The 72,089-nt window shown below is 38.1% G+C and overlaps 1 long non-coding RNA gene across 1 annotated transcript; it reads left to right on the forward strand.

Annotated features, from left to right (window-relative positions):
• Window positions 1–5,821: 5,821 nt before the first annotated feature.
• Window positions 5,822–33,095, forward strand: LOC138931590 (uncharacterized). Its single transcript, XR_011446631.1, has 2 exons — window positions 5,822–5,924; window positions 30,097–33,095. It is a non-coding gene; the product is annotated as an uncharacterized lncRNA (long non-coding RNA).
• Window positions 33,096–72,089: the final 38,994 nt, after the last annotated feature.

The raw sequence follows: 72,089 nt of genomic DNA on the forward strand, positions 1-72,089 counted from the left end.
AGACCATTATTTTTACAACAGTGCCTGAACATTTTAGCAACTAGAATTGCATTGCAAGCCCAATACTACTATCCTTAGAGTCCACATGCTGCCCAAGAACAGGTTGGTGTATTCTTTGAGAGTGGCACTTTCCAACTTCCTGTTCTGGCTCTAAGTTGAATGGATAGATTGCCATACAATAATTTGGTTTGAATAAGTCTTAGAGTACTGAGTTTGTGAATGAGTTAATTTTTATAATATCAATTAGAACACTTTCAAGTTCAGTCTTGTGGTAGTGTCTCTCATTTGCTTGCATTTTGATGAGCTTTGCAGGGGAGAATAGAATAGCAGGATGCCGTTCTGAAATTACTCATCACCAGCGTCCTCTGACCACAAGTGAGAGAGACTGCTACTGATAGACCATTAACAGTTGCGGAGATTCTGAATCATTGAAGCACTTGACAAAAGAGAGTTCGTGGATCAAGTGAAAATCCACATATACCCAGGAGAGTATCCCAAGCTTGCAAATGTTGTTGTGTAAGTGTAGCACTGAGAAGAAGAGTGTGTGAGCCACTGTTTTGGAGTTTAAAAAAAAAAAAGCACAGAAGAATTCAGTTTCAGCCTAAAATGGCTTATTTAGCCACTGGCCATCAGAAATGTAGACAGCATCACATTTCCCTTTGACCTAGATTGACAGGATGTACCAAATTCCTTTATTCAAGTGAAATGTAAATGGAGCTTTCAGTAGAATTCCCAAAGTGTCAAAAGATATTTTACCAAAGTTAAATTTCTTGGCAGGATAAAGGATTTATTTTTGAGCCATCAAAACTGCTGAAGAGGAAACCCATGTTTGTTATACACCCCCATACTATGTGATCGTTGAGTAAAGAGGAAGTGGGGAGATCTTCAAATAAGATGAGAAGATTTAAAATGCGAGCACTGTGTGCTTACTGTTGCTTAGAGTGGACCCTTTTTGCCCCTCCATGTATGTGCAAAATGAAATTGGATGTGGTTAGTCATGTGGTTTTTAGCTAAATTAGATTGTCCATGGGAATCAGTTCCTTTGGTCTATAACTGAGGCCTTAAATACCATTTTATAAACACTGAAAAAGAAGTCTCTTTCCAGATAAATGTTAAAGCTGGAATTTGGGGATGCCAATTAATACTTTACATTTATATAGGTGTAATAGATTTCATCCTTTGAATACATACTGCCTCGCAACTGACATGGTATTCACTACGGGAAAATTAAAGAAAGATTCACATGTAGTGAGAGTAGTATTCCTACAGCAGGAAATAATTATGGTCAGCAATGTGGCAGTAAAGTCACCCCAAGTTAGCTGACTACAGTGGATTAACTTCACATCTGGCTGGTAGAGACTATCCAAAAATGATTCTGGGAATGCAGGGAAGCCTTTAACAGGACTGTGGCTTTGTTCTGTCTTTGTGAGCATCAGCTGACAGGCCTTCATCAATACATTCATTATGACATCATTATGTGGATGAACAATTTGTGGGCCAAGAAGATCTGAGAATCCCTGGGGCGAAGGGAAATTCCACAGACATCCATGGTCTTGGATGCTCAGTGAATAAACTATGGTTTTTCAGCAGTTCCTTGGGCCTGAGAAATAGTTGGTCATGACCCAAGCCTACACCCTTCAGCCTGAGCTTTCTCAGGGAGGGTTGGATACATCTGCAATACCCACACTGGCCCCACATGCCCCTATTAACTTAGAGCAAATGAGATTAGTATTGCAGAAGATATTCTTGAATTAAACTCTTTAAAGGAGAGTGTTTGTGTAAGGTGCCAGAAGGCTAACACACCAATGCCCCATTTCAGTATTGCCAGTTAACACCCTGGCGTAACACTGGCGTGTGTGACGCATGAATCCAATCTTGCTCTGAAAAATAATAGTAAATTTCAAAAATTCTTATGCCTGAATGCATAAACCTTCATGATTGCAATATTTTAAGCATTGTATAGAAAGATGCACTTTCATCTTAGTAGTGGCTCCTGGTAAAGAATCTGTCTGCCAATAAAGGAGATGCAGGTTTGATCCCTGGTTGGGAAGATGCTCTGGAGGAGAAACTGGCATCCCACCCCAGTATTCTTGCCTGGGAAATCCCATGGACAGAGGAGCCTGGCAGGTTACAGCCCACAGGGTTGCGAAGATCAGATATGACTGAACAACTAAGCATATGAGAGCGCGTGCACACACAGACACACACACACGTATATATTATCAGTTCAGTTCAGTTCAGTTGCTCAGTTGTGTCTGACTGTTTGCAACCCCATGGACTGCAGCACACCAGGCCTCCCTGTCTATCACCAACTCCCAGAGTTTACTCAAACTCATGTCCATTGCATCAGTGATGCCACCCAACCATCTCATCCTCTGTCAACCCCTTCTCCTCCCACCTTTAATCTTTCTCAGCATCAGGCCCTTTTCAAATGAGTCAGCTCTTCGCATCAGGTGACCAAAGTATTGGAGGTTCACCTTCAACATCAGTCCTTCCAATGAATATTCAGGACTTATTTCCTTCAGGATGGACTGGTTTGATCTCCTTGCAGTCCAAGAGACTCTCAAGACTCTTTTCCAACACCACAGTTCAAAAGCATCAATTCTTCAGTACTCAGCTTTCTTTGTAGTCCAACTCTCACATCCATATATGACCACTGGAAAAACCATAGCCTTGAATAGATGGACCTTTGTTGCCAAAGTAATGTCTCTGCTTTTTAATATGCTGTCTAGGTTGGTCATAACTTTTCTTCCAAGGAGTATGTGTCTTTTAATTTCATGGCTGCAATCACCATCTGCAGTGATTTTGGAGTCCAAAAAATATGAAGTCTGCCACTGTTTCCCCATGCCATGAAGTGATGGGACCAGATGCCATGATCTTAGTTCTCTGAATGTCGAGTTTTAAGCCAACTTTTTCACTCTCCTATTTCACTTTCATCAAGAGGCTCTTTAGTTCCTCTTCACTTTCTTCCATAAGGGTGGTGTCATCTGCATTTCTGAGGTTATTGATATTTCTCCTGGCAATCTTGATTCCAGCTTGTGTTTCTTCCAGCCTAGCATTTCTCATGATGTACTCTACATTTAAGTTAAATAAGCAGGGTGACAATATACAGCTTTGATGTACTCCTTTTCCTATTTGGAACAAGTTGTTGTTCCATGTCCAGTTCTAACTGGTGCTTCTTGACCTGCATATAGGTTTCTCAAGAGGCAGGTCAGGTGGTCTGGTATTCCCATCTCTCTGAGAATTTTCCAGTTTATTGTAATCCACACAGTCAAAGGCTTTGGCATAGTCAATAAAGCAGAAATAGATGTTTTCCTGGAACTCTCTTGCTTTTTAATGATCCAGCGGATGTTGGCAATTTCATCTCTGGTTCCTTTGCCTTTTCTAAAACCAGCTTGAACATCTAGAAATTCATGGTTCATGTATTGTTGAAGCCTGGCTTGGAGAATTTTGAGCATTACTTTACTAGCGTGTGAGATGAGTGCAATTGTGAGGTAGTTTGAGCATTCTTTGGCATTGCCTTTCTTTGGGATTGGAATGAAAACTGACCTTTTCCAGTCCTGTGGCCACTGCCGAGTTTTCCAAATTTGCTGGCATATTAAGTGCAGCACTTTCACAGCATCATCTTTCAGGATTTGAAACAGCTCAACTGGAATTCCATCACCTCCACTAGCTTTGTTTGTAGTGATGCTTCCTAAAGCCCACTTGACTTCACATTCCAGGATGTCTGGCTCTAGGTGAGTGATCACCCCATCGTGATTATCTGGGTCATGAAGATCTTTTTTGTATAGTTCTTCCATGTATTCTTGCCACCTCTTCTTAGTACCTTCTGCTTCTGTAGGTCCCTACCTTTTCTGTTCTTTATTGAGCCCATCTTTGCATGAAATGTTCCCTTGGTATCTCTAATTTTCTTGAAGAGATCTCTGTCTTTCCCATTGTGTTGTTTTCCTCCATTTCTTTGAATTGATCACTGAGGAAGGCTTTCTTATCACTCCTCGCTATCCTTTGAAACTCTGGATTCAAGTGGGTATATCTTTCCTTTTCTCCTTTGCTTTTCACTTCTCTTCTTTTCACAGCTATTTGTAAGGCCTCCTCAGACAGCCATTTTGCTTTTTTCCATTTCTTTTTCTTGGGATGGTCTTGATCCCTGTCTCCTGTACAATGTCATGAACCTCCGTCCATAATTCATCAGGCACTCTGTCTACCAGATAGTCCCTTAAATCTATTTCTCACTTCCACTGTATAATCGTTGGGGATTTGATTTAGGTCATACCTGAATGGTCTAGTGGTTTTCCCAACTTTCTTCAATTTAAGTCTGAATTTGGCATTAAAGTGTTCATGATCTGAGCCACAGTCAGCTCCCAGTCTTATTTTTGTCTACTGTATAGAGCTTCTCCATCTTTGGCTGCAAAGAATATAATCAATCTGATTTTGGTGTTGACCATCTGGTGATGTCCATGTGTAGAGTCTTCTCTTGTGTTGTTGGAAGGGTGTTTACTATGACCAGTGCATTCTTTTTGCAAAACTCTATTAGCCTTTGCCCTGCTTCATTCTGTACTCCAAGGCCAAATTTACCTGTTACTCCAGGTGTTTCTTGACTTCCTACTTTTGCATTCCAGTCCCCTATAATGAAAGGGACATCTTTTTGGGGTGTTAGTTCTAGAAGTTCTTGTAGGTCTTCATAGAACCATTCAGCTTCAGCTTCTTCTGCATTACTGATCGGGGCATAGACTCGGATTACCGTGATACTGAACGGTTTGCCTTGGAAACAGAGATCATTCTGTCGTTTTTGAGATTTCATCCAAGTACTGCATTTTGGACTCTTTTGTTGACTATGAGGGCTACTCCAGTTTTTCTAAGGGATTCTTGCCCACAGAATATGATGGTCATATGAGTTAGATTCACACAATCCAGTCCATTTTAGTTCACTGATTCCTAGAATGTCTACATTCACTCTTGCCATCTCCTGTTTGACCAATTGATTTGCCTTGATTCATGGACCTAACATTCCAGGTTCCTATGATATATTGCTCTTACAGCATCAGACCTTGCTTCCATCACCAGTCACATCCACAACTGGGTGTTGTTTTTGCTTTGTCTCCGTCTTCATTCTTTCTGGAATTATTTCTCCTCTGATCTCCAGTAGCATTTTGGGCCTACTGACCTGGGGAGTTCATCTTTCAGTGTCCTATCTTTTTGCCTTTTCATACTGTTCATAGGTTTCTCAAGGCAAGAATACTGAAGTGATTTGCCATTCCTTTCTCTAGCGGACCACGATTTGTCAGAACACTCCCTGGTGGCTCAGACGGTAAAGCGCCTGTCTACAATGTAGGAGACCCAGGTTCGATACCTGGGTTGGGAAGATCTCCTGGAGAAGGAAATGGCAATCCACTCCAGTACTATTGCCTGGAAAATCCCATGGACAGAGGAGTCTGGTAGGCTACAGTCCATGGGGTCGCCAAGAGTCAGACATGACTGAGCCACTTCACTTTCGCTTTCACTCCACCATGACCCATCCATCTTGGGTGGCCCTATATGGCATGGCTCATAGTTTCACTGAGTTAGAGAAGGCTGTGGTCCATGTGATTAGATTGGTTAGTTTTCAGTTATTGTGGTTTTCAGTCTGTCAGCCCTTTGATGAAGAAGGATAAGAGGCTTATGGAAGCTTCCTGATGGGAGAGACTGAGGGGGAAACTGGGTCTTGTTCTGATGGTTCAGTAAATCTTTAATTGAATTTTCTGTTGATGGGTGGAGCTGTGTTCCCTCCCTGCTGTTTACCTGGGGCCAAACTATGGTGGAGGTAATGAAGATAATGGCAACCTCCTTCAAAAGATCCCATGCATGCACTGCCACATTCAGTGCCCTCAACCCTGCAGCAGGCCACTGTCGACCCATGCCTCAGCTGGAGACTCCTGGACCCTCATGTATGTATATATATATATATATATATATATATATATATATATATATGTATATAATCATCTACCATGGACACTCTGTCTACCTTTCCTATATTAACTCTCCTAACTCTCTCAGAATTCTGGATGTTATCTAAACTAAATTCATTTCCTTCCATCTTCCCTTTATTCTTCATTTCCAGTACTGCCCCACAGCCCAGTCTCAATACCTCTCTGTACTTCTCCTTTAAGACAATTAAAAAGATGTGCTAAAATTTCTCTGAAGGGTCTAACTACATAATGACTCTGTCTTCCTTTAGCTTCCAGGATTTTGTTTTCACCTCTATCGTTTCACATTTCATTCCATCGTGTGTCATCACCATTTGGGTACATGCTCAAAAATATGGGCTCTGTGCTTAAATGTATGTTAAACTTTAGAAGTGATATGTTAGTTTTTATTAAAAGCAAACTTTGCTAGTAAAGGATGAAACTGATCTGTATATTTCACTCAATTAACTTGGCCTGTCTGTTTCTAACTGAACACAGTTAATCAAAAGAGTATGCACAGAGTCATATAAAGTAAGGGCCATACACAGAATGACTGCTATCTAACAATAATACTAGAAAATCCTAAATAATTAACTGTTTGAACATTTACTTGTTCTCATTCTCTCTCTCTCCATCTGAAATTTCAGTTACATTCCCTGCTTTATTTTTGCTTAATTATCTTCTAGATGTTTATGCTCTCTGCCCCTGTTCCATAGTCTCAGTGATGACTTTATTTTCAGATTCATTAACTTCCTGGTGAATTTTTTTTGTCCTGCTTCATAATCTTGATATTTTCTTACTTCTTGAAACATATGCCTGCTATTCATTTCATAGTCTGAATGTGTCTTTCTGAAATCTAGGATATATCGAGTTGGATTTTTCTGGTGACTTTCATTCATACTTCCTAGTATGTTTTTAGTCTCCTTGTAAAATGTTCTTTCCTCGTTCATCTACTAGTATATCATTTTTGGAAGCTTTTGGTTTTGGACTGTCTCTTTGTTTTTATATATCTACTTGAAAAGACTTCTGGCTTTTTGTCTGCTCTACCATGCAACTGTGAGTCACCAGGTATAGCAGATGCTCTCATGGCAACAGTGATTTTGGAAATTGTCTACTTCTCTGTATTCACACCTTTTTGACGTCTGCTTTTCAAGATCTTCTTTACTTTCTCATGATCTCAAACAAGTAATAGAAAAATATATTATGTTTTTAAATTTATTCCATATTTATTGGTATTATTTTGTGGAGGAATTTTTCTGGACAACTAACCTACCATATTCTCAAAAATAAAAATGCTTAATCATATTTTAAATTATTTGCTTACCTCCATACAGATGAAAGCCCTTCACAGATATATGCTATCATATGCATGTAGAAATCTGTGACACCAAAGCCCTTACTTGACACATATAAGCCAGTGAAGGAATAAGGAAGAAATGAATGGTGTCAATCATAATTGTATAGTACCAGGTCTTTGAGAGCTACAAATAATTCAAGAAATAGGACAATAATATTTTCTCGAGAGATTTGGAAGTCATATTGAGTTTCTCAATTTACTCTGAAGGTGTCTAAAAGAAATTGCATAGTCCAGTGAAAATATAAATTTTATCTGAGAAAATAAAAGTCAAAATATTGTTAAAAATCTATAATTTTACATAACTAGGTATCTTTAAAATTTTATGACGACTGGCAGAGAGACTACAATTTGATATTAGATTATGATGCTTTAATTGCCTAGCTTTGACTTAATTGTTTGCACCCAAGAAAAAGACAATCTGGTGGGTATCTTTATCCTTATCTGTCCTAGAACCCATATGATAGAGGAGGAAAACACAATTTATGCTAGAAACTCTTACATTTTAGGGAAGATTTTGGAGCTGTATCCTAAAGGAAGATTTGAGGCATATTTTCAACTTTAATTGACTATGTATGGCCTGATCATAAAAAAATTTTGCCAGTATAGTTTTTGTTTTTATAATTTTAGAGTTTATTTTTTATAATAGTCACAATATTTGTAAAAGCAAGCATTTAAATATGGAGATTTTTATATGTTTTTTGAAATTTTATATACTTTTACTTGGATGTTATAAGCTTTTTAAAAAAAATACATTGATGAAAATTCCTGGGAAAAGGGCAGACCTGTGTCAGTGTGTGTGTGTGTGTGTGTGCACGCATTTGTGTGTTGTGTCTACCTGTGTGTTTATACTTGTTTGCGGTTCACATATTTTGTGGTTGAATTATTCAAAGTTTGTTCCCTCCCTTCGATGAAGACTTGCATTCCAGCTTCATTGCAGTGTGCAGTTCTTCTGTGTGGTTTGCTTTTTCTTGCATCTGAAAATAATTTGGGAGAAACAGAAAATTTGATTTGGCCTGAAAAATCTTTTCTCAATTTCTTTGTAAAATGCGACCAGTCCAGCTATTTCTATATAAGGATAAAGAGTCAAAGACAGGCTAACCCAGGAAAAATGTGAACCTAAAGATTTCCTCAGATCTGATATTTGGGCAAACCAATCTCAAAATATTTGAGACTTATTCCTTGGCTCTGAAAATTGCAACATCATAGGAGTAGCTTTCCCCATTATTGGCAATTCTTCTGCCTGTCACACTTTGCCATTGAGATTTTCTTCTCAGGATTCTTCTTGAGAAAGTTTGACTTTAAGTAAAATGAACACTACTCTCCCAAAGTCACAAGAGATGCAAGTCAAAATGATTTTATGTTCAAGCATCAGTGCAAAATATTTAAGTCAGGAGGACTTCACTCCAAAATTAGACCAAAAATAGAAACCATTTTCTAAAACTATAGACCATCCAATTCAAGGAAACATCCCCAGGTATATTTATTAATATAAAATTTTTGAAACTGTAGTATGTGATTATTATAAAGTTCAGTGGGAAAGTAGGATCTAAAATTACATGATGCTACATTAGTACAATTACAATTTTTTTTAAAGCTAAGATAGAAAAATAAATCAGGTAAAAACACATCATAAAACTGTAAGAGTCATTATCTTTTTGCTTGTAGAATATTTGCTTGTAGGAAATTTTTAAAAAGAGAAACCTTTGTTAATTTTAAAAATTTAATAATCAGGGACTTCCCTGGAAGTCCAGAGGTTAAGACTCCACATTCCCAACACAAGATGCAAGGTTCAATCTCTGGTCAGGAAACAAAGATTCCTCATGCCACCTAGCACAGCCAAAATAAATAAATAAAATAAAAATTTAATAGGTATTTTTTAAATTTTCATTTCTGTATGATTGATTAATATATTTATTTTGAAGGGGCAAAGTGTCAAGGCAGAATAAGTTTCCAGAGACCTGAGTTCAGATGCTGTTCTTAACCATATACTAACAAGGGTTCCATACTGGAATCTTTCCAAAAGATACTATTTTCTTGAAACTTATCTCATTCCATACCTTATTCTGGTGATCTATAGAAAATGTACTTTTTCTCTTCCTCTATATAGGAAAATGGATGACTATTTAGAAATATATTTTATTGAGAAATGTCACAAATTATGTGTTTTACTTTGCAGTGACATTTCAGATGAAAATGTTTGTCTTGCCTTGATGGCCCAAAAAAGACTGGGTCTGACAGAGAGTAAGGTGATTGCCCTCTTTGATGTAGAGAATAAGTGCCCGTATGTAGTATAGAACAATGAAAGCAAAGGTGGCTTATGAACCATCACTTTTATAGTTTTCTATCTGTTGGGTTTTCCCATTTAAAGACACATTTTTCTAAATGTTGAATATTGCTTTAAATGCCCATGCTGTGGTGGCGTTAATTCATCATAACCAATCCCTCCTGTGGAATTATTTACCCGATAACTGAATACATTTTCTCTCAACCTAATATTTTATATCTCCATATTTAGTCAGTGTAATTCTAAAATAAAAGAAAATGACGAAATTGTCCAGAATTTTCAACTCTAGTGTACCCACTGGTTCTGATTTTCAACTATGGTAATCCAGTTTTTAAATAAGACTGTTAAAAACAAGAAGATATCATGAAAAAAAAAATAAATGAAAAGTCCAGTCAAGAAAAAAGGATGAACTGTAGAATGTGACTTTAATCCTTTAGAAGTCGCATATTTTTCTGTTCTTTGCTCTCTTTCAGCAGAAATATTTCCCTCTAACCAAAGGCTGATGCCTTCTGGTACCTTCAGGTAATACCTACAGTGAATATGATTTCTTAGAAGTTTTTTTTTTTTTAAAGTTATAAAATAGTCTACAGGAGACCACAAACATTCCCCTGAAACATAGTGCAAATTCTACGCAAGTCTCATGAACAGCCTACCTGTTTAGATGATCCAGTGGAGAGTTATGACAGTGGTTTGTCTGTGGAATTCTAGCTTGTGCCATTTAAGGCAGACCAATTACCTTAATTTTTTCAGAGGACATTTGTCTTTAGCACTCTGGTTGAATTTTTTCAAGGAGAAAGACATTTTTCAAGCAGTAAACATCCTTATGGATATTGGAGTTAATATGGAATTGGAATCATAGTCACCTATGGAAACCGGGGCATTTTTAGGTAAATACTCTGAAAGACTATTGGACATCACTCAATCTAGAGATTCAGATGGATTTTATTCAAAATGATTTTAGACTTTATATTTTAGTTGAATGAGGCTAATGAATAGAATTTTGGGTGAAAAATATTATTGCTTTATTGCATCTTACTAAAGTTTTTTAACTTTCTGTATTGTAAGTAACTAAAAATTTTTTAAGATATGCTTTTTTAAAGTTTATTTATTCATATATTATTTATTTTTGGCTGTGCTGGGTCTTCGTTGCTGCGGGGGCTTTTCTCTAGTTGTGGCAAGTGGGAGCCACTCTCTAGTTATAGCATGCAGGCTTCTCATTTTGGTGGCTTTTCTGTCTGTGGAGCATGGGCTCTGGAGTGTGAGAGCTTCAGTAGCTGTGGCTCCCAGGGGCTTAGCTGCTCCACCGCAAGTGGGATCTTCCCCACCCATAGATCGAACCCATGTCCCCTGCATTGGCAGGCAGATTCTTTACCATTGGGCCACCAGGGAAGCCCGTGTATTGTAAGTTGCTTATTGACCCCATTTGGGTAATGGGCTTACCACTTGACCCATACGCTTTGGGTGCTGTTACCAGGTGAATGGGAATGAAAGCTGAGAAGGCAAAAAAAAAAAAAAAAATGGTAGTCTTCTAAATGCATTTTGCCTTTTTCTTAAGTCAAGCTTGTGCATGAAAAACAGTGGTCTTTTCTCACAAGTGCAGATTTATTAGAAATATTTGAATCTTCTTTTCCTCGCTCCCTCCCTTCCTTTCTTCCTCCCTTCTCTTTCTTCATTCTTTCCTATTCTCCTTCCTTCATCTCTTCCTTCCATCCAGGCCACACTGAAATTTCAAAGCACCCTATTGAATGTAGAGACACAGTTCAAGTGAACAACGGAGACTCAGACTCAACGCAAACAACAATTCTTTTATCAGAGCTTTTTCAGTTTTGTGTGTTCTACAAAGTCATTAAATATCTGTGAAGAATCAAGCTATCTTATAACAAAGTAGTACTTGCTCTTTCAAAATTTAAAAACATAGTTTTTCAGTTTCAAGTATTTTCACAAATGTATTTCTTAAAACTTTATACTCTGCTTCTCTAAAGACAATTATAGAGTTAGAAGAGTTTTCTAACAATTACAGATTTTTAAAAGGAAAAAAATCTTGAAAATGGTCTAAGACTTTTAGTTTGTGTCTTGTGCTCAGAGTTGCTTTTTTATTGAATCAAACATATTCCCTGCTATTAACATTGATCTAAATTTATATAATGACATTAATTATATGTATTTCTAAATGATATCCTAAAAAACACTAGAACTTTTATGTTGCTCAGATAAATAAGCTAGAGAACTTTTGTAACATGGCACTGTACCTTTTCCAAAAGCTATTGTTATAGTCAGTGTTAGAAGTTTCATGAATAAAATCTTTTTTGTTTTTCATTTCCTCCTCAAACTTATTGCCTGAAAGGCCAGTTTATATTGTGCATTTCTTACATATTGGCTGAATTTGTTACATTGTCATTAGGTCAGAAGGTGCTATATATACATGAGGCTGAGGTCCCCATATATGATACATGTGTCACTGGCCCAGTAGAATCTTTCCAAAGAGACCAGGCTAATTTGACTGCACTTAAGATAATTCACATCCTTTACATCCAAGCATATATGGGAAGAGGTCATTTTATACTCAAGTAATAAAGTAAATGGAGCTGATTTCAAACTATCTCTTTAAAATGAGAATGCATATACAGTGTCAGTCAAAATTGTCAGAGATTTCCACTTATGCAAATATAGTAGACATACATTTCCTTATTCTTCTCACTATGAACAATTAAAAATTTTGGTCACTATGTACAAAACAAAACGTAAGAAGACTCTGAAAGGGGAGCTGAGAGAAGTTAGACTGACTAGGGACCTCAGGACCTAAGAAACAACACATTGATGAGTTCTCTGTGTTTCTACTTTTGCTTATACACCCCAGACTTGGAGCTGAAGAAATGGCCAACTAAGAAACAAATGGATGCAAACTAAAAAAGTCATAGCAGAGGCCTACTCTCTTTAGCTAAAGGACCAGGAACGGGCAGTCTGGCAAGACAAAGTTTTTATACAGAAGAGGCTCAACTTTAGCTACTTGCTGCTGCTGCTTAGTTGCTCAGTTATGTCCGACTCTTTTGTAACCCTATGGACTGTAGCAACGCCATGTTCCTCTGTCCCTGGAATTTTCTAGGCAAGAATACTGGAGTGGGTTGCCATTTCCTTCTCCAGGGGATCTTCTCAACCCAGGGATTGAAGCTGTGTCTCCTGCTTGACAGGCCAATTCTTTACCGCTGGGCTACTTTAGCTAAATATCACAGGGGAAAAAATGTAACTTCCCACTTCCCACCCTTGGTAAAGGCTGACAGGGAAGTCTAGACTTCCACTGTCGCCAGGACTTGAAGAGTACCCTGTAACACTGAGGTGTTGTCAGAGGAAGTTTAGCGGAACATCAGGACCTTCACCATTGCCCAGCAGTAATGAGACTCCACCCTCCAATGTCCCATGAGGGAGCAATAGGAAACACTCATGTCTCTACCAGCCAGGTGGTATAGGATGGTGCTAGCAGACAGGCTGAATTCTCATCCATGTCTAGCAGTGATGAGGAGCTCCTCCTCTTTTCAGGAGTCAGCAGAGGCTGAGCAGAAAACAAAAAAGACTTCTGGCAATAATGAAGTGATGTGTGCACTTCACCTGCCAGAGTAGTGTCAGAAGAAGCTAACTGAAGCAAATGAAAGTACCAGGGACATTACATTATGTTAAAAGATCAATTCTCCAAGAAGGTATAGCAGTTCTAAATGCATGTGTACCAAAGTACAGTGCAAAAAATATGTGAAACAAAAGCTGGTAGAACTAGTAATCTAAAGAGAAATAAACAAGCTTACCACTATAGTTGAAGATTTCAATATCCTTCTCTCAGCAGTTGATACAACAACTAGATAGGAAATCAGCAAGGATATAAAAGAACTTAAAAACACCATTAACCCACAAGTTCAAATTGATGTTTATAGAATACTCCACCACCAGCAGCAGAATATGCACTTTTCTCAAGGAACCATAGGACATATACTGAGATAGACCACATCCTGGGCAATAAAACAAACTACAGCAAATTTGAAATAATGAAAATGATACACAAAGTGTGATGTCTTGCCACATTGGAGTCAAAGTAGATACTAAAAACAAAAAGATAACAGGAAAACCTCCAACCACTTGGAAACTAAACAACACATTTGAAAACATGAGTCAAAGAGGAAGTCTCAAGGAAAATAAAAAATACATTGAACTGAATGAAAATTAAAATACCACATAGAATCTGTGGGACATAACAAACACAGTTCTGAGGGGAAATTTTATTAACACTAAATGTTTATATTAGATAGAAGCAAATATCTCAAATCAATAATCTACATATATAAATTGAATACCTTACACTAAATGGACCAGATTCTCAAAAAGCACAAGTTACCACAATTCACTCAATATTAAATATAGAATTAGAATAGTCCAAAATCTAGTAAGGAAATTGAATTCATAATTTTAAAACTAATTATACAGATATTGAAAGAACAATTCATTATACCCAATATTTTTCTGAAAATTGAATAGGAGAAAACATTTTCCATTTAGTTTTATAAGCTAGTATTATCCTGATACCAAAGCAATACTAAGACAATTTAAAAAGTGAAGACTAATAACCCTTATGAATAAAGATGCAAAAATTCTTAACAAAATATTAGCAAATAGAATGCAGCAATATATAAAAAAGAATTATAGATCACAACAAAATATGGCTTATTTCAGGGCTACAAGGCTAGTTCACTATTTGAAAATCAATAATGCTATCCACCATGTTAATAGGCTGAATGACAAAAAAAAGTCACAGGATAATATCAGTTGAGGCAGAACATGCATTTGACAAAAATTCTATATTCATTCATGATAAAAGCTGTCAGAAAATGAGAAACAAAGGGGAGTTTCCTCAACTCTATAAAGAACATCTACAAAAGCAAAAAAAAAAAAGCCCTACAGCAAAGATACCCTTATGATAAAAAAACTAAATGCTTTCCACCTAAGATCAGGAACAAGTCAGGATGTCTGCTCTGACTGCTTTTATTCAAACAGTGCTTAGATGTTCTACTCAATGCAATACAACAAGAAAGGAAATAAAAACCATACATAACATAACACCCCAAAAAAGGTGAAGCACTTTTTAAGCCTAACAAAATATGTATAAGATCTATATGGGGGAAACTACAAAATTCTGATGAATGAAATTTTTTTTAAAGAACTAAATAAGTGGAGAGATAGTCCATGTGCACAGAGAGGAAGACAATATTGCCAAGATGCCAGTTCTCCCCAAATTGATCTATACATTCATTGCCCCTCCAATCCAAATTTCAGCAAATTATTTTGTGATTCTAAAGAGAGGTAAAAGACATGAAAGAGCCAACACAGTACTGAAGGAGAATAATAAATCAGAGAACTGACATTACACAACGTCAAGATTTACCACAAGCTACAGTAATCAAGAGAGTGTGGTAATAGATAAATACAGGTATTCCTCAGAGATACTGAGGATTCAATTTTAGACTACCATAGTAAAGTTAATATCACAATAAATGGAATCACATGGCATCTGAAGACAGTGATGGGGAGAAATCTACAAAATTTCAAAAATAGTCTGCCAGAAACATCTAACCTGCAGGGGCCTCAGATCTCCCCTTTCTGGACCCTTTCAACAGCTGCCGTTGGGCTTCATTCACCCACCACTTAGTGTGGGTTGTTGGTATCTTCTGTTTTGTAAATATTTTCCAGATAGGTTGAAGGCTTCTATTGCCAGAAGGCTGATGACCTCACAGTTGGAAAGAAACTGTTAGAAAATGTGTTTCCCACTTGGGGTATATTTTCCACAATCTCTAGTGATCAAGACATTCATTGCATTGGGCAATTCATATAAGCCTTAGCAAACACCTTGCAAACTTCTTGGAATTATCAATATACACACACGCACCCCATACACACACACATACACACACCCCACACACATACACACACACACACCCCCACACACATATACACACACACACACACAGGCTTCCCAGGTGGCGCTGGTCGTAAAGAGCCCACTTGCCAATGCAGGAGATGTAAGAGATGCAAGTTCATTCCCTGGGTCTGGAAGATCCCACAGAGGAGGGCATGGCAACCCACTTTGGTATTCTTGCCTGGAGAATCCCATGGATAGAAAAGCAGCAAAGAGTCAGACACGACTGAAGCAACTCAATATGCTTTTATTGCATACATATACCCTACTGGTTCTGTTTCTCTGGAGAAACCTTGCTAATACAGTATGTTTAACTACAATATTACTTTTCTCCTAATGCTGTTAGTCAACTTTAAAATAGTTTGTCCATTGCAAATAAGTTAGCAGCAAGCCTCATGCCTCATAGCCTCCATCTCAATCTATCTCTGACTCCATCAGCTCTCATTTTTAAGTTTTCTCCAAAGGAAATGCTTTATTCTATAACCTTAAAAATAACATTTACTATAAACTAGGTGTGTAGGTGATTGGGCAACTTGGTACAAGAAACTGATTGGTGAATACTTGAGACAATGTTGTTGTTGTGGACACAGGGAATTTTTATTGGCTTTGAGAATGTTGGTTTCCTCATTGTTATGATTTAATTGGTTGTGTCTGCTCAGTCACTCAGTTGTGTCTGACTCTGCAGCCCCATGAACAGTAGTCCACCAGGTTCTTCTGCCTGTGGAATTTTCCAGGCACGAATACTGGAATGGGATGCCATTTCCTCCTCCAGAGGATCTTACCCAACCCAGGGTTAGAACCCACATCTCTTTTGTCTTCTGAATTGGCAGGCAGATTTTTACCACTAGTACCACCTGGAATGATGATAAATAGGAGCATAGAGGAGTTCATAGATGAGGCCACACGATGAACTTTTGGTCATAAATCAAAAGTATACTAGCTGCCAACATCAACCATCATTCTAAACACAAAATTATGCTTCTTCTTGTAAAATTCTAGAGTTGGAAGAGATGTTATAGCTTATTTAATTCAGCCTTTCACTTCAGAACTAAAGTAAGGAGTCAAATAGTTCAAATTATATATTTTATAAGACCCACCCACTCTTAAGATGAAAATGGTACAAGGATTAGGCACAAGCACATTGCTTAATAGCAAATGGGGAAAAAGTGAAAACAGTGACAGATTTTACTTTCTTAGGCTCCAAAATCACTGCGGGCAATGACTGCAGCCATGAAATTAAGACACTTGCTCCTTGGAAGAAAAGCTATGACAAACCTAGACAGCATATCAAAAAAGCAGAGACATCACTTTGCCAACAAAGATCCATATAGTCGAAGCTATGCTTTTTCTGGTAGTCGTATACGGATGTGAGAATAGGACCATTAAGAAGGCTTGTGTGTGCTAAGTCACCTCAGTCATGTCCGACTCTTTGCAATCCTAGGGACTGTAGGCTGCCAGGTTCCTCTGTCTATGGGATTCTCCAGGCAAGGATACTGGAGTGGGTTGTCACGCCCTCCTCCAGGGGATCTTCCCGACCTCAGGACCGAATCCATATCTCCTGTGCTTCCTGCACTGTAGGAAGATTCTTGCCACTGAGCCACCAGAGAACAAGGCTTAGCACTGAAGAATTGAAGCTTTCGAGTTGTGGTGCTGGAGGAGACTCTTGAGAGTCCCTTGGACTGCAAGAAGATCAAACCAATCAATCCTAAAGGAAATCAACCCTGAATATTCATTGGACGTACTGATGCTGAAGCTGAAGCTCCAATATTTTGGCCACCTGATGCAAAGAGCTGACTCATTGGAAAAGACCCTGATGCTGGGAAAGATTGAGGGCAGGAAGAGAAGGGGGCAACAGATGGTGAGATGGTTGGATGGTATCATTGACACAATGGACATGAGTTTGAGTAAAGTCCAGGAGATAGTGAAGGACAAGGAAGCTTGCAGTGCTACAGTCCACAGGGTCACAAAGGGTCAGACACAACTTAGTGACTGAACAACAGCAACACCAGAAGACTCAAATAAGCAGCACAATCTGGTCCAGACTTCCATTTCATCCACCAGTTTCTTAACAACATTTATTTATATTGTGTAGGGGTTGCCTTAGGACAGCTGACAAAGGAGGCAAAGAGCAAAGCTGATCTATGAACTGTCATCCTAGTACTTGCATGAAAGCTAAAAATGGGTGAGAACTTCACTATATGGTGGCCTTTAAAGACAGTGATGGGACAAATCTTTCTGATAGCCAGAGCTCCAGGCGGTACAACTAATCACCTTTTGGTGAAAAAAGAATGGCCCAAGATTAAAATCGGTGCAGATTCATGGATGGCAAGCAGCTTGAGAGGAGAAAGATGGAGAGATCAGTCATGGCACATGGATGGACCAATAGGAGAGGGCACAAAGTGTGAGGATCTTGGCCTTGCATGTGGAAGGCATCTACTCCGGAATAGGCATTAAACAGCCAAGTAATCACAGTAGACAAAATGTCAGCAGGCCCATGTCAACCATCTCTCTGTCATCAGAGGTCACAGTGTTTGAACACTAGGCACAATGAACAGAGTCACCGCAGTGTCCAGAGAATGGAGGCTATGCATGGGTCTGGCTACGTGAGCTCCCATTTGCTGAGGCTGGCAAGAGAGACCAATGCTGACTCCCACGTACAGCACCATCCCTTCCTAACCAGCCACCTGGTGGCAAGTTAACTACATTGAACTGTTTCCAACCTGGAAAACACTGCAATTTATTTTGAACACTTTTTGCATCTCTATGTATTCTAGGTTTGGATTTGCCTTTCCTGTCTGAAGAATCTCAGGCAGCACCATTTTCCGTGTGATTACAGAAAGCTCAATCCACCCACGTGGAATCCCATATGACACTGCTTCAGGCTGAGGCAATGGTTCTTAATGAGGGGGAATATTTCCCCCCACCCAAGGGGATATTTGACTGTATCGGCTGACATAGTTGGTTCTCACAACTAGGAGGATGCTACTGACATCTAGTGGCTAGCAGCCAGGCTTGCTGCTAAACATCAATATACAGGACAATTGCCTGTAACAAAGGGTTATCTCAGGCAGAGTGTGAAGATGTCACTGTTCAGAAACCATTGACTAAGACATTACTTTATAGCAAAGGACATGCAACCATTGGCCCACAGTCATGAAATCAGCCGGTCTTGTCATGTACCACAGCATCCAAAACAGCTGGCATTGAAGAACAATAGAATAGCTTACAGATGGCATAGAAAAGGCACAAGTTCAAAAATGATACCATGCAAGGATAAGTAGTCATCTTCCAGGATGTGATATATACTCAGATTAACAGCCAATATATAGTGCTGTGCCCCATTAGTCAAATAGAATACATAGTGCCAGGGACCAAGGGATGAAAGCAGGAATGATCCATAGGAAGTTTCTTCTTCCTTTTCTGGATTCTGGCCTCTCTGTGTTTACTGGTCTTAGTTCCTATATGTGGGGAACTTCCACCTTGGAAATGTAAGCTATGATTTATGCCTATATACTTCATACTTCTCCTGACAAGGGGCCAGGGGACAAGGAGAGGAATACAATATTGAAAGAAGCAATTGATGTGATCATCAGGAGACGGGGAGGAATATGTTTGGCACTTGGTTATCTCAGTACTTCTTTGCTCAATTGTGATGGTTAAATAGAAAACTATAGTAGCCAAGGTCTGAGAAGGACTCAATCGGGGATTTAGATAATCAGAGATACAACTTTAAATCACCCCACCAGCTCAGCCACCAAAGGCAGCATAGGTATGAGCTGTGGGAGAAGAAAATCTAGGATAAATCATGGAGGAAGGAAACTAAGACATATCACAGTTGTAGCCTCAAGCCTACCTGCATCCAGGAGGGCTGCCGCTTTCTTCAATGATGTTCCTCTAATAAGTTTACCGTAGGAAAGAGACCCACCCCTCCTGCAGGAAGACCTTCAGGGTTTAGATGAAGCAAGAGGATCCAAGCTGTGCAAAAGTGGACTGTAGTAAACATTGCCCAGGTTCCCTTTCCAGGAAAGAAAGTGCTAATTCCTTCAACTGCTGAGTGTGCTGCTGGCTGTTAGCTGTCACCCATAGTTATCCCTGGGATTTGCCTTCCAGTGAAAACAGCCATATTGCCCATCATCCTTCCTCCTGCAGGGAACAAGATGCATCCCAAGACTTGCTGATATGTGATATGAAGAGCTGGTCTCCCTTCCCCAAATCAGAGTATACCTAGAGAGCCATTCCAGACTCAGGGCTCCCCTTGGGCTTGCCTTGGTTTTTGTTGCTACTACAGTGCAGCCCAGCTTCTCCTTCGGCCTGACTCTGCTTCCCTCACATCTCACACAAACATTGATCCTGACAGCAACACCTCAAGAACTTTCTGTAGACTAGACTCCATCTCAGAGTCAATTTGTGGGGAATCTGACCCACACCATTAATATTTACATACACTGCAGTCTATGCACGTGAAGATTCAGTGAAAGGCTGCTGTTTAGCTTGCCAGAACCTCCTTCTTCCTTGAAAGCTTGTCTTTCAGATGGCTATTGACAGATGTACACTTTTCTTCCTCTTCCTCAGTTATGCCTATTCTCCTTCACTTTGGGAAATTTTCTGCTAGAATAGGAATTTTTAAAACTAGAAAGAAATGCATGTGAAAGACTATCTTTTGTTACTTCTTTTTTATCTGCAACAAGAACCCTGTGATTAGTTTTAGTCCATTAAATATTTGGCCTAAAGCATGTGTTTATGAAATGCAAAACTCACCTTGATCTAGGCTCAGATTTACCAGAGTTCCTTTTCTTTCTTTCCAACACTCGGACTTTGTTTATATCAATGTTGACATTAGTCATTTTCAAGAGGCTATAACTTGGATTTTTTTGTCCAACAGCAGTGCCCTGTTCCTATGTTTTTCTTTTCTTTTCTTGTCCATCAGCCTGTAGCAAGGGAGAAGCCAGCTGAAGGTAAGCACCAATGTCAAATGCTCACTGAATGATAAATGGATAACTTCAACAGTTTTATAGCCTAGCTGAAATTATACTGAAATTCTTTATTGGCCAGACCCAAATCTAAATATGTCTATGCAGCAAATAAACTCAGACTGTTCTGTTAAATGCCAATTTCTCTGGAGAAACAGATCAGAAGACAATTATTGGTATAATTTGTTTAAATGCTTGATAAAATTCACCAATTAAGCCATCCAAGCTCAGCATTTTCTTTGAAAAAAGGATTTTTATTTTTATTTAGCTATTATAGACATATAACATTATTTTATTGAACAGTTTCAAGTGTACCATATGATTCAGTATATGTATATATATGAAATGATGACCACAATAAGTTTCAGTTCAGTTCAGTTCAGTCGCTCAGTCGTAGTTTAGTTAACATCAATCACCAGACACAGTTATAATTTTTTCCCTGTGATAAAAACTGGTAAGATCTACTCTCAGCAACTTTCAATACAATACAGGATTATTAACTGTCACCGTGCAGTACTTTACATCCCCAAAACTTATTTATTTTATAACTAGAAGTTTGTACCTTTTGACCATCTTTTTTTTTTTTTTTTAATTTTTAGTTTTTTATTTTTAAAATTTTAAAATCTTTAATTCTTACATGCATTCCCAAACATGAACCCCCCTCCCACCTCCCTCCCCAGAACATCTTTCTGGGTCATCCCCATGCACCAGCCCCAAGCATGTTGCATCCTGCGTCAGACTGACCATCTTTTTAATTATGAATTTTATTTACTTAATAAGACTACATAATTATTCTTTCAATTTTGTCACTTTGGTTTGTTGTTTTTCTCAAAAAAAGTTTATCTTTTTCATCTAATTTGTTTATTTTCATAAAATGTATCACAATATTTAATGTTTCACTCTTCATTATCAAATTTTCATCTGGTATCACTTACTCTTAGCCAAAAGAATTTCCTCAAATATGTCTTACACACATCTGCTGATAAATGCTTTTTCTAGATTAATAGATTTTATCTATTCTTAATAAATTTAAAAGATATTTTTGTATTGCTTTCTGATTTTCACTGTTTCTGGTAAGAAAACAGCCTTCTTATTTTATTCCCTGTATTTCATGTGTATTTTTCCTCTTGCTCTTTTTATGTCCTGTTTAACTTTGGCTTTCAGCAGTTTAATATAATAGGCCTAAGTCTTGTTTTCCTTTCTGCTTGGTGTTTGCTTAAATTTTTATAATTATGGGTATATTTTAAAAATAAAGTTAACAAATTTTAAACAATATTTTCTTAAATAATTTTTTTGCCCCATACTTTTTCCTCTCTCTTAGACATCAGTTATACAAGTTGTTAGTTCATTTGCTATTATTCCACAGGTCACTGATATTCTACTTTTTATTTTTAAAGTAATTTTTATAGCTAATTTGCTCATAATTATTAATAATTCTGATAGATAATTCAAAAAATATAAGCAGTATCAATAATTCATATCATACCTTTAGAAATAGCTATTTTTCTCTTTAAAACCTTATATCTCATTTTCCTTTTTGTATTACTGTCTTGGCCAGGACATGCAGTTTGTATTGATCATAGCAGTGATAATAAACATTCTTATCTTTAATCTTGGCTTAAAGGTTGGCTTAAAACTCAATATGGAAAAAATTAAGATCATGGCATCCGGTCCCATCACTTCATGGCAAATAGATGGGGAAACAATGGAGACAGTGAGAGACTTTATTTTCTTGGGCTCCAAAATCACTGCAGATGGTGACTGCAGCCATGAAATTAAAAGACACTTGCTCCTTGGAAGAAAAGCTATGACCAAACTAGACAGCATATTAAAAAGCAGAGACATTACTTTGCCAACAAAGGTCCATCTAGTCAAAGCTATTATTTTTCCAATAGTCATGTATGGATGTGAGAGTTGGACTATGAAGAAAGCTGAGCACTGAAGAATTGATTCTTTTGAACTGTGGTGTTGGAGAAGAGTCTTGAGAGTCCCTTGGACTGCAAGGAGATCCAACCAGTCCATCCTAAAGGAAGTCCTGAATATTCACTGGAAGGACTAATGTTGAAGCTGAAACTCCAACACTTTGGCCACCTGATGCAAAGAACTGACTCAATGGAAAAGACCCTGATGTTGGGAAAGACTGAAGGGAGGACGAGAAGGGGACGACAGAGGATGGGATGGTTGGATGAGATCACCAACTCAATGGACATGAGTTCTAGCAAGCTCTGGGAGTTGGTGATGGAGAGGGAAGCCTGGTGTGCTGTAGTCCACGGGGTCACAAAGAGTCAGACACGAATGAGCAACTGAACTGAACTGATCTTTAATCTTAATGGTAAAATATTTAAAATTTCATTATGAGGAAGGTGTTTGCTAAGGTTTTTGAGCAGTATCATCAATCAACCTGAGGAAATTTTCTAACTAATTATTTTCCCATTTTTAAGTAAATTTTGAAATTTATTGCTTTTGTTTTCTTCTAACTCTTGGGGAAATACGGGGCAGTAGTTATAGTGCCATTTCCAGCCATTTCAGAATGTCTCCATCTCTGTAACATGTGTAGGATTACATTTATATTGTCCTCTGGAAGTCAGGTTGGCATTGTGACTTCCTTTGCCTTTATGTGGTATGAGAAGAAGTGATGTGTCACGTTTGGACAGAAGTTTTCAAAGTTGGCATGGTCTAGTTCACCTTGCTCTCCTCTCCTGACTTAGCAATCATGTACACATGTATAGAGAAGAAGCGCCTATCAACCTGGATCCCTTAATAATGATAATAAGCAGAAGGCAGTTACAATTGATCATAGTATATTACTTACTATTATCTTTTATTCCATAGCTTCTTTTTGTTGATATTATCATATGTTTGGTATACATAATAGGAAGAGCCAGGTAAGCAATGCAGCTTAGAGAATATTTTCTTTATGGGGAGGGAGGTGGGAGGGAGGTTCATGTTTGGGAATGCATGTAAGAATTAAAGATTTTAAAATTTAAAAAAAAAAAAGTAAATAAGGTACAAAATGTAAAAAAAAAATAAAAAAAAAAAAAACGTTTCTTTCCAAGTGTGAAGTGGGTGGAAGAAAAATAATTGGGTATGTAGTCCCTGCACTTGGCAATAATACACAATTTATTAGAAGAAATTAATTAAATTCCTAAAGACAATTCTAGATATCCACATGAGCTTAAGAAAAAAAGAAAGAAAATAAATAACTTTCTAGAAGGAGTATACTTCCTGTAACTATGCTATGAGAAAAGTATAAAGATACAATAAGGAAGAGCAAACTATATGGCTTACTTATAATAGCAATTAAATTTTAATAGTATAAATTTGATTTAGTCATAGGCATTGAAGATTTTTTAACAGGGGAGAAACTTTGTCTTTAGTTTAGGAAAATGACTAAAAATATTGCCACTATATTTAGAATGAAATGTAAATATAGATTTGCATTCTAGAGATCTTGAAAGGTTGGGAGGGGCAAGGATTTTTATTTTTATTTACTTATTTTTGGGAGGTCATGCACTGCACTGCTTGTGGAATCTTAGTTCCCAGACCAAGGATCAAACTCAGGTCCTCAGCAGTGAAAGCTTGAAGTCCTAACCATTGGACTGCCAGGGAATTTCTGGGGCAAGGATTTTTAGTTGTTGCGGTGAGATATCGAGGGCCTAGAAGAGGGGATGGAAAAGAAGGAACAGCTTTGGGTTTTATTGAACTGTCTGCGTATCCATCTATGACTAGACTTTTAAAAACCTACATTCTTCACTTTTGTATATTGCAAGTCATATATATAGAGTCTGTAACTGGATACACCTTATTGGATATCCACCCCATATATGATGTTACTGAGTTTATGTTAGTATTTTATGTTACTGAGTCAGGACACAAAAACTGAAACTGGAAGCACAGATATCTAGGGGAAGAAGGTCGGTAACACAAACTTCTGAGAAGTAGGGTATTTGGGGGGATTTTGTTTGTTTGTTTTTGCCTTTTGTGCACAGGCAGTTGTGATTCGGGTGCATTTGCTTATTCTGGTAGGAAAAAACCCTCCCGCTAAAACAGAAGGACCGTTATAAAGAGCTAGAAGTAATCAACACCACCAGACTATGTCATGTTTTTTATACCTATAGCAGGGTCACTTTCAAGGACTGTGGACCAGACTTCATTTCTTTCTTTTTAAAGGGCATTTTGGGAATTCTAATACTTCTCCATGCTCTAAAGTATCATTTGTCCAGGGGAGAGGGTTTGGGTGTCAAGCATAGGAGGGATCAGGGGTTTCTAAAGTGGTCCCTTTGAGAATCACTTCATAATATATTTGTCGGCATATCTTTCTCCAGTGCTGGTTTTGTTACCTTCTCTCTGTTTTCAGTATAAACAGTGTACAAAGGGAGCTATCTTCCTGCTGCTCAAAATAACTACTTAGTTGGGTAAAATTTATAATGTTAGATTCTACTTTTAGCCAGGAAATGCAAACAAAGCCTGGAGACTGCTTGTTCCCTGACCCCAAATTCATTTCATGTTGCTATAGTATCACCCCTGAGAAAATGGGCCTGCCTGTTTTCATCCCCATAGACGCACTCAATGGGCTTTTGTCAGCTCTTGAATTATAGCATTAAAATTTAAACACTAGGGATTTAATGGAGGATTATTATGACACTCCAGTGCATTCTTTCTGTTGCCATTAGCAACAACTGAAGGATAAAATAAATTAGTTGTTTTAAGAGGTACTATTTTCTTAAAAGATGAAGGATCTACCTCACATTCTTGGAGTTTTATAAACTGGTCTATGCAGGTTATTGTTAACATGAGAAGAGGGCTGGTAGTATATAATACCAATCCAATAATTGAAGGGCTTTTTTGTATTAGTTCACCAGTCTACAAAGAAACGATATTTTCACAGGCCCCCAGAAGATGAACTTCAATCTGCTGCTCCCAAACACATTCTCCACTGTCTGGAAAACGTGCAAAGGGGATGGCACAGTGTTCTCCATCCCAAATCCTTCAAAGTGCTAGGGGGAAATAAAAGAATTCCTGCCAAAAGGCCTAGAGAGATCTGTCTGTCTGTATAGTATGGTAATGACTGAGGCTAGTCCAGAGAGGCTTCTGGGAGAAACCCAGCTATTGAAATCTAATGAATGGAACTGAGAATTTCTTGTTACAATGCTATTTGTTTATTTGCTTGGTCATATCCTAGTATCTAAGAAGACATCAGAATAAACAATAAAAGCAAGATATTGTTGGATCGTCTTTGAATTTCCATTTGAGTATATATTCTGAGATATTTTCTCATAGGTAAATTTGTAACTCGATTTATTTTCTCTGCCAGTCATTTATTTGCCTTTCTAGTTGTGTGTCATTTTACCTCTTCCCTGTTCCATTGTCAGCATCCAGATTTATATTCAGGATTGTACTATAATCCTGATACAATTATTTTGAAGGCATTTTCTAGCAAGAATACAAAAAAAGCAAGGATATATCCATATTTTTGTTGCTCTCTCAGTTACCAAAATATGTATATATCCTTGCTTTTCTTTGTATTCTTGCTAGAAAATACTTTCAAAATATTTCACAATTTTTTTTGTCTTTGGAATAAATTCAAATTCATGTAGAAATACTAAAAGATGAATAATAGGCTATAAGTAAATAAATAGCCATTTGGATTTTTTTACTACCCAGAGATAACACCTCTTAACCTAAGTGGGATTCTTTACTTATGGCAATGAAAGTAAATCTTATTTTCACCAAATTCTTTCAGAGCTCTCTGTCTCTTTCTCAAAGGCAATTCTATTACCAATGTCTTTTGTTTCCATTCAGGGGTAGTCCATGCAGATTTATTTATATAGGAGACTTTTACATGAAAATGAAACATATTAAAGTTTTTATCGCCTAGCTTTTCACATATAGCTTTTCCACATAATAGTAAATCTTGAAACCAGAATTTGTATGTGAGAACACAAGGGTGATATGGCGGTTTGAAGGAGAAAACTAAGAACATAATTTTAAAGTTGGCTTTGCTAAGCAAGCCCTTTGCTCTGTTTTTTAAGTTTTATGGACCTGGTCAATAAATTAAAAGGGTCATGAAACATGCTTTTAATTTTGCTTTATGTAACACTGAGAAAATACTGTTCATAAAAACAAAAAAAAAGTTAGCATTATTTTTGTCATGTTTTGGGTTACTTTGATATGGTTTGTCTGGAACAACTCATCTCTCTAACATCTAGTCCCTAAATGAGAGATTTTTGTAATTTTTATAATTTGCTAGCAAAAACGGTGTTGCAATAAACATCCTTGCAAACAGGATTGTAGACCCACATATCAATCTGCTCATACTCTAAATTGCTAGAATATGAATTACTTAGATCAAAGCGTAATATACAGAGACTTTTACCATAGTGATGTTATGCTCCGAGCCCGTATCTCGGAACCGACCGATAGAGCAAGTCCACCACAGTATTGCAAACGCAAGAAGGGAGTTTGTTTATTCCTAGCGCGCTAGGGCCCAAGTCTCATCCCACACAAGGGAATCTGACAAGAGCCCCGAACAAAGGAGTATGGCGGCTTATATACAGGCAGTTCTTTGTCTCAGTTACAGGAGTAGCTGGCGTTACATGATTGGCCAGGCAGGATGAGCGCATATCCTGTCTCTTTCTGGTAAACATGACTCAGGTCCTAGAGCCCGTCGTTTGGTCCCTAACAGAACCAGACCAGGTATTTAAAAGCACCTCTATAAATTAAGGACCAATAGCACTTCAGGAACCACACTGAGAGCTGCCACAGATGGGTAACTTCCAATTTTCATGTCAAGCTGAGGTTCCTGGGACCAGGCTGACTGCTCTTAAATATATCATTTTCCACCTGACAAGTCACATTCCTTAGGCCTTTCCCACTATGTAGGTCATTGAGTCCCTATAGACTCACCTTCAGAAATGGAAATATCAGGCCATAGAGTCACAACATTTCTGTGGATCAGGTGTTTAGCTTTGCCAGGAGCCTGTGCTATGCTATGCTAAGTCACTTCAGTCGTGTCTGACTCTGTGCGACCATATATATGGACTATAGCCTGCCAGGCTTCTCTGTCCATGGAATTCTTCAGGCAAGAATACTGGAGAGGTTTGCTGTGCCCTCCTCCATGAGATCTTCCGACTCGGGGATCAAACCTGCGTCTCTTATATCTCCTGCATTGGCAAGTAGATTCTTTACCACTAGCACCACCCTTGCCAAGAGCCTGAAAGTGAAAGGTAAAAGTGAAAGTTTCTCATTCATGTCCAACTCTTTGTGACCCCACGGACTGTAGCTTGCCAGGCTCCCCTGTTCACGGAATTCTCCAGGCCAGAATACTGGAATGGGTAGCCATTCCTTTCTCCAGGGGATCTTCCCAACCCAGGGATGGAATCCAGGTTTCCCACATTGCAGGCAGATTCTTTACTGTCTGAGCCACCAGGGAAGCCCCAAGAGCCAAGAGCCTAGTAGCAAGCTATTAACTGGTTTTAAAAAACCTTACCCATATAGGCCATTACAGACTATTGAGTAGAATTCTCTGTGCTACATATTAGGCCCCTGTGAGTTATCTATTTTATATGTGTGTGTATCAGTCACTCAGTCATGTCTGGCTCTTTTCGACTCTATGGACTGTAGCCTGCCAGGTTCCTCTATCCATGGGGATTCTCCAGCAAGAATACTGGAGTAGATTGCTGTGCCCTCCTCCAGGGGGTTCTTCCCAACCCAGGAATCGAACCTAGGTCTCCCGCGTTGCAATCACATTCTTTACCATCTGAGCCACCAGGGAAACCCCATTTTATATACAGTAGTGTGTATATGTCAATCCCAATCTCCCAATGTATCCCTCCCCCTTCCCCCGCCATGTAACCATAAGTTTATTTTCTACATCTGTAATTCTATTTCTGTCTTGTAGATAAGCTCATTTGCAGCCTTTTTTTTTTAAAGACTCTACATATAAGCAATATCATGTGATATTTGTCTTCCTCTGTCTGATTTACTTCACTCAGTGTGACAATCTCTATCTCTACCCATGTTGCTGCAATGGCATTATGTTGTTGTTTTTTATGGCTGAGTATAACAGACTAACTTTGCTGTACACTTGAAACTAGCACTTTATAAATCAACTATTCAGTTCAGTTCAGTTCAGTTCAGTTCAGTCGCTCAGCCGTGTCCGACTCTTTGCAACCCCATGAATCGCAGCACGCCAGGCCTCCCTGTCCATCACCAACTCCCGGAGTTCACTCAGACTTGCGACCATCGAGTCAGTGATGCCATCCAGCCATCTCATCCTCTGTCTATACCCCAATAAATTTTTTTAAAAGCCTAACCCAGTAGCAATACCAGAGAGGCAATGAATCTGAAACCCCAAAGGACCCCTCAGGATAGAGGCTAACTCCCTCTGCCAAGGACCCCAATTGACTGAAAGTTGCCAGTGACACTTGAGCACAAAGGCGTCATTAGTGTTGTGAGTTCTATTAGCACTTCTCTACTCACGGCTCTTCTAGAACAGGAAGAGTATCCTTGGCACTCCTGGAATGAAGAAGTACATTCAAATGTAGGAATAACAATAGTAGATTAAATTGGCCCAAATCCCTCAGCCTCCAAGGTCACATTAGCTTCCTTTCCCACTGTAAACCTTGCCCCAAATCCATTCACTGAATCTGGATGCCTAGTCCCCAGACAGGAGTAGGTAAGATAACACCTTGGGCAGTTGTATCCAACAGGGTTCTCCAGGATAATAAGACTGGTGGGAATGATCTTTGGTCTCTTTTGGGGACAGAGAGATCACTGTAAACCAGTTGAGATCAGGGTAGAGTGGAAGAGAATAAATGGAGGGCATTAGTGGTGAGAGAAGTTTCTTGATAATAAACAAGATACTGTATTCCGTTTGAGCAGATTTTGAATAGGGGCTAACTCAAGACTCACAAAAAGAACTTCTATTTCGGTCTGCCCAAAGTTCTGTGTTGAATAGCAAGGTCCTCACTGTTGATAGCTTTTTTTTTTTTTTTTTTTTTTTGGCTCTGAGGACTCTTTGGTTCATCAGTTGCAGCCTCATTACTTTTTGGCTGAAGCTGTAGAGCTTCAGCTCTATGCCCTGTTGTCATGGTAACATTTGCTCATCCACCCTCCCAGAGGAGAGTGAGCAATAACTAGGGCACCATTTGAGCAGTTTGGTTTGATCCTAGCTCTCATTGCTCCAAACACTTATTAACAGGTGGGATGGCAGAGAATCATTATGTAATGCCCAGCCCCCTTGCCTAACATTTGCTGTCAGATCTCAGAGTCTTGTCATATTCCCAGACCTGGCCTGCAGGACCCATGGTCCTTTTCCTTCAGAAAGGCACATTTCAATCAGTATCCCATCCTTGTCACCAAAACTGCTGAGAATTGTGATGGGTCTGATCTGTGTTGTGTGTGTGTACTTAGTCGCTTAGTTGTGTCTGACTCTTTGTGACCTTTTGGACTGTAGCCCACCAGGCTCTTCTGTCCATCAGATTTTTCAAGCGAGAGTACTGGAGTGGGTTGCCATTTCCTTGTCCCCAGGGAATCTTCCTCACCCAGGGATCAAACCCTCGTCTCCTGTGTCTTCTACATTGCAGGTGGATTCTTTACCTGGTGAGCCATCGGAGAAGCCCGATATGTCATCTTACTTGTAAACTAACAAGTTAATCAGCCACAGTCTTATGGATGCTAAAAAATGACACAGGACTCCTAAGTCAGAGACCAAAGAATTTATTACAGAGCATGGTAAACAGCATGAACATCAGCTTACTTTTGAGAGTTCCTTCTGCTCCAAAATCTTACAGAGAAGACACCTAGATGTACTCTACATATGCAGTGGTTTGCATTTCAAGAGACGAACTATTAGCATACAAAAGGTCAGTATCTTACAATGAGTAATAAGCATGTCTACCCTTTGATCAAGAGAAATAGCTTTATTACAGCAGACGGTAAGCATGCCAGCTCTTTGTCCCTGGGGAAGATCCTATCTCTATCAAGGTTTTTCACTATGCAAAACATCCTTAAAAAATAGTCCAGAAGGAAAAACTGTCAGTGCCTCTGTTCCCAAGATGTGCCAAACTGTGAAAGACTTATTAGAATTGTTTCCCAATACATTCAATGGCTTGAATGTACTTAGATGTATTCAACTACCCCCTCTCTATTCCTCCATTGGTGGCAATACTTTTATTAAAAACCAGTACCAGCTGCTGTAATAACCCTTATGCATTGCTTATTCATTCCTTTTGGATAATTTCCCAGGTAAAGTGATTAGGTAGAAATGAATACATTTAATTTTAATATATTTTGCAGATTTTCTCTACCAAAAGGCAGTTAAAATTAACATTTCAAACAGCTGTGTCGAAGAATAACGTACTCCTTAATGTGGAAAAAATAAATGATAAGCTTCATATTCTTAAATTTAATCTTTCCTAGAACAGCAACTTAATGCAGAGACTGTAGAATTTAATTTATTCCTAATAAAATGGGCTGCTATACAAAAATAGACTGGGTGGCTTATAAATGATGGAAATCTAGTTCTTACAGTTCTGGAGGCTGGGTGATTTATTCGTCACAGTTGTGGAGGCTGGGGTGTCCAAGATCAAGTCACTGACAGATTCACTGCCTAGTGAGGACCCGCTTCCTGGTTCATAGACACTTCCTGGTTCATAGCTGTCTTTTCACTATGCCCCCATATGACAGGAAAGAGGAGGGAGCTCTCCTACTACTGTCTGTATTATAAGATCACTAATCCCATTCATGAGCATTCCACCCTCATGACCTAAGCACGTCCCAAAGTCCTTACTTTTAACTATCATCACATTGGGAATTAGATTTCAACATGTAAATTTGGAGGGATACAAGCAAAGTTCAATAAGAAACCTGAGACATAATGGTTAGACAATTGATATAGCTGCTTTGAAAGGACAAAGCTCTCATATAGCCATTATATTTAATCAGAAGGATAAGAAAAAGCTAGGAAATATTTACATGCTAGTTTTCATAAAATGTAATATAAATCTACATTTAGCCTGTATCTTGTCATCATGAAAACTGTTTTTGTCTAAATTTATTTTAAAAGAAAAATAAAAGATTTCTCTGTATTACTAAAAGATTCTAATAACTTTTACTTATAATTCCAAATGTATGGTTTTTTTAAATAAAAAGTATATTTGTTAATGTACTGTTTCTTATAAAACACTATATTCACTTGTTTTTAATTATGTTTCTTGAGTGAGACTGTGGTCACCCACATGTCTCATAATAATTAACTCATTCTGAGATATCACTGATTTATTCTGTAACTGCCTTGGTTGTGATTTAAACTTACTTGGTAGCGTTAAAAACACAATGAGAACATTTGTTAAGCTTTCTATTGCTATATAACCTTGTTTATAACAAACCCTGTGATTTAACCTATTCAACTGTAATAGGCAATAGCAATTCAAGTTTTCTCTTTAGAAAAATCTGTGTTGACAATGGATATTATCATCTGCAATTTCTATTCAATCCATAGAGTAAAAACAAGACCTCATTGTTGCATTAACCCACTTCAGATGAAATTCAGGTCCTCAGGATTTTTACTTATTTTTGTCAGTGAAATATTATTACCTCTGATCAAAGATCACAGCAAAAGTGAACCACTGTCACTGGTAAGAGTCAAGAGAATCAACAAACAATAGATACAGATCTCACAAACTGCAGGTATTGGCATGATTAGATCTAAGATATGTATAAAATACTTTAAAAATGAAGAGTAGGACTTTCCTGGTGTCTCAGTGGTAAAGAATCTGCCTGCCAATGCAGGAGACATGGGTTCAATCCCTGATCCAGGAAGATCCCACGTGCAGCTAAGCCGGTGGGCCACAGCTACTGAGTATGTGCTCTAGAGCCCGAGAGCTGAAACTGCTTAACCTACAAGCCACAACTAACGAAGCGCAAATTCTCTAGCACCTGTGCTCCACTAAGGAGAAGCCGCCGCAATGAGAACCCACATATCGCAACTACACCATAGCCTCTGCTCACCGAAACTTGAGAAAAACCCGAGCAGCAACGAAGATTCAGCACAGCCAAATAAATAAATAATTACTTTTTAAGAATGCAAGGTAATATGTTTCTTGAGCTAGCAGGTGGATTTTTAACAAAATACAACTGTTAAGGATGAAAATATAACCTTTAAATTAAAAATTTATGAGATGATAAGAGTTATCACAGATGAAAAGTCAGTAAAGAAAGTTTCGTTATAAAAAAGTAATTAAAAATGCAGCACAAAGACAAAAGAAAATGAGAATTACTAAATAGTGTTAGGAGATAGGAAAGGTAGACTAAGAGAATTGAACCTTGTCTTATCAGAGTGAGACGAGAATAGAGATTATGGAGCAGAGTCAACTTTTGAAAAGGTCGTGATAAAGAATTTTCCAGAAATGATGAAAGACAATTTACAAAGGAAGCATAATGTATACCAAATGGGATAGATTTAAAAAAATGAATCTATAATCATGCACCTTCCACTAAAATTTTAGAACTTCAGAGATTAACAGAAACTCATAAAAGCAGCAACTTGAGCAAATAAATCTCCTCCAAAACAACAACAAAAAAATTGAAGAAATAGTAAATGTCCAAACAGCAATAACAGAAGCCAGATCGCAGTGAAATGAAAAAATTCCCGGTTGTGCAACCAGCCAATTTCTCAGTAACAAGGGCAAAATAAGACATATTTCCATAAATAAGAACTGAAAGTTTTCACCATCAGCAGAATTTCAGTAAACTAACTTCCAAATTATATTCTTCAGCATAAAAGGAAGACCAAAGATGCATAAAAGAAAAGAAAGTTTTAAAAAATTATGTATGAAATACACAATGGTGAATTACTTAAGAAAAACAAAAAGGAATTAGAGGCAAATAAATAGTTGTAATAATGGAAGACAGAACACAACCAAAAATAGAGCAGAGACTAAAAATATTAGAATACTATGAACCTTTAAATTGAGATAGTGGGAAAATGTTCAATTCCTGGAAAAAAAATAATTCCTAGAAAAAAATAAAACAATCAAAGAATAACCTTATAATAATATTAGTTTTACAATAAGATTAAAAATAATATGATGGAGTTCAGGAAGGCTACCTGAAATGTGGCCCCTTGGCATATTGACTATTTTAAATTGAGGGATCATTTTTTTTTTTTGTAATGATACTCACTCCTTTATTATCGACTGTGTTAATTTGAACAAGGCTCAGGCCTGCAGGCTGCTGGCAGCACTGAGCTGCAGGTGCATTTCAGCTAGACAGGGAGATCTCATCCTAAGCCAAGAAGACAGAGGGTAATGTTTTATACATGTATATTTATGTTACATATGTCCCATATCGTCTTCTGTATAGAGTGAAAAGAATGGGCCACTGCATTGTTAACCACTGTCCTAAATAACGACCATAGCAACAGACATGGAAATTTGGTCCTAATCAAGGCCTTTACTTTGTCAACCAAGTGTTGGATACATCAAAAGGAAAAGAAGAGACAGAGACTGATATCCAACCACCCTGGTGGCCTTGTTCCCAGCACATCTTACACCGAGTGTAAAGTGTTCCCTGCGGAGGTAAACACACATACGGAAACACTCACACACATACACACACACAAAAAAATGTAGGCAGGAGCTCCTCCTCTGGCCTCACTTGGGCCCAGCCCTCAGACTGGGGGAGGGGGAAGTTGGGTACATTGTGCTAGAAGACTGTGAGGGTCAGGTGAGCAGACAATGCAGAGTCGATGTGTCCAAGTGATGAATGAGGGTAACACGTGAGGCTTCATCCACAAACAAGAAAGAGGTCAGTGGGAGAAGCTGCTCAACACAGGCCTGAAGGTCCCTCTGTGCCCAGGCCACCTGGGAAATTTCTACACAACACTCCTGTCCTAGCTACAGCCGAATCTCTGATCTGAATCCTGAGTCTCAAACCATCTTCTGGGCTCTGATGAAAAATGTTTCCTTGAAGGACACGAGCCAGTGGCAAATGAATGGCCCAACCACCTGGTGTCATAGTTACAGCAACAATGACAGCATCACTGATGTAAACCAAACTACAGCTTGGTCATCAGAGCAGAAACTGAACTGTGTGCAAGAAGGGTTCATTTCTTGATGGAAAGAGAATAACCAAGTTGTCACCCCCCACCACTACCCCCTACACACCAAATTTCAGACAGACCTGTCAGTTTCATGCCTTTCCCCAGTGACTAAACTCCTCATATTCTAGTAACTGGAGACTCCATATTAGGTCATTTTGCAATCCCAAACTATGTGTTTCCATTCATGACTGTTTATTTACCCTGTCAAAATATACACTTAAAAGGTAAGTTAATGAAAATGAATCTCTCTTTTTTTAGTAGAAATTTACTGGTGATACCTGGAGACATCTTGGGATGTCACAAAGGGGAGTGAGAGGATTTCCCTGGGGATCAATTTGCACAATGCTGATGGGTCAGTCTTGTCAATAAAACAGGGCCAACAAATGTGATTCAAAAACAGAGGGACTGGACAGAATTGGCAGGTTGTCCCTGGCTCTCCATCTCCTGTGCTCTATGATGGGGAGAAGCAACAGATTCTGGTACCTTTGTTTAGCTGGGGGAAAAGAATACTGATCCTCCCACTAGCAGCAGGGATCTGGGCAGCTGCAAGGAATGATGAAAGCGGGAAGGAACAGCATCTCAAAGATGGAGAGTTGGCCTGATTGCTTGTCAGCCAAAGTGACTTATCAGAGGGGACAGAACCAAATGGACCTCCCTTGATGACTGTCCGCACTGTCTCCATTACCATTCCATGTCCTGTAGTTCCCAAAGAGGCAGCAACTGGTCGGTTCACAGTTCCCTTCCACGAGTTGGGAGGGTGGGCAGGAAGCAGTTTGGGAAGCCATCAGTTCTTGCCAAAGCTGAAGAGCATGGGCTGTGCAGATGAGGTCCCTGGAGTCCTTGATAAGGAGCCCAAGAAGTGGAAAGAGGCTGTTTGAGGCCCAGAAAGCTGAGAGCAGGGCTCCCTGCACGGGAAGCACAGGCTCACCATCATTAGGATGGATGTCTCCTGTCCTCAGCGCACACCTTGTATTTCTCTAGGTCCCAGAAAGTGCTCAGGAGCTGCTCACCTGCAGCATAGGAGGAGATGGAGATTGCGGGGCAAGCCAGATAGAAAAAATAGCTATAGGTACCTGCGTCTTCCCTTCTGCGGGCAACTGACCGGAAGGAGAACGAAGTCTGACTGGGGCAGGGGAGTCTAAAGTCTCCAGTCTATGTCTGACGCAGGATGCAGCATGCTTGGGGCTGGTGCATGGGGATGACCCAGAAAGATGTTCTGGGGAGGGAGGTGGGAGGGGGGTTCATGTTTGGGAATGCATGTAAGAATTAAAGATTTTAAAATTTAAAAAATAAAAAACTAAAAATTTAAAAAATAAATAAATAAATAAATAAACATGTAAATCATAAAAAAAAAAAAAAAAGAAGAGGAGGAGGCTGGGCAGTACACACGGCAGGCTCAGGCAAGGGCTCCTTTCCCACAGGAACTGAGCTCCATGAATAAATAACATTAATTAAATAAAGGAGGCTAAGAGCCAGTAGAGGCATGCCTGCCAGGGGTCCCCCCGCAACATACGCACACACATGCAAGCATACTGAGCTTCAGTGAGATGAGCCTGGGTCGGCAGCCCAGTCCCTGGGGCCTGGGGGGCACAGGCAGCCTGATAGAAGGTTGTCACTCATGGTCAAACACTGTCATGGGGAGCAAAGCAGTGGAGGCGGTCAGAGAGGCATGTGTGGTGGGAGGTGGAGGCCACTGAGGACTCTGGCACCAGGATACGGATTTCCGGACTTTAAATGTGGAAGGTCTTTCCAGACGCTGTTCAACCACTTGAGCCTCTCCATATGTAGTGCACGGGGGTCTTGTTCTTGTTCATGAGAAAATTCCATCTCAAAGACCACTGGCGGGGACATGTCCAATGCCAGAAACAAGATGTTCTCAGCCCTGTACCTGAGGCGGGACCCCCCATTGCCATGGCAACCCGAGCATACTGGCTAATAGGCCTCTTGTAGGCCACCACAGATGTTGGCAGCTTTATTTGGCTGCTATTGGCTCCACTAGGAAGGAGGGGCTGGGACTTCCACTGCTCCTCTTGGTAGTCTAGGAAAAGCTAGTTCATAATCTTGTTCTTCTCAGGGGAGACGAAGTTCTCCATGATCAGGTACCTCTGGGCAGCAGCCAGCATGCACTTTACAAGGTTCATCTAATGCAGGCAGAGGACAGGAAGGAGAAAACAGGAAAGAGAATGAAGGAAAGTTACATGGCTCAAAATAGCCTGGAATTAAAACTCCCCTCCAGGTACTCCCCACCATTCTATATAAAACAAAGAACTCTCTCACCCGAAGAAAAGAATGGACATTAAGGTTGATTACAACCAGCTCCCTGCCAGTCCCAGCCTCTGGCCAATTTCCAGAATTCCTTGCCCCTTAAGTTTAAAAGATAACTAATCTGAACAACCCTGGAGAAAAACAGGCCCCCTTAAGACAGTAGATTTCCACATATATGTCTATATATACTTACTCTTTTCTTGGATTAGTGCAGCAGCTCACTAATCTGACTGCTGCCCCATCTTGCCTCATTAAAGGTGATCTGTTCTTGTAAAGTGCTGGTCTGGTTTTTTCTCCGAACCTCACTTTCTCTAATTCCCTTACCCTACAAAGAAGATACTCTATTGGGCTCCTCCACCATCCCTCGAAGCTGAGGGATCTTGAGAAATACTTTGGCCATCTGTTGCAAACAGCTAACTCATGGGAAAAGACCCTGATGCTGGGAAAGTGAGTGAGAGTCGCTCAGTCATGTCTGACTCTTTGTGACCCCATGGACTATGGAATTCTCCAGGCCAGAATACTGGAGTGAGTAGCCTTTCCCTTCTCCAAGGAATCTTCCCAACCCAGGGAACGAACCCAAGTCTCCCATTTGGCAGGCGGATTCTTTACCAGCTGAGCTACAAGGGAAGCCCAAGAATACTGGAGTGGGTAGCCTATCCCTTCTCCAGCAGATCTTCCTGACTCAGGAACTGAACCAGGGTCCCCTGCATTGCAGGTGGATTCTTTACCAACTGAGCAGTCTGCTGGGAAGACTGAGGCAAACAGAGAAGAGGGTGACAGAAGATGAGACTTTTGGAGAGCATCATGATTCAACGGACATGAACTTGGGAGCTTTGGGAGACAGTGAGGGAAGGGGAGGTCTGGTGTACTGCAGTCCATGGGTCACAGAGAGTCAGACCCGACTTAGCAACTGAACAAAAAGAACACCTTGAGAAAATGCCCAAAGCTGCAAGGTCCCTCTGACTTTTTCTTTGCTTTTCCCTCCTGTGAGGTCATAAAACCCTCATGTGGGAAGTGCTTTCCCTACTCAGAAGAAATAAACATCCTTATCTCCGAAGACAAAGAGACACCAAGAATTTGAACCAGCTGTACTATTTTCCTAGTTTACTACACTTATCTCATACTCCGTGACCTCTCATATTTCTACACGAGCGTGACATGGGAGCCATCAAAGACTTCCTATCATAAAATGTCAATATCCCCAGCTATTCTACAAGTTATCACTTAGAGAAATCTTTTCATAAATGTCCTTATCTTGAGACAGTCACAGTAATCTTCTAACAGCATTACTCATTTAACAAAAAATACCTGAATCTTAACTGACAATAAACAGACGATATTATAAATAAATAGGAATATATAGTGACACAGTGGACTAGGATATAGGAATGGAAACAATGGAGCTTTGAAACATATAGAAGAAAAGTGATAAATTACACTTGGGGTTTCTTGATATGAATTGAGTCATATAATAGTCAATTTTGTAAAACTCAAAAGCAAGAAAAATTAAACTATACACTTGTTAAGAGAGATATTTTGGGAATTGTAAAAAGTTAATAATAAACCCAAAATTCAGGAGAATGGTAACCTTTAAGGATAGAAAGATGAATTTTGGAGAAATACACAAGTATACATAGGCAGTTCCAAAGCTATTGATAATACGCTAGTTCATATATCTGAGTATGAATATACTGTTTTTATTTTATTATTATGCTTCAGAACTTACATATATTACATACATTTTATATAGATTAAATATAAAAATTTTATACACTGTGTATTACAACTAAAAGCAAAAAGATTATTACAGTAAAACACAAAAACAACCACAATGTTCTCACCATCAGTGATAAGCTTGGTTAATATTTTCCTGTATTTTCTTCAAGTACACACATGCTCACACACACATTTCTCATTTTATTTTGTAAATAAGATCATGTTATTTAAACAATTAGATATTTTCTCTTTTATTAATACTTTTGTGGTATTTTTCTTTTTTCCTTAGATAGTGCTTTAAGACATAATCTAAGGGCTATATTATTTCCCATTATCTGAATCATCGTAGCTTATATATCCAGCACATCAATTTTGACATTGAATTATATTCTTTTATTCTTGTGTCATTGTAACTGGGATACACATTCTTGTATTAGCCCTTTGTATGTACAACTTTGATTATTCCTTACTGTAAATTTCTAGATGTAGAATTGCTGATTCAAAGTATACAGATTTAGGAGGTCAGAATGACCTTTATTTTAGACTGCACCCTTAAGTATGAGTCACAGTTTTCCCTCTCCCACATACTGTGGTATTAAATACCACAATGTAGATTCTGGGATGAATAATAAACCTAGTCAATGGAGAAATCAACACACCATTTTCTCATCTTTCTCTCTTCTTCCTTTCTGTGTTCCATTCATATATATAAACAAACCACTACAGGTCATCAAGTATTGGGAAAAAAACCAACAAAAATAAAAAAAGAAACCAATACCCTAGGAAAAAGAAAGAAGCCTTCTAAAAGGGAAATTTAAAATAACCATCCTCAACAGGTTCCAGGGACCAGCGTATCAATAAAACCAAAATATGCTGCTATGAAAAAAGAAAATCTAGATCACCAGAAGTTTTCTTGGAATTCAAATTTCTGCTTCTAGAAGTGAAAACTTGATTGTGGAAATGAAATCATTCATAAGGGGGCTGAATGAAAGAACATTCCTGGTAGAAGATCTAGTCACATCAAGGAAAATTTCTCAGAATGAAAAGCAAAATGAGAGAAAGATTAGATGATGGATGTATTAAACTATTATATATATAATAGCATTAGTAATGGATAGTGGAATGCAGTATACAATGGAAGAATTTTAAGCATGTGGACAGAAAATAGGAATAAATATACTCACTATATATACATACATGCATATATATATATATGTATGTATATATATATGAGGGTATCCATGTGTGTATCTAGTTAAACAGTTAAGTTGTGTAATATGGATAAATCACTTTTACTTTCAGAAAACAGTTTATCATAGAATTATTTCTCATCATGGGAATCACATAGGTTCCTAGAAATCACAAGATGCAGTTTTATACAGGCTGAAAATGTGGGTAGCATGGAGTTTCAGGCATAGTCTGATGTCTCTGTGATTACAGAAAGGCAATGCTTAGGTCATTGGGAAGATGGTCAGTTTTTCAACTTCTTCAAGGGTTCAGATTTACAAAAATTCTACACAGTTTTAATTTCATTCCAAATCAAGTTGGAAACCAAAGAGCACAGAGAATTTCATCTGCATGTCAAACTCTCTGTACTCCACTTTGGTTTTTATTATTATGCAATCTGAGTATCTGCACAAGGATTTTTCATAAAAACTTGTGCTTCTTCCAATATATAAATGGTCAACTTGATGGGCCCACTCTTCCAAAACAAGACCCCAAACACCCCTGAACCCTAACAGGAATACCAAGAAGTCCACTAATACTCATGCTTTTCAACCACAGAGACATGCTGTTCAATAAAAAAGAACCTTTAGCCTACTCTCACTCTTAGAAACAAGAACTTAGGTTGATGGCACACACCATTTCCGACAAAATGAGAATAACTAAAACCACCAACTAAAGTTGTCAGCTCCAGAAATGAGGATTAGGTTATGGAGAAAATAAAAATATTAAATAAAGTGACTCTGATAAATATTGACTTTCTGGCAAGTTTGGATCTCTTCATGCTAAATAAAAATATGAGGTTTCTTAGTGACACTGACCTATGAAGTCATCTCCAATAATGTTATAATATATTGGACAAGAAACACAAAACAAATGAATCTTCTAACTGTGCCAGATTATTACAACAGCCTTCAGCTAATTCTCTCCGTATTATGCTTTCCTTTTGCCAATTACCAACCACTTCCTCAGTATGGTTTCTTAGTTTATAGGAACTCCAAGCTGTTGATGTTGTAAACTTAAAGAATAATGACCACCAACAGAAAGTATAAACAAAATATATTCATAATGTGACATCTTGTTTTGGGAAATTAAAGTGAAAATGAGCACAAAATTACTGAAAAATGTTGAGAAAAAGTTTGTTGGTTGGGTTAAGTTTATCAAATCCCACTCTGGAAATTCTCATTCCTATCTTCCAACTCACTTCTGACTTCTTGTAAATAAAGGTCTAAGGTTCCTCAGCATTTTTCTCTTTCTCTTCTTTAAATTAGATTTCATTCAATTCATCATCATATTCTTCTACAGAAAATGACAATTATTAATACAATATTCCTATACTCTGCCCAAGTATATCTCCAGGTAAATAACATCATAAATAATAGAAATTTTGACTATGTATATGCCTAGTGAAAAACACAGTGGCTGAGAGCAGGTTATGATATATGGAAGAAGGAATAGAAATTGGAAGCGTGGGCCTTCCCTGGCCATCCACAGTGCAGGGGGCATGGGTTCAATCCCTGGTGGGAGAACCAAGATTCCACATGCTGCAAGGCACAAAGAAAAGGGAAAAGAAATAATAAAATAGAAAAAGCAAAGTATGACCCCTGTTCTCAAAGTTGTTTACTAGAGGAAAAGGACACATTCAAAAAAAAGTTCCAGAAGTCTTGGGTGTAAAAATAGGTGAATGTAGAGAGAGGTAGAGTACTAAGTCATACTGGGTATAGAACTAGATTTTGACATTTGAATGTTGATTATATGGAATGAACTTTTAAAAAGTCCCACTCCATTGCCAGGGCTTCTCTGGTGGCTCAGACAGGAAAGAACCTACCTGCAATGCAGAGTCCCGGTTTCAATCCCTGGGTCAGGAAGATTCCCTGGAGAAGGGAATGGCAACCCACTCCAGTATTCTTGCCTGGAGAATTCCATAGACAGAGAAGCCTGGCAGGCTATATAGTCCATGGGTTCAGAAAGAGTTGGACATGACTGAGTGACTAACAGTTTCACTTTCACTTTCACTTTTTCCACTGCCATATTAGACTGATATTCTATATCTGACAGAGCAGGTCACTTTTAATTTCTGAGCCATGGTATAACGGATGATATAGAATACTCTTTTGGGTAGGATTTCAGGAAAGCCAGCTCTACATGAAGTCAAGACATATGTATAATTTCTAGCTCCAGCCAACTCATTTATTCCATTTCCATCAAAAATTCTGACTTTAATATTGACAAAGTAATTGTTGAAATTTATCAAAGAAAAACAATCTATCACAGCCATTTTCTTAATATTATGGAGATAAAATGATTGATCGATTGAACTCAGCCATTTGTGGTTTTATAGGAACATGATCCTGGCTTCATAGCTTTCTTCTTTTCCAATTCAATTTATGATTCATTTCATAACCATGAGAATGTAGTAAACCAGTGCCCCATTTATCAGTGGTTTAGCAGTCATTTCTTTCTGGATATTGAATAAATCCATTGAATTGGTAAGACTGGAGTAAAAAGTGGTACCAAAATGCAAAATAGTCACAAAACAGATCTGCTGTCTGTCCTGTTCTACCACGTAAGAATCTATATTTCCCCAAGCAAGTCACTTCAGCAAGTCCAAGGGGATCCCTGGTAAATGAGAGAGAGTCAACATCTGTTTCCTCTGACTTCTGTACAGTAAAAAGAAATTAAATGAATATAGTTTAGTAGAGGTTTATTTTGCTTGGGTTTGGCTTTGGTTTGGTTTATTTTAATCGAAAAGACAGAAAAACCTGTGTCCTAGGTCTAGTCCAGGAACACATCCTGGTCCCATTGAATGACATTGTGTGCATCTTGCTCTTTCTGTGTGCCTCCGTCTTCTAATCTGTAAAACAGAAGTTGAACTAGCTCTCTCTGGTCCTTTGCAGCTCAAAATTCTCTTTTTGGGAAAAAAAGAAAAAGAAGTGCCTCTAGGCTTCTAATTTGAATGCCAGGCTTTAGCCTGATGTGAAACTGTCTGGGTTATAAACCAACTACAAAACAAAGTTTGTAATGGAAACAGCAAGTGACCCTTGGCTGCAGTCAAGCTAACAGTTCCCGCTATAATATTCAATTACCAGTCATATCCCTGGGCAGCAACTGGCATGTTATGTAACAGTGACTATTGCAGGATTACCCAATCCTTTCACCTAACCCTAATTGTACAGTCTGCTTGTGGCTCCTGTAATACCTGGTTCTCTTCAATGACACACTCGAGGGTATATGTGGCTGACACCACCAAACCCAGCTCTTACTGGCTTAAAATAACACAGTTATGTGCAACTTTGCAAGCAACATCCTTTTTAAAGTACATAATTTTTGCTTTTTTTTCCTGCCTCTTTCTAACTGGCAGTGACTTGGTGCCTAAAATTACCTAGCACTAGGAAAAATTCTAACAAATAATAAAACGCCCCCAGTGCAGGTACAGTACATACTATCTTCTAAGGCACAGACCAAGTAAGGAGCTCCAGCTGAAAAGATCTAGAGAAAAGGCAGAGAAATATGATTTAAATTAACTACAACAAATCTTCAATCGAATGGAACTGATACTTTTTTTCTCTTTGAATTTAGCGTGTACTCCCTATATTACATATAAATGTTTTAACTCTCCGGAAAAAAAAAATAGTGGCAAATTTAGAAGAAAAGTAACATCACAAAATAGAACTGGATCTCTAGGTAAATATGTCTGACACTTAAGATGAAATATTTGTTTCAAGGTGTGAATATCATATAAAAGTTTACTTATTACAAACAATCTAAATACATGTCCCTCAAAATAGAACAATCCAAGAATATATTTCTGCTTATAAAAGTTTTACATTTCTGTTTTAGAAAACAAAATATCAAAATAAATAACAACTTACCCATTAATCCTATGTACTTTATCAATCCACATTATAGTAACATAAAAATATTACATATGCAATTTTGTATACTGATTTTGTTAATGGTTGCTGTCATATAAGCAGGTATCTATATTTTAGATCTTTGTGAATAATATTGTAAACGGATATGGTTTTGTTACTCAATATGCACATTCACTTCAAGTGCTTAAATTTCATATTGTAAACAATTCTTTATTATGTATTATTTTATGAAGATTGATGCACTAAATATCTTTTTGCAAACATTTTTCCTTGAATTTCTTATTGTTTATTCTTTAAGTTTTAATACAGTTTAAGCTACATATCTTAAACTATTTATACAGACTGCCAACTAAATATAAAATCTGGAGCTAAAATGTTAAATTTAAGATTATTTTCCATCCACTAGAGGGAAACCCTTATAGTCAAAGCTATGGTTTTTCCAATTGTCATGTATGGATGTGAGAGCTGGACCATAAAGAAGACTGCATGCCAAAGGACTGATGCTTTCGAATTGTGGTGCTAGAGAAGACTCTTGAAAGTCCCTTGGACTGCAAGGAGATCCAACAAGCTAATCCTAATGGAGATCAACCCTGAAATTTCATTGGAAGGACTGATGCTGAAGCTGAAGCTGCAATACTTTGGCCACCTGAAGCAAAGAGCAGGCTCACTGGAAAAGACCCTGATGCTGGGAGAGATTTGAAAACAAAAGAAGACAGCAGCAGAGAATGAGATGGATAGATAGCATCACTGACTCAATGGACATGAATCTGAGCAAACTCTAGGAAATATTGAAGAACAGGATGCCAGGCATGCTGCAGTTCATGGGGTCACAAAGAGTCAGACATGACAGAGTAACTGAGCAACAACAATGTGATACAAAGTGTTCGTATACTTGTGTACTTTATATTTCAAGTCAATATTTTGAACATGCTAAATTTTAAAATCTATCCAGAAAAAGAAGTCATATCCACATGAATTACATTAGATAAAAAATATTAATGTAAAGCAAGGTTTATAAATGACAACCATATAATGACTTGGCTGTGGACACATTTTTTAACATACTGAAAAATAATCGCCAACATCATTTGGAAAAAGCATGATAATTCCAGAAAGACATCTACAGCTACTTCTGCTTCTTTGACTATGCTAACGCCTTTGATTCTGTGGATAACAAAAAACTGTGGAAAATTCTCCAAGAGATGGGTATAACAGACCACGTTACCTGCCTCCTGTGAGACCTGTATGCAGGTCAGGAAGCAACAGTTAGAATCAGACATGGAACAATGGACTAGTTCAAAATTCGGAAAGGATTATATCAAGGCTGTATATTGTCATGCTGCTTACTTAACTTACATGCAGAGTACATCATGCAAAATACTGGGCTAGATGAAGCACAAGCTGGAATCAAGATTGCCAGGAGAAATATCAGTAACCTCAGATATACAGATTGCACCACTTTTATGACAGAAAATGAAGAGCCTCTTGATAAAAGTGAAAGAGGAGAGTGAAAAGCTAGTTATCAGTATTCAAAAAACTAAGATCATGGCATCCAATTCCATCACTTCATGGCAAATAGATGGGGATACAATAGAAACAGTGACACACTATTTTCTGTGCTCAAAAATCACTGCAGATGGTGAATGCAGCCATGAAATTTAAAGACATTTTCTCCTTGGAAGGAAAGCTATGACCAACCTAGACAGCATATTAAAAAGTAGAGACATTACTTTGCTGAAAAAATCCTGTCTAGTCAAAGCTATGGTTTTTTCCAGTAGTCATGTATGGAACATGGACCATAAAGAAGGCTGAGCACTGAAGAATTGATGCTTTTGAACTGTGGTGTTGGAGAAGACTCTTGAGAGTCCCTTGGACTGCAAGGAGATCCAACCAGTCCATCCTAAAGGAAATCAGTCCTGAATATTCATTGGAAGGACTGATGTTGAAGCTTAAGCTCCAATATTTTGACCAGCTGATGCAGGGGACCAACTCACTGGAAAAGACCCTGATGCTGGGAAAGATTGAGGGCAGAAGGAGACAGGGGTGACAGAGAACGAGATGATTGAATGTCATCATCGATTCAATGGACATGAGTTTGAGCAAGCTCCAGGAGATGGAGGACAAGAAGCCTGGAGTGCTGCAGTTTATGGGGTTGCAAGGAACAACAACAACAACAAAAAAAATAAAAATTGCCAGTATCATGAGAACTTCCCACTATCAAAATTACGTATGTATCTGCACTTACAAACTATATTGTGTTCATTTTTTTCTTTTCTTTACAATGAAAGGTTTACTTTTCCTTCTTTCTGAAACAAATTCCTTGTTTTTTGTCTTGCTCCCAACTCTCCCCTCCTTTCAGGGATTTTGCTTCACTGTTTACTGCCTCTCTGTATCTAAAGTTCCTCTCTCCTCCTGGAATTTCTCATCAGTATTTTAAAGGTGTACGAGCCTCTACTATTTTTAAAGATTTTTCTCAGTCTCTACCTTTCCTCTAGTTATTTGCTTGGTTTCCCTCACTTTGACAGGCAAATATTTTTTAAAATATCTGCATGGTTTCCCAGGTGGAGCTAGTATTAAAGAATCCTCCTGACAATGCAGGAGAAGCAAGAGAAGTGAGTTCAATCCCTGTGTTGGGAAGATCCCCTGGAGCAGGAAATGGCAATCCACTGCAGTATTCTTGCCTGGAAAATACTATGGACAGAGGAGCTTGGTGGACTACAGTTCATAGGGTCACAAAGAATCAAACATGACTAAGTGACCAAACATGTTTTCATACTGACCTTCATTGTCTAATCACACCACAAGTCACTTTTATATGGCTTCTACTTCTCTCATTCCATAGCTCTTGTCAAAACTTAATTTTCCTTTTACATGTCATCTCTGGCCAATCTTTTTCTATCTCTTTGTGTTTTCCTTCTTTTATCCTTTGCATAAGAATGTTCCTTGGGATTTTGCCTTTTGTCTTTTTTCTTCTCATTCTACCCACTCTTCCTGAGTGATCTTACTTACTCCCATGAGTTTAAGTATCTTTTATAAGGTGATGAATCCCAGAGCTTCATTTCTGGAATAGGTCTCTTTAGATTCAGAAATGTATATCCATCTACCTACTACTCCTCTCCACTTAGAGATTCCTGAAGTACTTGAAACTCAACATGTACAGAGTGAAATGCGTGTTCTTCATCCTGGTCTTGCTTTTTCCCTTGTTCTTTTACCTCTTTCCAGTGAATGGCACCATCAATCATCTAGTCCCTCAAGGCAAGAACTTTTACACTATTCTGCATTATTTTCCTCCCCATATTCTAAGTTTTGGTGGTTTGGTACTTTATAATTATTTTTAGGTAGCCCTCTCAGATTGCACAGGTTGCAATTAAATGCCTGTCCTATGTGACCCAAGATTATTCCTGTTTCCTCTATCATAGCCTCACTAACACAACTAAATTTGTCAGTTTGCGCATGATATTCATGAGACCCATAGCTTTATGCCTATGTTTTCTCTCTTATATTCTTCATATATAGCCGTGTCTGCCATGCAGTGTGTACTCAAGAAATATCTGTTAAATAAATAAGTAATCACCTATTATGCTCTAGTTGCTGAAAGGGGAAGTAGTAATAATTTTGATACTGAATAGCAAGTGCTTATTATACAATCTTTAAATATATCAAAGCATAGTAGGTTTTATCAGCAAATATATGATGATGGCATTTATGGGTATCTTTATAATAAAGTATTTTTCTTATACCAAACAGTCCTCCATACCCCTACAGAGTCTGTTATACTACACTTTTCCAAAAAGTCTTAGACACTCAGTTGTGCCTGTTTACCTCCCAGTAGACTTATTCTTGGTCTGTCAAGCTTTCACCCATGTAACTCTATCTTCCTGGGATGATTAAGTCAACTCAGGATTTGTATCTGACCTGAAAGCAAATCTCTGTAAGCTTTCCATAGGTCAAAGAGATTGCCTGATACAGAAGTTCTGCTTATTAAAAATTCCCTGCCATGGGTAGTCTTTCTTGACCATTTAGATTCTCTGTCATGGAAAGAGACATACAGAGTCAGTCAGTTATGCTCTAAGGATTAGCAGAGTCAAGATTGTCTGCATTAACAGCCCCAAGGGACTGTTGGATTTTCAATGGCCATAGATTGTTAGAACATTCATGGTGTTCTTAAGAACATTCGTGGTGTTCTTAATGGCAATGAATTGAGTCCAGGCTTTGCAGCTGCCAAGGCAGAGCTCTGATGCCTTTTTTCCCTGAAGTATCAGTATGATTGGTCAAAGACTATCTACCTCTATTTAAGCTAAAACATGAGTCTAAAACCTGCCAGTTACTATAATGTTTTGTTTATGTCACAGTTTGCTACCCTCCATCTTTAAATTTTGAATACTATATTGTTAAGTAAACAGTCAACTTTGTACATTTATGTCAGTAAACTTTGTCATCAACATTAAGCATTCATTCAGCTTTTGTTCACAATTATACACTCCCTTATGACATAGTTTTTACTTTATTCTTAAGCCTTCCACTGGAACTAGAAGATCCCCATTTAAACCTTTTTCTAAAATCTTATAATTTTATAAATAGAAAAGCAAGTTGAAAAAGTGAAATATAATGTCATTTTAAAAGACCACTCTTATCTATTTGCTAGAAAAGAGGTCCTTTAAAGTATCAACTGATCCTAAATAAGGATCAAAATTTATTTCCAACATAAGTAGAAGTGGAGATTTGGATGCTCAGCAGACTGCTCTGTTCTTGTCAGAGGTGCCTAGTGCTGGCTCTGAAGAAGATGTTCTTATTTGTATGCTTCAGATTTGACTCATCAGTTGGCAATATGCAGGCCATGCACTTGCATTATATAGAGTTCATGGAGAAGGAGATTTCAGGCTGACAGTCTGTAGCTAGGATTCCCTGTCTCACAGCAGCTCCTGAGAAGATTGATGTTAACTTGCCTGCCAATGCAGGAGACATGAGTTGAAGATTTGATCCCTGGGAAGGGAAGATCCTGTAGAGAAGGGAATGGCAACCCACTCCAGTATTCTTGCCTAGAGAATCCCATGGACAAAGGAGCCTGGTGGGGTACAGTCCCGAGGGTTGCAAAAAATCAGACATGACTGAAGTGACTTAGCACACATGCACATAGTCAGATGCATGTACGGACTATACCCTGCCTAATCTTTACATCATCTGAGATACTTTAGTACTTTAGTATCTTAGTACTTTAGTACTTAGTATTTTAGTACTTTCAAAAGAATTTGTATTTCTAAAAAGTTTGAAATAGACATGGAAAGATAGTGTGTATTTTCTAGTAATGAACTTCATGAATGCAGTTGTCTGTGTGATGACATATTTGCTGCTGCTGCTAAGTCGCTTCAGTCGTGTCCAACTCTGCGACCCTGTAGACGACAGCCCACCAAGCTCCCCCATCCCTGGGATTCTCCTGGCAAGAACACTGGAGTGGGTTGCCATTTACTTCTGCAATGCATGAAAGTGAAAAGTGAAAGTGAAGTCGCTCAGTCATGTCTGACTCTCAGCAACCCCATGGACTGCAGCCTACCAGGCTCCTCCATCCATGGGATTTTCCAGGCAAGAGTACTGGAGTGGGTTGCCATTGCCTTCTCCGGATGACATATTTAGGCTTTCCAATTGAATATTTGTCCTGATGTGGCTTTAAAATGGGGTTTATTTTGTGTATATATGTTTAAGACTCTCTGATTTGGGCAAGTTGTTAATTCAGGGGAATTCAGAGCAGAAGAACTCGAATTGGCTGGTGAATTCTTAAGGAGGTGAGCTACTCATTGATAGATCCAATCAGATTACCTCCACTTAGCTCTGAACACCTGGATGCTTATTGTTTTATTGTGTATATTTTATTTTTAATATAATGTTTTGTGTGTTTATTAGAAGTCTGTTCAAAAGGAGCACTCTTAAAAGCACCAAATGTAAGTAAAACAAAACTGTGCTGTAGACTAGAATAAAATTGTTACTTGGACTTGTAAAATAAAGACAAAATAGACATACCACATGTAAGGATAAAACTCTCAGTGGGAGACAGAACCCAAACACCAAACACCCTGCTAAAGGACATACAGGTGTTAAATTTCTGCCCTTGTTTGGCACTGGTCGAATATGAAGTTGCACATAAAACAGCTTATTACTAACAGCTTATTACTGGGTGACTTTTATTACCTATCCAAGTAAAAATGCACATTTTTAGGGCAAGACAGGCTGAAATGTAAGAGCATACAGTACAAACTGTACACTAATAAAATTTTGTCTTGTGTGTGGGTTGGAGGTATGAACTCTCACAGCTAGACCAAGTTATAATCAATTCCTGGCTTTGGGATTTTTTACCCTTTTTAATAGCTCAAGCATAATGTTGGAGAAGACTCTTGAGAGTCCCTTGGACTGCAAGGAGAGCCAACTAGTCCATCCTAAAGGAGATCAGTTCTGGGTGTTTTTTGGAAGGACTGATGCTAAAGCTGAAACTCCAATACTTTGGCCACCTCATGCGAAGAGTTGACTCATTGGAAAAGACCCTGATGCTGGGAGGGATTGGGGGCAGGAAGAGAAGGGGATGACAGAGGATGAGATGGCTGGATGGCATCACCGACTCACTGGACGTGAGTTTGAATAGACTCCTGGAGTTGGTGATGGACAGGGAGGCCTGGCGTGCTATGATTCATGGGATCACAGAGTTGGACAAGACTGAGTGACTGAACTGAACTGAACTGAACCTCTGATACTGTAAATATAGTCTTAAAATCTGGATTATAGAGTAAAAAGTGGAAATGATAATATTGTAAAAACAAATCTGAATAACCTTTGGAAAGCAGAAGACTATTTTCCAAATCAGGAAAATAGTTAGTCAGGAGTCTGTTTTAATTTGGAATAGATTTCTATCTAAGACAATGGCAAAACAAAACTAAACAAAAATCCTCAGAACAACCACACATACCATGAAACAAACAAACACCCTCCCCCCAAAAAAAGCCCAAGGATAATGTATATCTAGCACTATTTATGTCTATTTTTGGGTAGGATAAGCCATTTAATAAAGGAACTAACTATGCCTGTCAAGCAAGGCTAGACAGTAAGAAAAGCAGCACAGCCAAAGCCAGGATGTCATCAGTAATAAAACTCTCTCTTCAGGGGTTCCTTGATGGCTCAGTAGTAAAGAATCCATTTTCAGTGCAGGAGACAGGAGATCCGAGTTCAGTCCCTAGGTCAGGAAGATCCCCTGGAGGAAGAAATGGCAACCCACTCCAGTATTCTTGCCTGAAAAAAAATCCCATGGACAGAGGACTGGTACAGTTCAAAGGGTTTTGAAGAGATGGATATGACTGAGCACGACTGCCGAAGATTATGGCATCCGGTCCCATCACTTCATGGGAAATAGATGGGGAAATAGTGGAAACAGTGTCAGACTTTATTTTTTTGGGCTCCAGAATCACTGCAGATGGTGACTGCAGCCATGAAATTAAAAGACGCTTACTCCTTGGAAGAAAAGTTATGACCAACCTAGATAGCATATTCAAAAGCAGGGACATTACTTTGCCGACTAAGGTCCGTCTAGTCTAGGCTATGGCTTTTCCAGTGGTCATGTATGGATGTGAGAGTTGGACTGTGAAGAAGGCTGAGCACCGAAGAATTGATACTTTTGAACTGTGGTGTTGGAGAAGGCTCTTGAGAGTCTCTTGGACTGCAAGGAGATCCAACCAGTCCATTCTGAAGGAGATCAGCCCTGGGATTTCTTTGGAAGGAATGATGCTAAAGCTGAAACTCCAGTACTTTGGCCACCTCATTCGAAGAGTTGACTCATTGGAAAAGACTCTGATGCTGGGAGGGATTGGGGGCAGGAGGAGAAGGGGACGACCGAGGATGAGATGGCTGGATGGCATCACGGACTGGATGGATGTGAGTCTGAGTGAACTCCGGGAGATGGTGATGGACAGGGAGGCCTGGCGTGCTGCGATTCATGGGGTCGCAAAGAGTCGGACACGACTGAACAACTGAACTGAACTGAGCTGAACTGCACTGCGCCTCATATATATCAGGTAATATGTCTTGGGATAATGTGATCTGAACATAGTAGCTGATTCAAATAACCGATAATCCCACTATAGATCAACTTCAATAACTGTTTTAAGGCTGTAAAATGAGAGGGAAAAAATCAAGTCCCCAATATCTTATGAGCACTTTGAGCCCTAAAATGTTTAGATAGTTTTCTGTACAGAGGGTAAGGTTCTCATAGATACCACTGAGCTTAGCTTCTTGAAGAGCAAAGATATATTTGTTTTACCACCAGCACCTAGCAGAGTGCCTTTCATTTTGAGTTTCTAAACAAAAATTTATTCAATTAACATACTAAGAATTTTGGAAGTTTAGATAAAGTAGCTCTCTGGATAACTATAAAAGGTTTTAGGAGACCCTTTTAAGTCAGTGCATTATTCATAGCTTCAGTTGAAAAGATCATTTAAATCAAGGCATGACTGAGACATAAAAGAAATTAACACATTAAGTAAGTAGACTGAGTTTATTTTAGAGTCCTTTTCTGCCATACTCAGAGACCACATAAAGGCATTTTCCTATATAAAAGTTCATATTCAAGCATAAATTATCAAATATTATTAGTTAAAATATAATTAGTTAATAACAATAATTTATTATTAATCATTAGTTGATTATGCAAGTACTTATTGAGACACATTCTAGGGATGCAAGGATAAATGAGAGGAGACATAATTCTACTTTTCATGAAAATTCTATTTTAGTGTTCAACAAAACTTCCTATTTTTTGTTATGGAAACTTTCAAACATACACACATGTGAAGAGAACACTTTATGGAACCCAAGATACCTATTACTTGCTCTCAGTGGTTATCTCCATATGGACTCTCTATCCCACATTAGCCTGGTTGTTTTGAAGTAGATCTCAGACATCAATTGTTTTATCTTAAAATATTTTTGTTTGTACATGTTAAAGACAGTAATTCTCTAAGAAAGCTATAATACCCATTATTACACATAAATAGATGCTAATATAATAGTTATTTAATGCCATAAAGAAAGAATCATTGTTCTTGTTTATTTCACACCAAAACACACAACATTTTGTAAGTTCCATGTTAGAGTGGTATGTCTGTTAAATTTCTTTAATTTAGTTTTTCCTCTTCATAATGCATGTGTATATATGTGTGTGTGTTGAGGAAACAGGATCAGTAGAAATTCCCTCTCTGGAATTAACTAATTACATGCCCAAAATGTCATCTAACATATCCTGTTTTCTTTTCAATTTCTTATAAACTGTTAGTAAGACCTAGAGTCTTGTTCAGATTCATGTGATTTTTTTTTCATTCTTTTTGTCAAGATTAACAGATATGGATGTTTGCTAAATGTACATATATTTTTTAAAGCAGACTATCAGATTTTTATTAAAATTAAGCATCTTTAGAACTCAAAATTAAACATATGATTAAGTAATTTTTCAAATGTTATCTAAATTCCAGGAACTAGTAAGTGATTATAGCAAGGCTGCCAGATCCAAGAATTAGGTTAATGCAAATGTAATTGTGGTTTCAGACCAAGAATTTTAAATCATTATAACTAGGCTCAAACACATCTTTATTAATCAAAATAGGAACCATTATAATCAACACATTTTTACCAATGAGAAATAAGTTTGTAACATAAAAATCTGCACTTTGATATTTAATGAACACTGGAAAGCATTTTCAGCCTCCAGTCAATCCTAAAGGAAATCAACTCTGAATACTCATTGGAAGGACTGGTACTGAAGCTGAGGTTTCAACACTCTGGCCACCTGATGCAATGAGTTGACTCATTGAAAAGACCCTGATGCTGGGAAAAATAGAGGGCAGGAGGAATAGGGGGCAACAGAGAGGATGAGATGATTGGATGGCATCACCGACTAAATGGGCATGAGTTTGAGCAAACTCCAGGAGATGGTGAAGGACAGGGAAGCCTGGTGTGCTGTAGTCCATGGGGTTGCAAATAGCTGGACACAACTTAGAGACTGAACAACAACAACAACATACCAGTTATGAACTAGCGGAATTTGAAATTAAAAACACAGTAACATTTACACTAGTATCTCCCACAATTAAATACTCAGGTAAAAATATAATAAAATATGAGCAAGATCTATATGAGAAAAACTACAAATCTCTGATGAACAAAATCAAAGAAGAACTAAAGGACAGGGAATCCATGGTCACATAGGAAGACTAAATATTGTCAAATTGTCAGTTCCTTCCCAACTTGATTAATAGATTCAATGTAACCCCGATCAAAATCCTAGCAAGTTATTCTGTGGATATAGACATACTGAATCTATAGTTTATATGGAAAGGCAGAAGACTCAAAATATTCAATACAGATTTGCAGCAGAAGAATACCTGTAGAGAACTGACACTACTTGATTTTGAGACTTATTGTAATCAAGACAGTGTGGTTTGGAGATATAATAGGCACATTAAAAAAAGATAGGCACAATCAATGTAATAGAATAGAGAACTCAGAAATAGACCCATATTAATATAGTTAACTGATCTTTGACAAAGGAACAAAGACAATACAGTGAAGCAAAGATAGTCTTTTCAACAAATGGTACTGAAACAACTGGACATCACATGCAAAGAAAAAAATCTACAAACAAACCTCACACCTTTCACAAAAATTAACTTGAAACGGATCATGCAAATGTAAAATGCAAAGCTAAACCTCTAGAAAATAACACAGGTGACCTTGGGCATGGCGAGGACATTTTAGATTTAACACCAAAGGCATGACCCATGCAAGAAATTATTGATAAACTGTATGTCATTCAAATTAAAAATTTCTTCTCTGTACAGGACAATGTCAAAAGAAAATACAAATCACAGACTGGGAGAAAATATTTGCAAAAGACACATCTGATAAAGAACTGGTATCCTAAAGTTACAAAGAACTCTTAAAACTCAACAATAAGAAAACAACCTAATTCTAAGATGGGCCAAAAACCTTAACTGGCACTTCACCAAGGGAAATATACAGGTGGCAAATAAGCATAGGAAAAGAAGCTCCACATCCTATGTCATTGGGGAAATGCAAAATAAAACTACAGAGAGACATCACTACACATCCAATAGCCAAAATCCAGAACACTAACACCACTTACTGGAGAGGATGGGGGACAACAAAAACTGTTATTCATTGCTGGTAGGAATGCAAAATGTACAGAAGACAGCTTAACAGGTTTTATAAAGCTTACTCTATGATCCAGCAGATGTACTCCTTGACATTTACCCATAGCTGAAAACTTAACATTCACACTAAAACCTACACATGGCATTTATAGCCATTTTATTCTTAATTTTCAAAACTTGGAAGCAACCAAGATGTCCTTCAGTAAGTGAATGTGTAAATAAGCTGCAGTAGTCCAGGCAATGGAGTACTATTTAACTCTTTATGCTATCAAGCCATGAAAAGACTAAGTGAAAGAAGCCAATCTGGAAAGGCTGCTTAATATATAATTCCAACTATATGACATTCTGGAAATGGCAAAACTGAAAACACCAGAGAGAGATCAGTAGTTGCTTGAGGATGGGGGAAGGGAAGGATGAACAGGCAGAACACAGAGCATTTAAGGGTCACTAAAAACTGATGGTTAAAAACCAAGAAGGAACCCTAAAGTAAACCATGCTCTTTGAATGATTATGAAGTGTCAATGTAGGTTGATCAACTGTAATGAAGGCACCACTCCGAAGGGAGATGTCGACAGAGAGGGAGACTATGCACATATGGGACAGGGAGCAGAGGAGAAGAAGAAATTCAATTTTTCTGTGACTCTAGCACTGCTCTAAAAAGAAATAAAGTCTTTAAAAAAAAAAAAAGATGTCTAGACCATCGTGATGTGTGGCTTCATCCAAGTCCATTAACCTGCCTGAACCACAGTTTCATATTGATATTAAAAACTCTTCCAACTGAAAGTCCAAGACTCTGAGATCACTGATCGCAGTTTGAGATCACTGTATTCCAAAGCCATTTACCAACATCCTTTTATTGTTTTAAGACAGAAGGAGTCTATGATTTATTATTTTTATACACAATCAAATTCATTCTCAGCAAGCTGGAATCACCTCAGATACACTGAAGTACCCACATCATTTCCTTTGTTTTGAAAGAGATAAATAGTTAACATTCTAGAAAATTATATTGCCCCTACCCTCATTCCATTTCCCAAAATATCACTTGCTCAATTCTCAAAAAAAAGTCTTGTTAAGTAAATTCTTTTCTGATAAGGTGAAATTTCTAGCAAAGAAAATGATTTAAATATTTGAAGTCAAACTTGTTACTTTAGTACATCACAAGAAAGCAACAACAGGTTTATCATCATATTGTTAATTTTGAAAAATATTTATAAAATTCTCATTTCATGGATGGATCTTCAGTAGAAGCATGCCCATTTTAGCTATTTAAGAATTCATAACTTTAAAGCATGCATTTTTCCCTATAGGAAAATACTTGCCAAAGGGCCTTAGAGTTTCCCATTTTCATGAAAATGATAAATCTATAGACTAACAAAAATCTATAGGCTTAAATGCAGTCTATTGAATAATCATTGGTTACTCCTGTTGTAGCCATGACCTCTATGGATCACATAAAGAAGCAAATTCACTGAATCTACTTCAGACCTGTCTTTTGCATCCAGTATCTTCAGGGCAACATTACTTCATAGGTCAGGGATCTGCTATAAGGGAATCACACTGGTCTGCCTGCAGGACAGTTAGAGTAGCCAGCAGGAATGATCACAGACATCTGCTCAGTCCTCAGGGAGGTTGCAAGCTTGTTTATGTTAAGAACTCTTGCTGTTAGACAGCAGACCAAACTTCTTTAGAATGTGTTCCATAATACTCCCTAAGGCAATGACGCACAGCTGTAGAGAGGAAATAGGCTCTTTAATTTGTTAACCTGCCCAGAAAAGAGGAAAACAAAATGCTCAAAAGAGACTATAAAGAGGTCTTTTAAAAAGTCTTCTCTAGAAACAGCTGAAAACACTAAAAACTCCCCCATCACATAAAATGTATATAGATGGCTTGTTTGTTTCTTAGTATATATCCAAACTTCAATTTGAATCCCACGAAATCTTTCTCTTCTGACTTTTTGCTTTTACCTCTTAGTGATCACATTGCCTAAAGACTGTGCTACCATAAGAACTCTAAATCATTACTGTTGAAAGATCCCATTTGGAAAAATTCAGAAAGCTGGGAAAACAGACCTAAACTTCTGGCCAGAAGATTGAGGTTAAAATAAGGACGTGCTTTCCTTCAAATGAAGGTCCCAGACTTAAGAGTAGGGAGTTGAATATTTTAATCCAACTCCAATTTACAGCCCTTATCAAAACTTTTTTTTTAATAAATGTTTTCCAGCTTCTGTATTTTAAATGCATTTACCTTGGATCTCATGAAATATTTCAAATACAATGAAGTAAAACTTCACCATAACAAGCGTCTTGAGGCAAAATCCAGCTACCAAGCTCCTTCAAGTTCTAAAAGTTGGCTATATTTGCTTCAACTTTTAATTTTTTTAAGAAATAGTTCATTACAAATATAATTGATATTTTTTGACTGCCTCTCTTACATTTGATGTCAGCTTCTTCCTCCTTCTTAGCCTTTCCAGAGAAAATCATAAATCTAAATCTGGCTGTCATTCTCATGCATTTTTACACTATTATGACACAGTATCTGAAGTTGCTTGGCATATCTTTCGATTTTACATAACTGGTATCATACTGTATGCATCCTTCAGTAGAGTCCTTTCTTAATACTATAGTCAAGATTTAATCAAATTGATATGTGCAGCTGTAGTTCATTCATTTTCCCTGGTGTACCATGTCTACTGAAAGATACCTTACAATTTATCCATCCAAGGTTTTAATTTTTTTATTGTTACTCATGATGCTATGAACACCTTCGTAAGTGGTTTCTTGAGTACATGTACAACATAGTCTCCAGAATTTCAACTTTAATATTTTCAAAGTACTCTTCAGAATGATAAGGCAATTTACACTTTCAGTTCAGTTCAGTTCAGTCGCTCAATCATGTCCGACTCTTTGTGACCCCATGAATCGCAGCACGCCAGGCCTCCCTGTCCATCACCAACTACCGGAGTTCACTCAGACTCACGTCCATTGAGTCAGTGATGCTATCCAGCCATCTCATCCTCTGTCATCCCCTTCTCCTCCTGCCCCCAATCCCTCCCAGCATCAGAGTCTTTTCCAATGAGTCAGCTCTTCTCATGAGGTGGCCAAAGTACTGGAGTTTCAGCCTTAGCATCATTCTTTCCAAAGAACACCCAGGACTGATCTCCTTTAGAATGGACTGGTTGGATCTCCTTGCAGTCCAAGGGACTCTCAAGAGTCTTCTCCAACACCACAGTTGAAAAGCATTAATTCTTCGGTGCTCAGCCTTCTTCACAGTCCAACTCTCACATCCATACATGACCACTGGAAAAACCATAGCCTAGACTCCATATGGGAAATAGACGGGGAAACAGTGGAAACAGTGTTAGACTTTATCTTTTTGGCCTCGAAAATCACCGCAGATGGTGACTGCAGCCATGAAATTAAAAGACACTTACTCCTTGGAAGAAAACTTATGACCAACCTACACAGCATATTCAAAAGCAGGGACATTACTTTGCTGACTAAGGTCCGTCTAGTCAAGGCTATGGTTTTTCCACTAGTCATGTATGGATGTGAGAATTGGACTGTGAAGAAGGCTGAGCGCTGAAGAATTGATGCTTTTGAACTGTGGTATTGGAGAAGACTCTTGAGAGTCCCTTGGACTGCAAGGAGATCCAACCAGTCCATTCTGAAGGAGATCAACCCTGGGATTTCTTCGGAGGGAATGATGCTGAAGCTGAAACTCCAGTACTTTGGCCACCTCATGCGAAGAGTTGACTCATTGGAAAATACTCTGATGCTGGGAGGGATTGGGGGTAGTAGGAGAAGGGGACGACCGAGGATGGGATGGCTGGATGGCATCACTGACTCAATGGACGTGAGTCTGAGTGAACTCCGGGAGATGGTGATGGACAGGGAGGCCTGGCATGCTGCGATTCATGGGGTCACAAAGAGTCGGAGACGACTGAGCGACTGAACTGAACTGAACTGAACTGAGACTCCAAATCCTAACCAACACTAAATATTGCCAACGATGTAAATTTTGTTCATTTGAAGTGTATGTTTCAAATTTAAACTTGCCTTTTTACTACTACACTTTCCATAATGTTTATTAGATTTCAATGTCTATTCTAATACATTGCATGTGTTTACTGTATTTATAGGAGTTATTATTTCTGCATAATTATCTTTTGTAAGATACAGCTGTTACAAATACCTATTCCAAATTGTAGATTTTTTAAAAAATTTGTTCATGGGTGTTCTTTTTTCTGGATGAACAGAAATTTTTAAAATTAATATATCTCAATTTATCTATAGTAAAATTCTTCCCTGTTTGAAGGTAATAAATATATTCTCTTAGATTTTCTTTTAACAGTATTAAGTTGACCATATAACATCATTCTTTCAACCTACTAGGATATGTTCTTAATAAATGTTATATTAATTTCTTAGTAGCTCATTTAAATTTTCACCTTTAAATTCACAACAAAGTTTGTTTATATAACTGACCTTATTTTTACTGTATTTGTTTGGTTTTTGTATCAATATATATTAATCTAACAGAATTAGTTGACAAGTCTCATTCCTTTTACTGTTGACACATAGCATAGATTACTTGTTCCCTGAAAGTTTTATAAAAAGTTTTATAAAAAATTTCCCAGCCCTTGTTTGGAGAGAAAGGTTGGGAACCCCCTAGAATACTAAAATAGTTGCTTTAATTGTGTCAAGGTTTAATAGTTATTGTCTTTGTTATTTTCTATTCCAACACAATTATTGGACATTCTTCTGTAAAAATTATGTTTTTTATCTAAATATTTACATTTAGATAAAATTTAGGACTAAAACTGTTAAAAATCATGAATTATTTTTAAAGTTGCATTCAGTTCAGTTCAGTTGCTCACTTGTGTCCAACTTTTTGCAACCTCATTGATTGCAGCATTCCAGGCTTCCCTGTCCTTCACGAATTCCTGGAGCTTGCTAAAACTCACGTCCATAGAGTCAGTGATGCCATCCAGCCGTCTCATCCTCAGTCATCTCCTTCTTCTCCTGCCTTCAATCTTACCCAGCATCAAGGTCTTTTCCAATGAGTCAGTTCTCCGCATCAGGTGGCCAAAGTGTTGGAGTTTCAGCTTCAGCATCAGTCCTTACAATGAGTATTGAGGACTGATTTCCATTAGTATAGACTGGTTTGATCTCCTTGCAGTCCAAGGGACTCTCAAGAGTCTTCTCCAACACCACAGTTCAAAAGTGTCAATTCTTTGGCACTCAGCTTTCCTTATAGTTCAACTCTCACCACCATACATGACTACTGGAAAAACGATAGCTTTGACTAGATGAACCTTTGTCAGCAAAGTAATGTCTCTGCTTTTTAATATGCTGTCTAGGTTGGTCATAGCTTTTCTTCCAAGGAGCAAGAGTCTTTTAATTCCATGGCTGCAGTGATTTTGGAGCCCCAAAAATAAAGTCTAGGTTTCCACTGTTTCCCCATCTATTTGCACTGAAGTGATGGGACCGGACGCCATGATCTTAGTTTTCTGAGTTTTAAGCCAGCTTTTTCACTCTCCTCTTTCACTTTCATCAAGAGGCTCTTTAGTTCTTCACTTTCTGCCTTAACAGTGGTGTCATCTGCGTATCTGAGGTGATTGATATTTCTCCCAGCAATCTTGATTCCAGCTCGTGCTTCATCCAGCCTGGCATTTCGCATGATGTACTCTGCATATAAGTTAAATAAGCAGGGTGACAGTATACAGCCTTGACATACTCCTTTCCATATTTGAAACCAGTCTGTTATTCCATGTTCAATTCTAACTGTTGCTTCATGACCAGCATACAGATTCCTCAAGAGGCAAGCAAGGTGGTCTCGTATTCCCATCTCTTGAAGAATTTTCCACAGTTTGTTGTGATTCAAACAGTCAAAGGCTTTAGCATAATCAATAAAGCAGAAGTAGATGTTTTTCTGGTATTCTCTTGCTTTTTTGATGATCCAGCAGATGTTTGCAACTTGATCTCTTGTTCCTCTGCCTTTTCTGAACCCAGCTTGAACATCTGGAAGTTCTCAGTTCACGTGCTGTTGAAACCTGAGTTGGAGAATTTTGAGCATTACTTTGCTAGCATGTGCTGCTGCTGCTAAGTCGCTTCAGTCATGTCCGACTCTGGGCGACCCCATAGAAGGCAGCCCACCAGGCTCCCCCATCTCTGGGATTCTCCAGGCAAGAACACTGGAGTGGGTTGCCATTTCCTTCTCCAGTGCATGAAAGTGAAAAGTGAAAGTGAAGTCACTCAGCGTGTGAGATGAGTACCATTGAGCGGTAATTTGAGGATTCTTTGGCATCGCCTTTCTTTGGGATTGAAGTGAAAACTGACCTTTTCCAGTCCTGTAGGCACTGCAAAGAAAGTTGTATTGGACTTTAGTAATGTCCTATGCATGCATGCTAAGTTGTGTTCGATTCTTTGTAACCTTATAAACTTTAGCCCACCAGGCTCCTCTGTCCATGGGATTTTCCAGGCAGGAAAGCTGGAGTAGGTTGCCATTTCTTCCTCCAATATTAATGTCCTATTTATGTTATTTATGCATGTCTTTTTTCCACTTTATCAGTTATGTAAAATATTCTTCCTATTATTATCCATATTAAAAACCATATTGTTGATCTAAAGGTTTCTATGTTCTCATTTTGAGTTCCTGCTTATGGTGTAACATCCTTTCTTCTTTCTTTAGGTTTTTTCCCACTCTTTTTCTAGGTGTTTGCGTAAAAGCTATGTTTATCTATTTTCTAAGCACTCATTTTCTGATAAATGCATTCAAAAATCTAACTTTCCCTTTAAAGATCTCTCCTTAACAGTTTTATTCAGACTCATTTTGAGGGGAGGATTTTGATTTTGTTTTCCCTCCTTCTTCCTGTTTTTTCACTGTATCACTAAGATAGTTTTGCCTCAACAGGTGACACACTGCTTTTTTTTTTTTTTAAGATTCTTTTCCCAGGAGTAAGGATAGTCTAATTCTAGGGGTGATCAAGACTAGAGTAAAAATTTTAAATTACACATATTTATCTTTTTGACAAATCATTAATAATAGTACTCAAAAGGTTAAGAAAATTACTATTTATTTCCTATCCTATAAAAAAGTGATACACAAAAACCTTTACATGTAAGAAAAATAATTTGAGCGGAAATGACAAAATGACTTAATGATTGCTGTTATGCTTTTCAATGTTTTGTATATATCTATTGATAATTGACCACTTGGCTGGGACGGATGGGCAGAGAAAAGAAAGCCTAGGGCTAGAATCTATTGCAATCAAAAATAATCAGGCACTATCTCTGGACACTTGCCACTGCAAAATGAAAAGAAAAAAAAAAAAACCCACGGTCTCTAACAATGAATGCATTGTCTAGTTAAGCTATAACAATCTTTCAGTCATAATGCATTTGAATGAGGAAATAAAAGTTATTTTAGCAAATAATGTTTATATTTGAGCATAATTCTTTGGGTTATATCTATTCGAAAGAGACCTATAGAAATACAGAAAATAAGAATATGCATAACCAGAAAAACTGGGATGTGAAGAAGATGTTTCTGTTAATAATGTCAGAAATAGCATGTATTTTAATTTTGAAACTCACTTAGAGACATTACGAAAAGCATACTATGAAGAATTTAAATGCAGGCCATTTTTTGGCTTTTCATAGAAATTTTAATGTTTCATATTCTTGAACTTCAAATTACTTTAGTCTCTTTTATTTACAGGTTTTTATGGTACTTTCCCCAAGTTGGGAACCAATGTTTCAGAATAAATTTTTACAATAAATAGCCTTACAAGAAAAAAATACAAACCTAGATTTTTGTGTGATGCAATTTGACCCACTTTTGAATTCTATCTCTGTCACTTGACTGAGGTAGTCATAAATTTCACTTTGTGATGTCTACACAACATATTTTTGGTGTTGCTGGTAGTTTATCTATCTATCCAGGTATTTACTACCATCTATCTTGTTATCTCTTTCAACCTACAGCTCATGTTTATTACATCTTTGCGTTTGTGGCCTTATCACTCTTCTGTAACTTCTATAAGATGATGTCACAAGTTCTAGATCTACTTTTCATTTAATTTTTCTTTCATATTTTCAATTTATTTCTTGTGATATGTTCAATAAGAATCCTTTGACTTGATATTTCATCATGTTGATTCTTTTATTTATCTCTTTTAAGATATGATTTTTAGCCTCTTACCATGGGAAATTTCAAACATATATCAAAATAGAAAAAAATACAGCAAAACCCATGTATTATAGATACAAATTGTAGATGGAAGCCCAATATCTATTATTATTAAATTATCTTTAACTGTTACTAAAACACAACCAGCTTTGTTTCATCTATCAACATTCTCTTGAATTTTAATTTCTATGGTAAGATTTTTAATTTCATGATATATTTAATTATTTTTAGTAAGTTAAGTTTTTACTTGTATCATTCTGAGTTTTCAGGCACAGTTTACTTGGTTACTTAAATCTGTGGTCTCCCTTTTATTGTATTCTTAAATTTTTGCTGATTCTGGTTGTGTGCTCAATTTTGTGGCTGAAATTTTGATTATATTACCTGTTGCATGTGTTTTGCACAATCCAAAGAGAATTAAGGTTTGTAATGAGGTGCTGGAATTTGTGCAGCAGCCTGTTTGATGTCCTAGAAGAAGCAGAATGTGTCTGGTGAGACAAAGTACATCAGTAGTTGGTCTTCTGGGTGTGGGAACACAAACTTCTAGGTCTTACCAACCACTTGGAGTTCTGCCTCTTTTTTTAAAACCCAAGCTCCCACATACTGACGCCTCTAAAATGCAGGCATCCTGAATGGTCAATAATGAACCAGGAGTTTGACCTCCCAGAACATCTTGCTACTATACCAAATAATTCCCCCAAGAGTTACCTCTGCCTCTGTTTCCTCTCTGGTTATACCTTCCAGCTTCTGCCTAATGTTGCTCTGCTATTGTGTACCTTTCAGCATTCAATTATGTCCCATGGTTTCCAGTCAATGAAATGTTTCCTTTCTATTTTTCTAGTATAGTTCTAAATATTTTTTTTAAATTTTGTAGGTACCATATGACACTTGATTAAGAATGTGGACTCCAGGACTTCCCTGAAGGTGCAGTGAATAAAAATCAATCTGCCCTTGCAAGGGACCCTGGTTCAATCCTTGGTCTGGGAAGATTCCACATAGTGCAGAGCACCTAAGCCTGTGTGCCATAACTACTGAGCCTGGGTGACACAACTACTGAGCCCGTGTGCTGCAAATTCTGAAGCCCAGCTGCCTAGTGCCTGTGCTCCACAACAAGAGAAGCCACTGCAAGGAGAAGCCTGCATGCAGCAGCGAAGAGTAACCCCTGATCACCACAACTAGAGAAAGCCCTCTCAAAGCAATGGAGACCTGGCATAGCCAAAAGAAATTTAAGAGTATGGGCTCTGTATGCAGACTACCTGGGTTGAATTTTGGCTCTACCATTTCCCATGTGGCCTTCAGTAAGTTTATTAACCTCTCTGTGCTTCAATTGCCTCAAATATAAGATGGAAATCCAAATGATCCATGAATCTGCTATAAGGATTAAATATATTGGCATCTAAAATGCTGATAACAATATTTGGTTCAGAGTGTAGTATGATTCTAAAATATAGTTTTATTAAACTTGCCAAGCAAGGAAGACCCACGTTCAGAAACACAACCTTTCCAAACAAAACCTGAAAAAATGTTTGATACATCCTAGGAAAGTACATAAGATTTTGAAAAACTCTATCAAAAATAGGAGACAATTCTGAATGGCTTCTAGATTCAAGCAAGAGTGCTTTAACATACCTGACATTCTGATATGTTCCAGGTTAAAGCTGTTTTTTTTTTTAATATTGTTGATATGATCTCAAATAGTAAAAGATGAAGGCTTTCTGGTACTGCATCTTTGATGTTCACCAGCTGGAATGCTGTGGATAGTGCTCAATAAACTTTACTTGTTATTACTATTGTTATTGTCGCTATTTAAGTGAACATTGCCACCTATGCTTTTTTATGTGGCCTTTGTGCCCAGTGACCTTGGGCAAGTTACTCAACAGCTTTCAACCTCCTTTTTCTCATTAGAAGATGGGGCTAAAACAATACCTATATCATCAAGTTAGAGTCCCATGAAGATTAGTAATACTATACTTAATTGCAGTGTCATGAAGGTTTTTCATTAATAATTTTCCTATTTTGGCTCAAATGACTAAAATATCTTTTGGAAAACACAACTGTCTTTGACTTGGCTTGTGGTCAGCCAGGCTTACCAGGTGGAGAAATGTACTGTCAGATAAGTATATTATCAGTTAATGCTCAGTGTAATAGTTCATTTATTGACCCAGCAGGAAGTGCTTGCATATTATTGTTGTGGAATATTTCAGACTGCTACAGTTTCCATTACAGACGTTTCACCCTTATCTGTGGTTTTTCTTTGTTATTTCAGTTATCAATTCATGGGTCAATTGTGGTCTGAAAATTTTAAAAGGAAATAAACATTTCCAGAGAAATAAACATTTCATAGGTTTTAAACTGCAAACTGTTTGAGTAGCATATTGAAATCTCTGCCATCTCGCTCCATCCTGCCCAGGACATGAATTAGCCCTTTGTCCAGTGGGTACTAACCATTAGTCATCTAGTTGTCTCCATTATTGCAGTGCTATGTTCAAGTCACCCTCATTCTACTTAATAACATCCCCCAGATGCAAGAATAGTGTTGCTGGCAATTTGAGAAGACATGAAATGTTTCCTTTCAGTGAAAAGGTGAAAGTTTTCAACAAGAGAAGAAAAAAAATAGTATGCTGAATTTGCTGTGATCTACAGTAAGAATAAATCTTCTGTTCATGAAATTGTGAAGAAAGAAAAAAGAAAAAAATTTAATAATTATTGTTTTTATTGAGAATTTTCTTTGATTTAAATTTATTTATTGAACAATGGGGTACATGTGTCTTTTTCGATTTTGGTTTCCTCGGGTTATATGCCTAGGAGTGGGATTGCTAGGTCATATGGTGGTCTTATTCTTAGTTTTTTAAGGAATCTCCATACTGTCTTCCATAGTGGCTGTATCAAATTACATTCCTACCAACAGGGCAAGAGCCTTCCCTTTTCTCCACACCCTCTCCAGCATTTAATGTTTGTAGACTTTTTGATGATGGCTATTCTGACCAGTGTGAGGTGATATCTCATTGTAGTTTTGATTTGCATTTCTCTAATAATGAGCAATGTTGAGCATCTTTTCATGTGTTTGTTAGCCATCTGTATGTCTTCTTTGGAGAAATGTCTGTTTAGGTCTTTTTCCCACTTTTTGATTGGGTTGTTTGTTTTTCTGGTATTGAGTTGTATAAGCTGCTTGTATATTTTGGAAATTAATCTTTTATCAGTTGTGTCATTTGCTATTATTTTCTCTCATTCTGAGGGTTGTCTTTTCACCTTGCTTATAGTTTCCTTTGTTGTGCAAAGCTTTTAAGTTTAATCAGGTCCCATTTGTTTACTTTTGTTTTTATTTCCATCACTCTAGGAGGTGGGCCATAGAGGATCTTGCTTTGATTTATGTCATTGAGTGTTCTGCCTATGTTTGCCTCTAAGAGTTTTATAGTTTCTGGTCTTGCATTTAGGTCTTTAATCCATTTTGAGTTTATCTTTGTGTATGGTGTTAGGAAGTGTTCTAATGTCATTCTTTTACATGTAGCTGTCCAGTTTTCCCAGACCATTTATCGAAGAGGCTGTCTTTGCCCCATTGTATATTCTTACCTCCTTTGTCAAAAATAAGGTACTCATAGGTGCATGGATTTATTTCTGGGCTTTCTATTTTGTTCTATTGGTCTGTATTTCTGTTTTTATGTTACAGTGTTTCTGTACCATACTGTCTTGATGACTGTAGCTTTGTAGTATAATCTGAAGTCAGGAAGGTTGATTCCTCCAGCTCCATTCTTCTTTCTCAAGACTGCTTTGGCTATTTGGGGTCTTCTGTGTTTCCATATGAATTGTTAAATTTTTTGTTCTAGTTCTGTGAAAAAATGTCATTGGTCATTTGATAGGGATCACATTGAATCTGTAGATTGCATTTGGTAGTATAATCATTTTCAAAATGACTTAGGTCACAGGGGTTCTGGCAGCACCAGGTACTCAGGGGAGTTGGAAGCTAGGGCAGCAGGAAATATAGTGCTCTAGAAGGATCTGGCAACCAATATTGGAAAATACACTCAAGTATTCTTGCCTTGAGAACCCCCCTGACAGAGAAGCCTGGCAGGCCACAGTCTACAGGGCTGCAAAGAGTTGGACATGACCAAAACAACCCTGTGCACCTAGATGCAAGACTTTTTTTTGCCTGTGGCAGCTCTGCCCCAGTAAGAGTTGAGCGTGAAGGTGGCACACCGGGGACCCTGGCAGTGCCCACGTGTGCAGGGACACAGACTACCTCTGCTGCACAAGTTATGGCCCTATCAGAGTCTTTTTTCAAGCCTCTTGTAGCTGGTGATAGAAAGTGTCTTTGGCCAGTCTTTCTCCATAGCTCCACCCATTCAGGCATTTAGAGGGCTCCCTTGCCTGGGGTCCTTCTGTGTTGTTCAGAACATCAGGCACATAGAGATGCTCCCCTGGCTGGGGTCCTACTCTGTAGATCGGCATGTCAGGCACTTAAAGGGGCACCCTGAATGGGGTTCTACTCTGTAGTTCAGCGCATCAGGCATTTGATGGGCCAGCCTCTCTATTGTTCAGCTTCCATGCTGGCGTGTGGGGTGAAAGAGGCCATGGTGATGGCTTCAGCCCGTATGCATGCATGACTCATCAGTATTGCCTTGCTTCCATGGCTGCCCGGTTTTTCTGCACAGGCATATCCAGCCATAGCCTCCTCCCTCACATCCCCTTAACCCGATTCTCCATAGTCAACAGCAGCCCTTACCCTGTGATTGCTCCACAATCCCTAAACTCCAGCTCCCAGCCACTGTGCCTTCCAGGGGATCTGCAACCCTGTCCAGGGCATGTATGGCTGTGGGAAGGGCTGTCTGATTCTCATCCCTTTTAGGCTGCCACAGATCAGCTGTTTCACTCTCAGCCTTAAATGCTTCTCCTCTGACTCAAACAATTGCCCTGATGTGGGGATCAGACCCCTGCTACAGTTCCCCCATCCACCGAGGGCAGGTCCAACCCTACTAACCCTCCTGTTTTTCTGCATAGTTCCTTTGTCCTACTGAGTTTTGCATGGTTCTATATTTTCTTTTCCAGTGGTCAGGTACTCCTGTCTCCTCTCAGCTGGTGTTCTGCATGCACTTCTGTGTCTGAGGGTGTATTCCTGAGGTATCCATGGAGAGAGGTGTATTCCACATCCAGCTACTCCTCTACCATCTTGTTCTTTCTATGAGAAATTCTTAAAGTTACTCCCACTGGGCATGATACGAGCTTCATTAAGGCAGAGCAGGCATTAAGTTTATACAATAAGATATTCTGAGACAGAGAGAGACCACATTCACATAATTTTTATTACAGTATATTGCTATGATTATTCTAATTTATTATCAATTATTGTTGTTAGTCCCTCATTGTGCCTAATCTATAAATTTATATAAATTTATAAATTAAACTTTATCATAGGTATAGGAAAAAAGCAGAGTATATATAAGGTCAGTACTGTTCATGGTTTCAGTCATCCACTGGGGGTCTTGGAACGTATTCCCTGAGGATAAGGGAGGACTACTATATTGTCTGAAGAAGGAAATGGCAACCCTCTCCAGTAATCTTGCCTGGAAAATTCCATGGACAGAGGAGCCTGGTAGAATACAGTCCACGGTGTCACAAAGAGTTGGACACAACTGAGTGACCAAACAGCTATATTGTCAGATGGGGACGTTATCCTGCTCAAGCTGTATCAGCTCAGAGTAGGGGCAGTCAGGTTGTCACAGCAGAATTAAATGGTTACCAAGGACAGTGACCCTAAAATTAGGATAACCTATGTATATGCAAAAAACTTTGTAGGAGATACTATTTACTAAAACACTGTTTTAAGGCAATACATTCCTAGGTTTTTATTTCCATTTATACTCTTTCCTCAAAATAATCTGGCTAAGGATCCATGAAAGCATCATTATGGAAGCAAGACCCACATTCTCCCTCTTGTCCTCCCCCTATTATCCTTTTTTTATGATTGCCCACTTTCCCCTCATAAAAGAAAAACACATCCAGAGGGATACATGCTTCAAGGATATCAAACTAACGAACATTTTGAAACAATGGTAATGTCATATTCCACTCAGGTAGTTTTAATATTCAACTTTCAACAAAATTGCAGAAGAATCTAATCAATATAGTAGCTGATTAGTTATTAAAATTCCTTCACTAATGGACAACTCTGTGATATTTGGCACTAAGTCAAGAGTAAGTCAAAGAACTGTGTTAGTGCTGTAAAATCACCTTCACGTTTTTATTTACATGATTAAGGTTTTTTTTAGTGTTTACATCTATGAATATTTTTAAATGAAACAGAATTGATACTGAGCTCTATCTCATTGTAGCACTAATATTCCCACAGGGATATGTGACCATGAAAATAAGGAAAGCCCATCCATCTCACTGAGAACTACATTCCTAATATTTTACTTTTTGTCTTATAATTAGCAACATTTTAATATATTCTATATTTTTTAAAAAAATATTTGTTAATAATAACTGTCATAACAACTCAATCTAAAGCAAAACATTTAGTACATAAAGACTTGTGGGCATAGAAAAGTTGAAAGCTTTTAAGTTTCACTTTTATTCATTCCAAAAATGTTTAGCTAGTATCTACTTTGTGTCAGACCCTGTCTCAAGTCCTTGGAATTCAGAGGTGACCAAACTGAAAGGAAATTTCTATCCATATGGAGTTTGTATTCTAGTAGGTAGAGTTCGAAGAAAAACCAACCAACAAGTACATGTAAAATATAATGGCAAAGATATATATTTTTATGCCAGAAGACTATGATAGGGTGTTTTAAGCATAAAATATATTAGAGCAATATTCTGTATGGAAAAACCAAGTTTAAGGAAAAAAAGGAATATTAAAGAGCTTGATTAAGCATTTTCCAAAATAGGTAATGGTAAGGATTCTATCAGAGAAGGCAATGGCACCCTGCTCCAGTACTCTTGCCTGGAAAATCCCATGGACAGAGGAGCCTGGTAGGCTGCGGTCCATGGGGTCGCGAAGAGTCGGACACGACTGAGCAACTTCCCTTTCAATTTTCTCTTTCATGCATTGGAGAAGTAAATGGCAACCCACTCCAGTGTTCTTGCCTGGAGAGTCTCAGGGACAGGGGAGCCTGGTGGGCTTCCGTCTATGGGGTCACACAGAGTTGGACACTACTGAAGTGACTTAGCAGCAGCAGCAGCAAGGATTCTATAGCTGCAACCTTATATTCTAAGAATTAAGAATTAGAATTCTAATATAGAATTCTTATATAGAATTCTAAATCTTATTTTATGACTTTTTTACAATACACTAGAAATCTCACTATTCAGAAATGATTAAAAATTTAGATGTCTTCTTTAAAATCTGTAAGAAAGTACATAGTTTTACAAAACCATGGGAACAAATTTGAGGACACTGAATAGAACTCACAAATTCCAAATCTTAGTGCCTAGAATCTGAATGGTATTGAACCTGATTAAGTTATATGATGAAATATCACTTAAGGACCTGAGTGTGAATTAAAGTTCAGTTCAGTTCAGTCACTAAGTTATGTGCGACTCTGTGACCCCATGAAATGCAGCACACCAGGATTCCCTGTCCATCACCAACTCCCAGAGTTCACTCAAACTCATGTTCATTGAGTCAGTGGTGCCATCCAATCATCTCATCCTCTGTCATCCCCTTCTCCTCCCACCTTCAATATTTCCCAGCATCAGGGTCTTTTCAAGTGAGTCAGTTCTTCACATCAGATGGCCAAAGTATTGGAGTTTCAGCTTCAGCATCAGTCCTTCCAATGAGTATTCAGTACTGATTTCCTTTAGTATAGACTGGTTGAATCTCTTTGCAGTCCAAGGGACTCTCAAGAGTCTTCTCCAACATCACAGTTCAAAAGCATCAATTCCTCAGTCCTCAGTCTTCTTTATAGACCATCTCTCACATCCATACATGACTATTGGAAAAAACCATAGTTTTGATTAGACGGACCTTTGTTGGCAAAGTAATGTCTCTGCTTTTTAACATGCTTTCTAGGTTGATCATAGCTGTTCTTCCAAGAAGCAAGCGCCTTTTAATTTCATGGCTGCAGTCACCATCTGCAATGATTTTGGAGCCCCCAGAATTAAACTCTGGCATGGGTTCCATTGATTCCCCATCTATTTGCCATGAAGTGATGGGACCAAATGCCTTGATCTTAGTTTTCTGAATGTTGAGCTTTAAGCCAACTTTTTCACTCTCTTCTTTCACTCTCATCAAGATGCTGTTTAGTTCTTCTTTGCCCTCTGCCATAAGAGTGGTATCATCTGCATATCTGAGGTTATTTATATTTCTCCCAACAATCTTGATTCTAGCTTGTGCTTCATCCAACCTGGCATTTTGCATGATGTACTCTGCATGTAAGTTAAATAAGCAGGGTGACAATATACAGCCTTGACATACTTCTTTCCCGATTTGGAACCAGTCTGTTGTTCCATGACCAGTTCTAACTGTTGCTTGACATTTGAACAATAAATATTCTCTTAATAATATAATGATAGAGCAGCTCGTTCTGATGTTTCATTGAAAACTATTTAACAAAACCTCAAAAAACAAACAAAATTTAGGTATTCTGAAGATATTGCTAAATCACTTAGGGGAAAAAAAAAGAAGACCTTCCTTTATAATGTCATTATTTAGTTTGGAAATTACCCTCAATGATAATGGAAGATTTTTTGTGCAAACTCTTGCTACATTCCTCAGATTAAACAGATCCTAATAACTGAGATGCTGAGGATAAATGAAACGTTACACACATATTTGTTATGGTTCTGAATATTCAGTACTGCATTAACCTAACTCTTTTGTTGTGAGTTTCTACTCATTGTAAAAAAAATTATCATAGGTGAAGCTAAGGAGGGCTTGTCTCCATCTAGTGGTCAGTGTATTGTAATAATACTATGATTCCAAAATCAAAACATTACAAGCATTTTGTTTTCTTAACTGTTGGGAAAAATGACTCTAACCAAGATACTACTGTTATTTTCTAATCATA

This window comes from Ovis canadensis, chromosome 8, assembly GCF_042477335.2.
Source record: "Ovis canadensis isolate MfBH-ARS-UI-01 breed Bighorn chromosome 8, ARS-UI_OviCan_v2, whole genome shotgun sequence".
In the NCBI taxonomy this organism is placed as follows: Eukaryota; Metazoa; Chordata; class Mammalia; order Artiodactyla; family Bovidae; genus Ovis; species Ovis canadensis.